The sequence below is a fragment of the Populus trichocarpa genome, chromosome 2, assembly GCF_000002775.5.
Source record: "Populus trichocarpa isolate Nisqually-1 chromosome 2, P.trichocarpa_v4.1, whole genome shotgun sequence".
Taxonomy (NCBI): domain Eukaryota; kingdom Viridiplantae; phylum Streptophyta; class Magnoliopsida; order Malpighiales; family Salicaceae; genus Populus; species Populus trichocarpa.
In genome coordinates, this window is record NC_037286.2 from 21,534,280 (window position 1) to 21,587,458 (window position 53,179).

The following is a 53,179-nucleotide window of genomic DNA, read 5'->3' on the forward strand; positions in this document are numbered from 1 at the left end:
ATTTTATTTGTGTATAATATTTTTTTAAACCAGCTCCTCAACCTAAAATGATGCCCATTAAACTGTTCAAACTGTTCTTCTTAGCTTGGCTTCGCTGAGCCAATATTTTCTTTTTTGGTTTAAACTATTAGACAACACATTATCTACACTAGCAAACAATACATCACCAGTGGTTCGACTGTCAGCCACCTCGGCTGGCTAGAAAGTCAAGCCAACGGTATTTTTGCAGGTTCATTTTGAATTATTTTTTATCTAAAAATACATAAAAAATAAATCATAAAAGCCTAAATAAACTCTTAAACTCTTCTATGGGCTCAAATTAGCAACTAATCATTTTATAAACCAAGAATTAATTTGAATCTAAAAACACTTTTAAACCTAGATGAAGGTCAATGGGCACCTAATTAAAAATCTTTTCATTAAAAAAAATTCATTAATATCAAAATTAATTATTTTATTGACTGAAATCAATGTCAACCGATATTTTTTCTCTCCTCAATTAGAATGCAACATCTCTCTCTCAAAAACAATGAAAATAAAATTTTAGATAAAAATAATTAACTTTCAAGAACTAAAAAGATAAAAAATATTTCTAACGGAACAATATAAGAATAAAAATAAACTTCACGTCAATTTCTAAAGAGCCAATTAGTTACTATATTTTTTTCACTTTGATCATTTTCTTTAAATATCATCATTCCATATCGAGTTAGAAACAATTAGCTATTAATTTTGTAATTGAAGGACAAAATTAAAAAAAAAAATTAATAACAAAAAAAAATTCACAAAAAAAGACAAATATCAAACAATCAAGTTAAATACTCTAAGTCTTTTTATGAACATAACAACAAATTTGTTTAAATCCTTCCTAGATTTTCAAATATGAACAAACCATAGAAAACCTTTTTATTTTCAATTAAATACAAATATAATATTTGTAATAAAAAATATTATAAAGGAATGTGTAAGAATCTTATATATTGAACACGAACCCTTCAAAAAAGGACGACGATAACATGACACAAAGCATAATATAATAAAAGGATGGTAAATTGTTTATTTAAGAGTTTGTTTGACTCGGTCCCCTCCCTACCAAATAAATAACCTATAAAAAATATATGCGTCAACACCTGGCTAGAGAATATTCTGCACCTTCCCAAGTCCAACACCGTCCCAGCCTGTCTTGGCCGTCGCGCCGGTGCTTTTTTTGTCCATTTTTTAGGGTATATGAAGGTAACAAAAAAAAAAAAATCATAAAAAATGAAGATTATATAATTTAAAATTAATTCTTTTAAAATACCAATATAATTCTTTTAAAATTAATTAATCTTATTTTCCCAATATATAACTATTTGTACATAGCATAAAACTATAAATAATATAAAATAAGCTTCTTAAATTACCCCTAACCTATATTATATTCCATTGACACTTTAGCCATAATTAAAAGTTAAGAGCAATAAATTTACATCAAAATTTATTAAATACTTAAATCACATCTTGATTATTGTTATGTTATTTTTTACTCTTAATTTTTTATAATATTATATGAAGATTCCTTTAAACAAAATAATTTATAAAACTAATATTAGATGAAGACTCCTATAAGAAGAACACCTAAGTTAAAAGATAACATGGTTTTTTTTTATTTACTTATATAATATTAATATTAAAAGAAACTCACAAAAAAAAAAACAATTATAGAAACTATAATGCTAATATAGTCATGCCAAAATTCACAAAACGTAACTTTACATTTGTTTTATATATAGATTTTATTTGAATAAAAAAAATCAATTAGAAAAAAAAATTGTTTTATAATAGTTATTGAGTAAAAGAAGACAATTTAATTTTATAATATTAAAATATAACTATTAGAATTCGAGATCTAGTTTTTTTATAGATTTTTATTTCTTTGGAATGTTTTCAAGGGTTTTTGATATAAAAATCACTAAATATGAATAATAATAAAATATAATTAAATTATAAATTATCATGTTTTTAAGTTTTAGGGCAAAAAAACTTTCACATCACGTGCCTATATTTTTAAATTAATATAATCCTTTGGTTATTCCTTATATTTAAAAAAACTCAAGTAGACGAAAGCATTTTTGTTTTTGGAAAACTCGAACATATTAAAAGAATACCTAATTTAAAATTTAATATAATTATTTTTAGTCATGTCTATATTATTAATATTTGCCTCACAAATATTAAAAAAGAAATCTTTCAAGTAAAAAGATTTGTAGAAACTACAATGGTAATAATATAATCAGGTTAAAATTCACATCACGTGCCTATATGTTTTTGTTACATATAAATTTTATTTAAACAAAAAAAACTCATTTTAATAAAAGTAATTCACAAATATTGTAATATAATAGCAATTATAGTAGAAGAAGACATCTTAATTCTATATTATTAAAATATAAATATTAGTATTTGACATACAACTTTTTTATAGATTTATATTTCTCTGGAGTTTTTTTTAAAGAGTTTACAATTACATATTTTACTAATTATTATGAATAATAAAAATTAAATTAAAACTAATAAATTACGAGTTATAATATTCTTATTTGTACAATCGTTCCTAATATTAAAAATACTCCTTTAAATAAAATGATCACAAATATATAATATAATAGCAATTCTGATAGGATAAAAAATTCTAATTTTATAATATTGAAATATTAATATTAACATCCGAGGTCCAATGTTTTATCAAGTTTTATATCATTTGGATTTTTTTCAAGAGTTTTATTTTATACATACTACTAGATATAAGTGATTAAAATTAAAAATGATTTTATATTATGATTTATCATATTTTAATTTTATATTTAATTATTTATATTCTTATCATATAAGTAAATGAACTTTTCTTTTAAATAAAAAAATTGATAAATATATTTGTTTTTCAATTGAAATGAATACTAATGTGGGTTGCAAGAAACAAAAATGATGCTCTTTTTTATTATATATATAATTTAAAAACTGTTAACTAATGCATTGAGAAATTAGTAAAACATTATTAAATCTAAAGGTGAAAGAAGACTCGAGGTTTCTCCCCATGCTTCAGAACAATAAAAGAGGTGTTTTCCCCCCCTTTTTTTCCCCCTTCTTTATTTTTTTAATTCTATATATCTTCTAATTTTTCTTCTTCCAATTGAGTGTTTATTTATTTATTTTTTCTTTTAATTTTATTTTTTAATATTTTTTTAATTTTTAAATTGATCATCATAATTTATTTTAATTTATTTTTTAAAATCATTGCAATCTTAAAATAACATTGCATTTATTTGATGCTCAATTTTGCAAGCATTTATTTTTATTATCATATCATTAAATAAAAACTAATTTTCGTAAAAATGTTTTTAAATTCAATGGAGTCCATGACTGAAGTTACGAGTTTGATGAAATAAGTCATGAAACCTACTATCAAATATATTGCTGTCTTGATTTAAAAAACATAAAATCATCTTTATTTTTTTTAGCCTAACCATGCTTTTACCAATCGTCCAAATTGTTGTTGGATCCGGTAAGTCGACTAGGTTATGTAGAGACAACTTTTACATGGGTTAATTTAAATTTGAGCTAATTAAAGAGTCAATTCAAGAGGTTTTAAGGATGACCTGGTAGGTTGAATTTAATAATAATGTTAAATAGTTTATTTTTTTAAAAAAAATTCCATCTTCTAATTTTTTTTTCTTTAGTCGAATTCTTTCAACCTTTTCTTTTAATTTTATTTTTTAATATTTAATGGATTTTGAATTATTCTTCATAATTTATTTAGGTTTTCTTTTAACGAGGTTATCACAGTTTTAAATAAATATCCTGACATTTATTTGTTGTTCAATTTTACAAATGTTTATTTTTATTATCATTTTATTAAGTAAAATAATTTTAGAAAACAAAGTTGTTGAATCCAACGAAGTTCATAATTTGAGTTGCTCATTTGACGTATTAAGTCATAAAATCGAGTTGATCTAATATATTATCATCTTAATAAAATCGAGTTGATGTAATATATTATATTTTAATATAAAATAATATTATCCGAAAAGATTTTTAAAGACAATCCAATTAATTTACTAGTTATTTAAATTACCTTTATCTCCATGAAGACAAATCAAATGCTGGTTAATTTTATCTTCATGTTTTTCAGCGAACTTTCTTTCCTCGTAAACATAAAAAACAAAATAAACAAGTGTATAATGACACGTCTCTTCAACAGAAAAAAAAATGGAGATTGGAATGAACCCGTTGTTTTATTTTATTTTATTTATTTTTTTTTAAAAAAAGGTTTAGATGGCCATATTCCAAGTTCAAACATGAAAGGAAGGAAAAAATTAGGCAAATATTTGACAATTGAATTCTCGAGGGGGGAGAGAGAGAGAGAGAGAGAGAGAGAGAGAGCATGAAGAAATGGTAAAGCCCGCAGGCTTGGACTGCGTTGCGTGTCCAATTAGATAGAAGAGGTGAGAGAGCAAAGCAGCCATCGCGTTCTTCACTCTCCAGCTCTTTTCTATCTGGAAGCTCAACGCAAAACCGAGTTACTGAACACGACAACGTCGAGCATCAGCCACTAATTATCTCTTTTTAATAACCCATTAATTAATTGCTTAACTACCTTATCACCATTATCATCGACAACTAACCCCCCTCAAGTCAACCGTCAACAAATCAGAATCAGTTTCTCCGGTTCATCTTCCTCCTCCTGCTCTGAACAGGAAGTTCTCGAATCAATGAATCCCAAATTAGGATTTGGGTTTCTTCTTCTACTGTTACTCTGCTACTCAATCGACTCGAAATGCAGCAAAGGATGCGATTTGGCTCTAGCATCCTACTACGTTTGGCAAGGAGCTAACCTTTCATTCATCGCCGAAGTTATGCAATCAAGCATCTTAAAATCAACAGATTTCGACACCATCCTCCGCTACAATCCTCAAGTAACAAACAAAGACAGTCTCCCATCTTTCATCAGGATCAGCATCCCTTTCCCCTGTGAATGCATCAACGGTGAATTCCTCGGCCACTTCTTCACCTACAACGTCAGAAGTCAAGACACTTATGGAACGGTCGCCGATACATACTATGCCAATTTGACCACGACTCCGTCGTTGATAAACTTTAATAGCTACCCTGAGGTTAATATACCCGATAACGGAGTGCTTAATGTGAGTGTTAACTGTTCGTGTGGGGATAGCTCGGTTTCTAAGGATTACGGCTTGTTTATGACGTACCCGCTCCGACTCAATGATACTTTGGCGTCGATTGCCAATCAGACCAATCTCACGCAGTCGCTGCTGCAGCGTTATAATGTTGGTTTCGATTTTAATCAAGGGAGTGGTGTGGTTTATATTCCAACCAAAGGTATTTTGTTATTTTTAGAAAGAGTTTGATAGATAATGTTTTTGTTTTGATAATAAGTTGGAGTGATTTAATTAGTTCAGAAAATACACACTAAATATTGGGATATTTGTTTGAAGAATTTATGTTAGAGAATTCGTGATGTTATGGTAGGGATTGCCCCGTTTGTTAAATTCTAAAGATATTTGTTTTTAGCTGTTTGAAGCTATGAATTTGCCTTACCATATCGTTTTCTTTATTTACAGATCCAGATGGTAGCTACCTGCCCTTGAAGTCGAGGTAACTTTCTGTACTTAGACTGTATTCTAAATTTGTTTGTTCATTTTTGGATGTTACAATTACTAAATGTTTGTAATTTCCTTTCCTTTTCATTTTCCCTTTTGCAGCACAGGTGCATTGGGCTTCTTTGCGTGTCGATTTTTTGATATTTGGGCGTGGATGTAAGATGCTATCATGCAAACTTCGTACTATTTTGAACTAATGTTGTACTTTCCTATAACCAGGAATAGCAGGCGGCGTTGTTGCTGGCATATGCATAGCAGCAGTAGCCGTGGCACTGTTGTTGGCAGTTTTTATATATGTGGGATTTTACCGAAAGAAGAAGGTGAAGGGAGCAATATTGCTGCCAGCATCTCAAGAACTCTCTCCACGAATTGTTCAAGGTTTTTCTATCACTATCCCTGACCTCTATTTATGATTGAAGAGTTCTCAACGATCACTGGTTTGAACAGATTTCTCTCGCATTATATCTTCCATAGAGAACACTAGGATGGTTCTTTTTCAATGTTTCTTTTTCTGAGGACCATGACCATCATGGTCCAATTTATGGTTAATTCTTTTTCTTTGAGTGAACGCATTGAAATATAATCATCTCATCTTACCAGCTCTAGATTCTCTTCTACTTCTGGAGAAAGTGAAATCATGTAGATGACTAAACATGCTAAATGTTCCTCTGTCTTGGTTCAGTACCTGGAAGTAACTCCAATAAACCTGTGGATGCGACTGGGTTCCAAGGTCTTACAGGTTTAACTGTGGACAAGTCTGTGGTATTCTCTTATGAAGAACTTGCTAAGGCCACTGATGACTTTAGTCTGGCAAATAAGATTGGTCAAGGAGGCTTTGGGTCTGTATACTATGCAGAACTGAGAGGCGAGGTCTGTAATTACTGTAATCTTTAATTATTTATGATCCCCATTGTTAAAGTAATCGTAAAACATCATGCATTTTCCTGTGAGGTATTGAATGTTAGTTATTGGGTTTGAGTTAGTTTGGCACCTTTGCTGAGCTTTTAAAGATAAGAGCAGGTGCCTGATCTTTTTTCCTGTTTTTTATTGGAAGGTAGTTATAATCTAGCATCCTACTACATAGCAATGGATCTCACATAAAACAGCCATGCAGATCCATCTGTAGTAGAAGGCCATTTATAGTTATGTTATTGAGGACAAGATTATTCAGCATATTTTGAGTTTAGGATAATGTTACTTTGCCGCTTTTATATTAAACGCTTGATGTGAACTGATAACACTTTGATTTGTTAATTTGAACATGTCATATCATATGCTTTTACCTGCTCTAGAGAGATTTATGTTAGTAGAGCATAGCAGTTCTAGAGCTACCTTCAAATAAGCTCTGTGAAGCCCAGTCATTAGTTAATTAGAACTGGGAATCCAAGTTATAGAAATGAATGAAAAGTATTCTACTGAGTGAATGGAACAGGTGGGTGAGCAACTGCATTAACCGGTAGCGTCTGCTTAGGTTGAATTGAAATAGTGGTTGCTGCGGCTACATTTTTTAGCAACCTTTGTGTTTTTAAGGATTGAGGTCCATACCTTATCTTTTCTTGAATTATGTCGGCATAAAGAGTGAGCGGAATTTTGTCAAAAATGAATATCTGAACTGACTCAAGTGAAAACATTCAGACCAGTTGTTTCAGTTTTGGTTTAATTTGGAAGGAAAATATATAGTCTCAAATGCTGCTGTTCTGTTGCCTTTGGAGAAGAACTAAAACGACCTAACAAACTTAGTGATATCAATTGAAATTTATTTATTTTTAATCAGTTTATAATTCATATATAACATAAAAATGGGTTGGAAAATCTAAAGAGCCTTAAAGTGATGTACCTCTACTAAAGAACCTTAATCAATGTGTCATGCATTTTTTAATTGATGTCTATTTTTCAAAATTTGACTGGATGGAATTTGATTCAATTCAGTTTGCATTCAGCTTTCTAGCATTTGGAAATTTTTTAATGAAAAAAGATAAGACATTTTCCAACTGAACTGACCAAAACTGCAGTGCCTGCAAATGTTTTATATATTTTCCATGTGTGTTTCTATTCTAAAATTTATATTTTTGACTTGTTATGCAGAAAGCTGCCATTAAGAAGATGGACATGCAAGCATCAAAAGAATTCTTGGCTGAGCTCAAGGTTTTAACACATGTTCACCACCTAAACCTGGTAATGTGCTCATCTTTTTGCAATTACAAGAAATATAGATTGTGCTTATGAACAAAAATAGGTGATAGCATCTTTGCTTTACTTGAGAGAAGGTTTGAACTTTGACTTGAAGAACCAAAGTTATATACAATTGATCACCCTCACCTTACATCTATAAAGAGACACGAACGAGAAGTATAAATCACAATAAAGTTGATTAATCCTTCGAAGAGTTTACAAGTTCAATCAAGAATTTAGTGTGAGGATCACTCAACCACACAGAGAAAAAAACACACAATCTGCATCAACCTTAGATAAAAATTCATCAACTAATGGGTCAGACATGTACCAAATTTAAATAAAACTCAAACTAATTAAAATAAAGTTTAAAATAATAAAAATAAATAAAACAATAGTCTAAGATTTGTTTTCATGATTTGCCACATATGATAGTGAAAATTACCTAGAGAAATAATTGTTGACGAATTCTTTCTGAACAAAAGCCTGATGCCTTGTAAAATAAGAATTAATTTCTAAACAATTAATTTTTCTTGTTTGATACGAAATCCTTATAAAATAACTAACCCAAAGGCTGCCTCTTGACTTAGGCTATTAAACTCTTCTTGAATCTACTTTGTTTTAGGCCTTAGAATAGATCCAATTGACACTCTTAATGGATCATTTGATGTCGTCGCCAAGATCACATCATCCCCTCTCTCCTCAAAAGAATTCAACCTTGAATTATCACCCACATCAAACAAAGAAAGATCAGAAACTTTGAATACAACACTAACATTATACTCACCTTTTAGACTCACTTTGTAGGCATTGACTCATTCAAGGAATCTGAATGAATCATCTCCTCTAAGCATCAACTTTGATTTTCTATGTTCAAGAAATCTCTCTTTGTGCATATGCACCCAAACCTAATCTCTTGGTTCAAAGGCAATCCTTTTTCATCTTTTGTTTGCTTGGAATGCATACTTCTCATTCTTTTTTTGAACATGTTGTCGTACCTTCTTTAACAATGTTTTCATCACCCGTGCTTTTCTATTGCCATCAAGTCTAACGTTCTCATCAACAAGTAAAGAATTCAAATTTATTAGAGTTAAACCATAAGCTATTTTAAATTGTGAATAATTTTTCCAATTTAATAGATTAGCACATAACGATTTTTTTGTAACTTATCAAACAAAAATTGTAAATGCTCAATATGCTCACCTAAATTCTTACTATAAATATCATTAAAGTAATCAACAACAAAGCTTCTTGTGAATGCGCACAATATATGATTCATCAATCTCATTAAATTAATATGTGCAATTGTAACACTAAACAACATGACTAATCATTCAAACAATTCACATTTAGTCTTAAAGTTACTTTTCCTTTCATCACCTTCTTTCATCTTATTTTGATGATAACTATTTTTCAAATCAATCAATCTTATTTTTCAAACATACAACATCCATGCAACTCATTAAGAATATCATCAAGTCTAGGGATAGGATATTTGTACTTTACCATACTATTGTTGATCACACTATTTATCAATAGCAAACCACCATGGATATCATCAGAAAATACACGGTAAAATCTAAACGACAACTTCAACCCGTTATCAAAAAGCCTTACCAAACTTTGATCGCCTTGAAATTCTACCCCAAGATAAAAAAAAAATCTCTGAAAACTTCCGGCAAAATTTTAGCTCGATCCAATGGTCGGATAAAAAATTAGAAAAATAAACACTCTTGATCTCACTCTTTTTTGTATAGAAACTCAAGTGTTTACCTATATTTTATACACTCTTTTCTTTTCTCATCCTTATTTTCTTCTCTCCATTATCGGTTTCAATTGACTTTTTTTGTCTTTTAGCCGAATCTGAGTTTTTTCTTTTATTTTTTCTTTTAGGCTCACTTTATTTTCACTCTTTAAAATCACGACCTTACATGTTTTATTTGTCTCCTCGGCTTTGCCTTTTCTTTTCAGCTTTAATTGGTCTTGTTTAAGTCTTTAAAGCTCTCATTTTGTCAACTTTTGCTTCCAACGACACTATATAAAAATAGTAGCTGGTAATAATTTCAGATAAAAACGCCTTACCAACCACTTTTGTATATATTTTTACATGGTAACCACGACCTCACATTGTTGTATTATCATTTCAACTTTACTTTTCCTTTTTAATTTCAAATGGTCTTCATAAGCCTGTCTAGGTGACAATGATGCAAGTTTGCATGCCCTTTCATCCTTCTCAAGAGAATATCTATTTTTAAATCCATCATATTTGGTCTTCCTATCAAATTGTCAAGGTCTCCCCAACAATAACAATAAATGACTAGCATGCATAGGAACCACATCACACAAAACTCCATCCTTATACTTTCCAATCAAAAAAGAAATCAAAACTTGTTTAGTCATTATAACTTTACCACATTCATTCAACTATTGAAGCTTATAAAGTTTATTATGCTTAATAGTGTTTAGATTCAATTTCTTAGCAAGTCTAGTACTAGCAACATTAACACAACTTTCACTATCAATAATCATGCTAGACACTTTGTTACTAATGTGACATCTTGTATGGAAGATCTCTCTTTGTTGTTTCTTTACCAATTTCATAGCAACTTTATGATCATCAGCCTTTGAAAACTTCATTTCTTTATCTTTAAAATTATCATCCATACTATCATCATTCATTGTAGCTTTAATAGTAGGCATTTCAACTTCCTTTTCCTTATGACTAGGAACTCTTTGTCTACTAATCATCTCATCAAACTTAATCATTAACACCTCCATCATAGCTTTCATTCTATCCTATATTTCCTCCACAGTTCTCATCTTTTTTTGTTCAATACTTTTTTAAGACATCTTTTATATCTGAAATAAAGGTTAGTAGTAAATAAAAAAATAATTATTTTTTCTCACACAAACCTCATGTGTTTACCCTCACAATAAAATTTACTTCACTCGTGTTTTACATAATTTATTAGGCTTTTCATTCTAATGGACTTGCTATGTCTTTTACCACGCTGTTCTCGTACTTTGGTTCTTAAAAGTAACTTAATAACTTATTAAAAAATTAACCAAACTACATAATGATTTATTTTATATTTAACGACTTAAGAATCAATAATTATTCAAGCTTTCAAAACAAAATTTGAGGACAAATTTATGAGTAGCAATGTAAATTTGTGTGAATATAATGATGAAACATGAAACACAAGCAAGAATTATTATTAAGTCTCTAAAAATCCTTTCAAGATTTGCGATTTTGATTCTTTTTTATTTTAATAGGTGCCGAGTTTTTCAAGTCCAAAGATAAACACAATTTGTTGTTTGTATGCAATTTTTTTCCGGCATCTTCAAGACTTTTTTTTCTTTTCCTATCAAAAATCGATTCTCTTCTTCCTTCTTTTTTTTAATCAAGATTCCACCTAAACACCACAAAGATTAATCAACATTCAATTTTTTTTTTTTTTGTAATAGCTGAAACCCTAGAGAGAGAAACAAAAAAACACAAGAAACAAATCCTAGATATAGTAAGATCTAAAGAAAACCTTAGAATTACTTATAACAATCTGATACCAAATTGATACGGAATTATCCTTTAGATTGTTAATTTGAGGTTTAAAAAAAAGTTTGCAACTTGACCCAACAAGAACCTTCCCTTGAAAAACCAAATTTATATGCAGTTGATCAACCTCACCCTACGCCTATAACGAGGCACGAATGAGAAATATAAATCACAACGAAGTTGATCAATCCTTTGAAGAGTTTACAATTTGAATCAAGAACTTAGTGTGAGAATTATTCAACCACACAGAGAGAAAAAATCACACAATTTGCGGCAATCTTAGATAAAAATTCATCATCTGAATACAATTTTTTACATAAGAGTATTTCTATGTAAACCCTAAAACTAATGGGTCACATCCACCTAATTTAAATAAAACCCAAACTAATTAAAATAAAGTTTAGAATAAAAAAAAAGTCGAAGATTATTTTTCACCATTTGCCACATATGATAGTAAAAACTATCCAAGAGAAATAATTGTTGAAGAATCCTTGTTGACCAAAAGCATGATGCCTTGTAAAATAGGAATTAATTTCTGACCAATTAATTCTTCTTGTTTGATATGGAATCCCTGTAAAATAAGTAACCGAAAGCTGCCACATAAGTTCTCAATAGCATTAAGGATTCCTTGTAGTGAATGGAATCCATAACTCTTAAGGAAACAATATATTTTTTATTTTCACACTTTGCTGGCAGATTCTAGACCCAACTTTAAACATATTGTCTTCTCTCATCTCGATGAATCAGTGGACCTATCATATATCGTTGGAAAGGTACAGATGTCTAGTTCTTAACCCAATTGAAATCACATTCAAACTCCTCTTGTAGCTTCAGATATGACCCGAAGAGTAGACAAAGGTCCAGCCTGACAGATTTGAACATTTTTAACCCAAGCCTCTTCACTTAATCCATTAAACTTCTCTTGGATCCATTTTGTTTTAGGCCTTAAAATAAATCCAATAAACACTCCTAATGCATCCTTTGATGTGGTAGTCAGGAGCCAGGTTCGCATCATGTATGTGCACTTGAAAGTGTATCTGGACACTCGAGTTGATGTCTTTGTAAAATTTTGAAGTTTTTTTTATTATAAATTGTGATGCACTAAATAATGTTCGCATGTACTCTATGCACTAAATAGTACTATCTACATTTAATACAGGTCCGATTGATAGGATATTGTGTTGAGGGTTCTCTTTTCCTTGTCTACGAATTTATTGAAAATGGAAACTTAAGCCAACATTTGCGTGGCTCTGGTGAGACTACATGTCCATTTTGAACATTTTTTCTGGTGGTAGCAGACACATTGAATGGCAGTGATAAAAGTGTTGCTTGTTTGCAGAGAAGGATCCATTGCCATGGTCTACAAGAGTGCAAATTGCCCTTGATTCAGCTAGAGGCCTTGAATACATCCATGAGCATACTGTCCCTGTTTATATTCATCGTGATATTAAATCGGCAAACATACTGATCGACAAGAACTTCCGGGGAAAGGTTGGATTGATTTTTGTCATGATGGTGTTCCATTTCAAGCTTTTTTTCGCATATTTGTATTAAACTTTATGATACAGGTTGCAGATTTTGGATTAACAAAACTAACTGAGGTTGGAAGTACATCACTCCCTACACGTCTTGTGGGTACATTTGGATACATGCCGCCAGAGTAAGACATTTTCTTTTCTAACAATTCTATAAGAAGATAAGAACTTTGGAATAGGTTTCAGATAGGATCCTGTTTAGCTAAACAACTGGCTGGTCTCAATTTCTTATCATCTTTTTCTTGTCTATAACTGTTTGGACACAGAGCCCAAACTCTGTCAGAGCAAAAGAAGTGTTTATGAGCTGTGTGATTTTACCTTTTTCTTACCTGCATAATTGTGGATGTCATTGTTTGGAACATCTGATAGAATTTTGAATTAGGGTCAGTAAATGGCACGGTAGGTGGCTCTAAAAATAATCTAATGGAAGGCTATTGAGAATTTTGTGTTGCTTCTATTACCCATCTACATTGATGGCGTAAACCTCCCTGTGAAATCTAAAGTTTTCCAAATCCTTTGTTACCAGGCAGGGAGGGGTTTGGGATGGGAGGTTGATCTCCCAGTTTATAAATTCATGACCCAGAACGAGGGAAAAAATAGAAAATATCGGGCATGAAATCAGTGTGGCAAAAAATGGAGTGAGTTGCATGTCGGACTCTGACTATGATGCAAAAGAGTTGTTTTTATTGTGGGAAGACACGTTTGCGTAGCACTGCTGCAGCTAAGATTTTTGGGTTGCATGATCATAATTATAAATCTAAGGATTTTAGAAGTATATCTGATGAAGTCACTATAGTTTGAAAATGAAAATTTAATGTCATGTTTAGTTTCTGAGAATAGATGTGAGTGTATTTTATGCATCTAGCAGGACAAGGGCCAAAAACTTAAATGAGAGCATTTCTTTATTTTTTATGAAACATGGATTGACATTTCCCATGATTCTGTGCAGATATGCTCAATATGGTGATGTTTCTCCGAAAGTAGATGTTTATGCACTCGGGGTTGTCCTCTATGAACTTATTTCTGCTAAAGAAGCTATCGTCAAGTCAAATGGTTCTAGTGCTGAATCAAGGGGCCTTGTTGCTTTGGTTAATTTTCTGCCATTCCTCTTTATATCTATTAATTTCTGGATGCTAATAGATGTACTTAATTTACTGTAGTTCGAGCTCTGCTGAAGCTTGACTCAGTGCTGAACCAGGAAAATTGAATAACAATTTTCATATGGTTCTGGCATCTGACAAGGCTTAGTGGAGTGGAAATGAATTTTACCAGCACATTTGAGGCTCTCTCTTAGACTTAACTTTCAAGCCTATATATGTGCTGCTTCTGAATACATCCAGAAAACACCCACAAGCTGACCTTTTTTTATTACTCCATTCTACAGTTTGAGGATGTTCTTAATCAGCCTGATCCTAGGGAAGACCTTCGCAAAGTAGTTGATCCAAGGCTCGGAGAAGACTATCCACTCGATTCAGTTCGCAAGGTAAACAAACAAACTTCTTTTGGAAATACACATATAAAGATCCTGTTTTTGCAGTCTAAATCAGAGCTGTGTGCCTATTTTGGTTCCAGATGGCCCAGCTTGGCAAGGCATGCACCCAAGAGAATCCTCAGTTGCGGCCGAGTATGAGATCCATTGTGGTTGCTTTAATGACTCTTTCATCCTCGACAGAGGATTGGGATGTTGGCTCCTTCTATGAAAATCAAGCTCTTGTCAATCTAATGTCAGGAAGATAGAAGGCAAGGTCATCACATCTTATGAAATGATTATGCGAATACACCAAAATCTTTTCATGTAGATGTATACATATATCGTTAATCTGTAAATTTGATAGTTGTAAATTGATCTGGAGGGAATATAAATTGTAGCATTAATCATTTGATGAACACATAAAATTCCGAAAGATATATTTTTTTTGGTTGAAATCTGAAATATCAGTTCATTCATCAACTTCAATGGCTTAGCTTACTTTGCTATCCAATCAGCCACTGAATTGGCTTAGCTTCTGCTTAATTGATATCTGCTGCCATTAGAAAGTCTTCCAGCGTTAACAGTCGTTAGAATTAAAGGATCTACGGAGAAGGACAGAAGGCAAGGATGTCGAAGTTACGATTTTAGTATGAAATAGATAGGTGTCACGTGCTTCTCCGTGAAAGAGAATTGAAAAAATAAGAATTGAAATACGACTGACATAGAAAGTCACTATTTTAAATCTCGGTTCGACCGAAAGGTCTTAAGTGACTAGTGGAATTGATCTAATCTAAAATGGTCAAAAACTCGGGTTTACTTGTATCTCGGATAACCCAGGGCAAATTCAGTAAAAATAAGGTCAAGAACCGTTGATTTTTTTTTAAAATAATATCATTTTTACTTTTTTTTATATAAAAAAAGGATATGGTTGATTTAGGTTAATTCGGGTCAATCCATTCGACCCATGACCCGATACTTCTCCCAGATTGATTCTTGGATAGGGCCTAAAAATAATAAGAAAAACCAAGAAGATCAAGTCCTAATAAATCAAATGTGGAATGATAAAAAAAAACATCAAGGATAAAAAAATGCAATTAAGAGAATAAGAACCTCATTTGAAGAAGAAAAAAAAACAGAGAGGACAACCTAAAAATTTGAATTCAAGGGAAAAATTGAAAAAAAAATTAACAAATAAATCCAAAATAAAAATCAAGATCATGCATCCAAGGATGAAATTGAAAATAAATTAAAATTTAATAAAGGTCTAAAAATCAAATTTAGAAATTAAAACATTGAGGGTCAAACCTTATATATCATCAAATTTTAAATTGAAAGGCAAAATTAAATTCATAAAAGAATCCAAAACACAAATCAAAATCAAAAGAATGAAGATCAAATATGAGGAAAAAAATAAAAATAAGATCAGGGATCAAATGATAAAATTGAAAAGAAATTAAAATTTGATAAAGGAGCCAAGAATCTAAATTAGAAATAAAAACATTGATGGTCAAACCTGAAACAGCATACAATAAGAGAACAAATGTGATATAAAAATAAAATGTCAAAAGATGAAATTGAAAAAAAATAAATTAAATTTGATACAATTAAAAGAATGAGATCAAATGTGATAGAATTAACAAATAACACAATCTTCTAATTTTAATTTTGCAAGGGTAACACATTTTTCAAGGTTGAAGAGAGAAAATAAAGGGGAAAGAAAAAATATCGTCAAAGCTCCACTGTGCATGGAGCAGCTGCAAGTGTCTCACCACCATGAAAAGGGTGGAGAGACGCATCAAATGCGGCATTAAATATGATGTTTGTCCATTGGAAGGCGCCGCACATGCCATCCAAAGGGCACATACGCCTTCCACACGCCAACAATTGTTTTTTTAATTTATAAAAATATCAAAATATTCCTTACCTACATAATATTAACGAGAAAAACATAATTAAAAGATAAAAAACCCCTTAATTTTAGCTATATATTATTTGATTAAAATGACACTTAAGTAACTACACTGAGGCAACAAGAAAAAAAACTGCATGCGCCTCTGCCCTTATAGTTAGTAAAATTAAACTTTTGATGATATTTTTTGCACTGTACCCTCATTCAACTATGTAAAAGTAAATGTATCCCGTGAAAATTACTGAATTACCCTTGAATACATGCTATAAAACTTAAATTATTAAGGGTAAAATGATAAGTGAAATACGAGTGTCTGGATATATTTTAGGTTTTGTCAAGGTGATTCAATAAAATGTAGCAGCAAAATACAGAAGGTATGGCCGTCCATGGGAAAGTGACTTCACACATTTATGGCACCATTTTTTCTTTGGCTGCAAGCAACAAAAGCTGATAGACGACAAAGTCCAACATATATATATATATATATGCATTATTAATTGCCTGGAAGCTTCCTCTATTAAGAAAAATGATTTGTCAAACCTTGATTTACGCGAAGCACTGAAATGGAATGTCAAACTCTTGGCCACCAAGGTAGAGATTTGGTCAAGGACTTTTGAGTTCTGTGAGGGCAAATTTTTCAAGTTAGGAAAAATAATAATAATATATATATAAAGATGGCGATGCAGTGAATTCTTATTTTCTAAGAAATAAAAAATATATATCTTTTTAATTTTTACAATTTTCTTCATTTATTCCAAAACAATAATTACGCAGAGGGGAGAGGTGACTTCTTAATTCTTATTCCTCATCCGATTGAGGTGTCTTCTTATTCCTCATCGTAGAGGGCTTCCACCTGGTTATTGGAATAAAATGGAAGAAAATCATTGCTTCCATATCCAAAGAAAGAGGAGAAAGAAAGAAAGGACATGAATCCTACATATATTTGCTTGTTTATGAGGTTAGGTGATTAGGGTTTTTCTATTTTAGTTTTTATATCACATTTTGCGTATAAGAATTTTTTTTTTTTTTTTTTGGTTTGGTTTAGGTTTGATTTGGTCAGTTTTAAATTTTTTAGTATAATTTAAATGGGTAATTTAATTTCAAGGAATAAAAAAATTATAAAAAAGTTATGTTATTATACTCGATTTCTAGACAAGTTGGTTACATACTAGAATTGGTCCGACTTGAAACCACTGTCATAACCCAATTTTTTACCCTTTTATTTTAATTATTATTATTATTTTATTTACTGAAAAGGAGAAAAAAATGATGATGAAAAAATAATAATGATGAAAAACAAGTAAAATGAAATAAATGAAGAATGAATTAAAATTTGGGTTAAGGGCAACATGATTGGAAGTTTTGAGGTTTAATTAAACTTTAAAATTAATCTAATTAATCTAATCAAGGGTTTAATTGGTGAATTGATAAGTTTTGAGACTTAATTAAGCTTGAAATTAATTTAATTAATCCAATCAAGGTTTTAATTGGAGAATTGATAAGTTTTGAGACTTAATTGAGCTTGAAATTAATTTAATTAATCAAATCAAGGGTTTAATTGGAGAATTGATAAATTTTGAGACTTAATTGGACTTTGATTTAATTAAATTAATGAAATCAGGGACTTAATTGAAGAAATAGCAAAGTTTGGGGTTAATTGGAGGCCAAATTACAACATATTAAAGTCGAAGGATTAGCTTGTAAAAAGCGTCGAAATACAGGTGTCCAATTACAGTTTAACCAGGGGCTTAATTACAAAACTTTTAAAACTTCAAGGGCCAAAATAAACATAACCATTAAACACAAAAACGGTGCCGTTTCTAGACACTGTTCATCTTCTTCAACGATTCAGCCGCCCACCACCACCATTACACCTGCAATCAATGAATGAAACGAAATTGTTCTCTGGCTATAAAAACCAGAGAACAAAAGGCCACAGGAGGGAAAAAGGGCAGAACCGAGGGGACTGAAAGAAAGAGGAATACCAAAAAAGACTAGGAGAGAAACAGAACCAGGGGAAAATTTTGGTCCATCAACCAGCAGCACCTCGTGCTTTTACCACCATTGTCTTTGTCTTGAATGGAGAAGACTAGACAGAGAACTAGAAAAGGAAAGAGCAGAACCGAGGAGAGGAAGAAGAAAAACAGGAAGGAGGGAGAAAAACTAAAAAACAGAGGGGGAAGAGAAACGAAAAAAAGAGAGAACAACCAGAGGGAGCTTACGTTCAACCTTCATTCCGTCAGTTTCTCCTTTGATAAATATAACATATCACCAACAGAAAAACCGTATGTCATTCCATTGATGATTTTTTTGTTGTCCATCAGTATTTTCTTCTGTAAATTTGGCATATAACTATTAAACATATCGTCTGTTGTTCTGTCGGTAATTAAACAATGACAATGATATTAATTTGTAATAATTCTTTTCCAACTCTCTAGAATATATCGACAAACTAAGTCTATCGCTAACCTCACTAGTAACAATTTAAAAATAGTTTTTTTAAAAAAATTATTAAATAAAAATAGAAAATAATTAAAATAAATTAAATGAATATAAAAATCACATATTTATTACAAAATTAAAAATTTATAAGTTTAAATACAATTAATCTAAAATAGAGGCACTAAAAAAAAAAGGAGGAGGAGGCGACTCTTTACTGGTATCGTAAGGCGAATAAGAAGGGGCACATGCACCACTCATGTGTGATCTCATCTTTATTCCTAATTGACGAAGTTCGGTTGTCTTAGCACTAAGTTGTTCATAATCAGCAACATGATGGGTTTTCGAGCTTGAACTTTTGATCTAAAATCACCTCAATCTCCAGAGTTTGACTGCTTGGAACCAATTATGAGCATCCCATGGTTGAAACATTGCGACCTGTCCATATGTTCTCAGCCATAGTGTTAGAGAGGTCGTACATAGACCTGATTTTTATCGGGTCCACTAGACGATGTTGTCTCTAACCACAAATCCAGATTGAGATCTGGATGGGTCATAGAATCATCATTATATCTCTTTTTTAACCGGGTGTTATATGTATCATGAAAAAAAAAAGTCAGCAAATTCAAATAAATAATAACTTAAGAAAAAAATAGTTGAAAACCAACAAAAAGTGCTGAGCTCGGCTATCCACAAGCTGCTGCACCCTTTTTTAGCGATCTTCAATCTGAATGTTCGTTTCCGCAAAAAACTCATTCGAGCTCAGCTTGCGCCAAGAACCGTAGCCTTTAAGAGAAAATTGTTGTTAGTTAAAAACGAATTATCTATTAATAAATGAATAATAAAATTGAATAAAAAGATTAAATTTTTTTATCTGGATTTCAATGTTACCTAGTTGTAGCGTGAATAAAAAAATTAAAAATTAAATTAGAACATGGATGCTAACAAATCAAGTGTTGTTGTGGCTGAATTTATAGTTGGAGGTCGATTTGTGATGAAATTGGAGGGGGTTGTGTTATTTGTAGCAGAGAAAAATGAAAGAAGAAGAATAAATTGGGGAGAGAGAAAGGAGGGTTGTTTGTCAGGTCATAAATTAAATATTACAGACGGATTTACTGATGAATTTAATCGACAAATTTAAATTCATCGATAATTATGTATGTAAAATAACACGTCATCGTATATTTTGACTTTTTTTTTTCTCATTTCTTCCTTTTCAACTGTAATTCTCTTGGTATATACTGAGAGAAAATTTATGTCGGTGTTTACCGATGGATACTGCGAGGGCATATTTAGTCGAAAAAATTCACCGTAATTTACCAACAAAATATTTTGTCGATGTCTTTGTTTATATTTGTCAATTTTCTAGTAATGTCCACTAATTAAGTTTAATTATTATTATTTTTTTATGATAAATTAAAAATACAAAAATTAATTTATAATCAACCTAATACTAAATAATAAAACTTAATAAAAAATTAATATTAAAAAATGAAATTAAAAAAAATATAAAATAAAAACTCCATATCATCTGTATTTTGAAAGAAAATATTGCTTCCCGGTGGAATTGAATGCATAATCTCCAACAATCGACCAACACACTCATCAACTTATCTACTCCACAGAATTATTATCAAAATAACTAAAAAATATATTTATTTGGTTTATTATTCATATAAATAGTTAAACCAACCTTACTCTCGTGTACTGATAATATTTGGACTTTTTACATGTATCCTTATTTTTAACTATTTTTATGGTCTGAAACTACTGACCGCGGGTATATTATTAAAAGCATGTTGAAATTATATTTCTAAAAATTTTGAATTTTTTGTTTAAAATAAATTATATATATATATATATATATTTTAAATCGTTTTAATATACTGATATTAAAAATAATTTTTAAAAAATAAAAAAATTATTTTAATATATTTCTAAATAAAAAATACTTTAAATTATTATTCCTGTCACAATCTCAAATAAAATCAAATCATTAACGTACCTGGTTTTTTATATTATTAGAGAAAAATTCTCCTTGTTGACTTTTTTTTTAATGAATATTAATTTATCATAAGTTAAAAAAAAAAAAAATAGCTGCTGTGCCGCCTTTGTTTTGACCGAAGCACAATCTGATGGTCTGATGGCGCACAAGCATCCTAAAAACTCACCCTATGACGTGCCAGAGTCGTTTCCTTTTCACCATAAAAGTCAATATTTCCAACTTTTCTTTTCCTATATATTCCCTATCCAAAAACTGGAAAAACCCTAACCATTCCCACCAAATAACAATTAACGACTTGGCCTGTCAAAAGAACTATCTCTTTTTTAACTTTCTTGTTGACACATTCCAATCAGAGGTTTTTGGCATATATATATATATATATACAGAGTCCCAATCTCTTAAGAGTTCTCTCCACTCTTACATAGATCTCTTAAGCTGGCAATATGGAGTCCCAACAAGAAGAATCAGCAGCAGCAGCAGCAGCACTTGACATGATAAAAGTGCTTGAGATAACATCAGAAAGTCACAAGGGGACGAAGGAAAGTTCTGATGATCGGTCAGAGGTTGCTTCTGGAAAACAGACGACGGATTGGGTGACGGATCTTGACGAGGTGGAGGAGATTCTCCACTACAAGTTCAAGAGCAAGAAGTTGTTAGAGGAGGCTCTTACACATGCCTCATTCTCCGATCAGTGCTTTTCTTACGAGCGGTTAGAGTACGTTGGTGATTCGGTGCTAAACCTGCTGTTCACAAAAGAACAGTACTTCTTGTACCCGGATTTGCCACCGGGGCCTTTAACCCGACTCAGATCAGCCAACGTAGATACAGAGAAGCTAGCTCGTGTTGCCATCAAACACAAATTGCATCGGTATTTACGGCACAAGATGCCTCTCCTTGAGGAACAAGTAAGTTACAGTAGCGCACGATATAGTCTTCTCATTTTTTAATTTCTTATAACGTGTTTTTCAGTTTGTTTTCTGAGACCGACTTTGAATATGTCAAATAAGCTAGAAGTTTCACCCTAGTTGCGTGGCTCTCCATGATTTAATATAAAATCTTTCGTCGCACTTAAGGAATATTTAATATAATTTCAAAAGTCTTCGAGATTGGCAAGTATCTATTTTAATTTTTCGTAGCAGGTAATTATGTTTAAAAAATAAAAAGATAAGTTGGAAGTGCTCTCAAACTTTGTTACGATACCTAAAAAAATCATTTAAAATTATATATATATATATATATATATATATATATATATTAATCTTTTTTCTAAAATTTTGTTCCTAGATGCTGTAGATCCCAAGAAATCCCTTGATTTTTTTTATGGAATATATTGCTAAATCACCTTCATTTTAATCTTAACCCACTAAAGTAATACTTTTGGATTTATCAGTTGTCATTTCTGAAAAGAATTTGGGGCATGTTTGGCAGCCGACTTTAATTTTGGGTGGAGCATATGATAATGATTAAAATCAATAGATTTTTTACTTGTTTTGACGACGACTGATCACAAAACAGATTCGGGAATTCTCGCAAGCAATCTTGGACTATCCCTTGCACTCTAACGGTCTTGTTGAAACACCAAAAGCACTAGCTGACATTGTTGAAGCAGCAATAGGAGCTGTTTTCATTGACAGCAATTTCTCCATTGATGTTGTCTGGAAGGTACGTACCTTATTTCCCACTTACGGGGTTCTAGAAAAAAAATCATGATTAACAAGAAGAAAAGAATTCACACCCTTGCCCTTAAATATTGACCACAATCATTTATACCTGTCTGATCAGTTGATTTGCTAACTGTTTGTGTTTGGTTAGATTTTTAAGGATTTGTTGGAGCCCATAATTAGTCAAGAAACACTGAAAGTACATCCAGTGACAGAGTTGTATGAAGTGTGCCAGAAGCGGAATCTTAAAGTAAAATTTGTAGATCTGTGGAAAGAAAATATGGCTTTTGATGTTTTCATTGATGATCAGTTTGTGGGCAGAGGCACCTATGGTCTGAAGAAAGAAATTGCGCATAATAGAGCAGCGAAGAATGCATTGAACAATATTAGAAAAATATTGAGCGAGAAAGATTGCTCTGATGTTGATGAACAGAATTATCGTGTAGAAAATTGAATAAACATCACGTAGACTCATTGCACTGTTGAAAAACAGTAGTCTCACCTTAGTTTTGTCATGCATAAGCATGCCGAAATCATACTATGCTTTACTAGTAAAAACAAAACCTTATTTCTACAATGGATATGTTCTTCCTAGTTTATTAGGAACTTTTGTGGAAAAAATTCTCTTTTGTAGAGTTTCCGCTTGAAGATATCCTTGAACATGAGAAGAATTGCTATGCATACAAAATGATCAGGGAATGTTTAGGGAAGATAAGCTTTTGCATTTTTCATGAGGGAAATGGTGCTTAGAGCAACTCTTCAAGCTTCATGTGCTTAATTACTAGAATAGTGGCAAGGAATTCTCATGAACTCTTGCTGAAATGATAAATTAAGAAGCGCAGTCTCGAATGATGCCGGTGCATGTAAACATTAGTTTCTCGATCAGAAATTAATGGTAGCGAAGCCCGTAAACCTGGTTGGAAGGACAGTATTTTGTTATAAAGCTGAAGAACTTTTAGTGATTTTCACCATGCTCAAATTTCTTTCTTGCATGCATGCTTTTCTGAAAAAAACACACTAGTATAAGAGGTAAATTAGGCTAGCTTTTGCTGGGCTTCGATCATAACTTATAAATTGATTCAAAACTTCTTTTATAGAAATTGATTCAGAAATATTTATGATATCGATACATTTTTGGGCGTGATGTGAAACAGGATAGCTTTTGCTGGGCTTCATAACTTATAAAATGGACATGGAAAGAGAGTCTGGGCAGCACATGAATCTAAATTAGGCTAATTGCTTTACATAATCGGGCCCCAGAAGGAAAACAGAGTCCCACCGTCCTTCCCTTAAAAACGAAGGTAAAAAAACAGGGGGAAAGATAGACCCAGATCCTTCTGGAGTTTTGAAAACAAGAAGATGGATTTGGGATTAGAATTCCCCGAGCTACGTCATGGCGGGATAAAAAAAACCTTTACTTATAAAAAAATAAAATTAAGTGCCACAGTTGACCCTTAATTGCCCTTAGTTGACCACAGTCATTTATAACTTGTGGTAAAAGTAAGTGCATTTAGATTGTAACGGGCAAAGTCTTGATTTGCTAACTGTTTGTGTTTGGTTAGATTTTCAAGGATTTGTTGGAGCCCATAATTAGTCAAGAAACACTGAAAGTTCATCCCGTGACAGAGCTGTATGAAGTGTGCCAGAAGCGGAATCTTCAGGTAAAATTTGTGGATTTGTGGAAAGAGAGCATGGCTTTCGATGTTTTCATCGATGGCCAGTTTGTGGGCAGAGGCAGCCATGGCCTGAAGAAAGAAATTGCGCATAATAGAGCAGCGAGGAATGCACTGAACAATATTGGAAAAATATTGAGCGAGAAAGATTGCTCTCATTGAAGATAGATACAGATCCTTCTGGGGTTTTGAAAATATTGGTGTGAGCATTATATGATTTAATTGAGTTATTAAATTTATATACAGATTATAGGTTTGACAAGTTATGCTGTGAAATCTGAGTCGATTTAATATTGAGCGAGAAAGATTGCTCTCATTGAAGATAGATACATATCCTTATGGAGTTTTGAAAATATTGGTGTGAGCATTGTATGATTTAATTGAGTTATTAAATTTATATACAGTTTATAGGTGTGACAAGTTATGCTGTGAAACCTGAATTGATTTAATATGTTATTGTTGCAATATTAAAAAAAAATGATGTCATCTTAATTTTTTTTAAAATTAAATTATATATTTACCTGTTATTCAAATTATTTCTTGAACTTACCAAGTCAATTAGATTACATAATTACTACATAATTTAATTGAAACCTTAAGCTATTCAAGGATTCAAGTCAAGGTTTTAATATTGATTTATTAAATTAAATTTAATAATAATATTAAAAAATTCCCTACAACTTAAATAATTATTTTTATATTAAAAAATTTGATTTAACTTGTGATTGTGTGTGCCAATAAACTAGTTACACCAAGAATAGAGCGTAATTAACTCTTTATCTCACTTGAGAGTTATAAGAAATCAATATGCCTCTCGCTACAATTCATATATATATATATATATATATATATATATATATATAAAGGGGTGATATTAAATCAAAGCATGTGATTTAAGCTATCAATCGCTTGAAGTAAAAACAACTAAAATCTATATTGTAAGAAATTTTGATTTAAAGTTTTGGAATAAAACTTTTTCATATTTTTCCTCTCCTAAATAATTATTAATCTCTTAATTTTTATTTACATATATAAAAAATATATAATTAATTGGAAATTGCATGTTTTATTAATACATATAGTAAGATTGGAGGGAAATGATACACTCACACACTCACTGTCCTCACACACCAACCATGAATGCACAAGTTCCTTTTTATCTCAAGATTTTATCCTTTTATTACGTCTTTGATCTTGCAACCTTCAAAAAAATAAGTGCAATTTGATCTTTTAATTTAAAAAAAATATTATAATTACATCATTTTTAATTCAGACTTGCAAATCTCTCAAACGACATATATAATCGTTTTAACTAAAAAAGAGAGTTTATTAATATTTATTATATCCAGTCTGGATACCTGTAATTGCTACATAACAAAATCATAATACCGATTTATTATTTGAGGCATTAAATAAAATTGAAAAATTTTAAATGCAAATTGAGCAACAAGATAATTGATCGTTGCCCAAGCTGAGTAACAGGTCGAGTCAATTTTTTTTAAGAGAGAAAATATATTTAGGAGTTGTTAATATATTTTTTAGCAGAAAAAAATTAAAACTACATGAGAATTGATCTAATATGATTTGGTCAACTTGACAAATCTAAAAATAACATAAACGACTAATAAAAATATAATTTAATAAGAAAAAAAATCAAGATGATATTTTTTTTTAATATTGAAAAGACAATATATTAGATCGACTCAAATCAATTCAGATTAACTTGTCAAACCCGTTATCCAGGTCATGAAACATTAATAACCCTATACAAAGTAAATTAAAAAAAAATCATTAAATTTGATTCTCAATTAACTCAATGTTAATAGATGAAATTAAAAACAAAATTTAACTTTAAAAAGGAGTCAAGTCAACATGGGTTAACTTGTCAAATCTATTTAATGAGACAAAGATAACCCATAAAAAACAAATCGAAACAAATTACAAAACTTAATTATTAATCAATCTAATATTGAAGGATGAAATTAAAAAAAATCAATTAAAAATGAATACCAAAAATCACCCGAGTCAACCGAACAAACCGTTGACTCGGGTTATGAGATCAGAATAACCTCATAGAACATAAACTGAAATAAATTATATAATTAAATTCTCAATCAATCAATCGAATATTGAATGATGAAATTAAAAAAAAACAATTCAACTAAAAAAAGACAAAAAAAACCTGAGTCAACTAGTCTAACCCGCAACTTGGTCATAAGATCATGATACCTTATAGAAAGTTAATAAAAAAAATTATAAAACTCAATTTTTAATCAACCCAATATTAAAGGATTAAATTGAATAAAGAATCAAATAAAAGAAGGATAAAAAAATAACTTGAGTCAACCGGAGTTAACCTGCCAAACTCAGGTCAAGAGATCATGATAACTCTATAGAAAACAAATAAAAAAAAAGGTTATAAAGTCCAATTCCAAATAAACTTATTGTTGAAGGATAAAATTGAAAAAATAAATATTTAATAAAAAAAGGACAAAAAAAACATGATCCAACATGACTAACCTACAAAACTAACGACCTGAATCATGAGACTATGATAACTATATAGAAATAAAATAAAAATAAAATTATGAAGCTTAATTATTAATTAATCCAATGTTAAATGATGAGGTCGAGAAAAAAATTTAATTAAACAAATAACACAAGTCAACACGACTAACTCGCAAAACTCACGACTTAGATCATGAGATCAGGATAACTCTATAAAACAAATATGAAGTTGAATACCCACTAAACCCAATGTTAGATGATGTATTTTCTTTTAATAAAAAACCTAAGTTTGAAATTTTAAAATAAAAATCCTCAAAACTTTTTGAGGACTAAAAGAAAAAAAAAAAACTTGGCATTTAAGTGGGCATGTGATGGAAAAAAGAGCAATCTTTCGAGATTTTCTTTTCTTGGAAAGGAACAGTTGATGATGGATTAAACTGCCAGACGCTGCTTTACAAAACAATGGTTATACAATCATTTATATGTTATCAAAGGAAACACTATAGATATGATTACAAAGCTATTTCCTTACAACTTGACACAAGAGATCCACATAATATCAAACCTTTTTCTCCTTCTCTGGGCAAAGCAATTTAATTTTTTCAAGAGTTTTTTTCAGGCAAAATTGGAAATCAAAATCCCATAAGACCCATCATCCATCAATGGAAGAAAAAAAATCACGAGAGATAGTTTAACTGATTAGATTTTAAATTTGTTTCTCAATAATCACGAGTTCGAGTCCCATGGCTTAGTATCATTGAAAATTTACATGATTGTTAACTTCAGAACTTGTGAAATTAGTCGAATTAACCACTCCCGGTTCCTAAACCAAATTGCTAGGAGCTAAGAACCAGTATCTCTAGCATTTCAAGAAACACCATCATCAATGGGTTCTAGTCTTCAAGAAGCGTTATTTTCTGGTGAAGAACTCGCCTTACCGGAAGGAATTATTCTGTATGCAGTCAAAGGTTCCATAATAATATGGCTTAATTACACTGACATTCCATGAAAGATTTCTTGAACAATTTATTCGAACATTTTAGTAATTCTTGAGAATCTTAAACCCATGTTTATAGAAAAATTACATCTTTTAGACGAGGAAAACGGTTTTTTTTTTTAATGATAGATAATGTCTTTAATTAAATTAAGAGAATAGAAGTGAAAATGCAACAATATCATACAAATAAAAATACTAAATCAAGGAAAAGAATAGGTAAATAAAAGATTCTAGCAATAACGTAGATATTCCATACCAAATTAGAGTATGAATTTGATATTGTTTCCATAACGTTTACACCACCGACATATAAATTTATTATTATTTTCATAAATTGGTAACCGGAAAAAAAAAGTTATTCTTAGGATAGAACCAAGCAAGTAAAATCTTGTAAAAAAAAAACACTTTGACAGAGTTTAAATCGGAATTTTTAAAAATTTTAATTTTTTTTATTTTAAATTAAATTTTTTAATATTTTTTTATCATTTTGATATGTTAATGTTAAAAATAAAATTTAAAAAATAAAAAAATATTATTTTAATATATTTTTAAGTAAAATATAATTTAAAAAATAATTATTATCGAAACTTAGAATTTGTTGGGTAATGCATTTTAATAAAACATCAAATTACTAGGTTTTAAACATCGGAGGTCACAAAAATATAATTTATCATGAATGCCCGCAAATTTAGGTTTGAAACTTGAAAGGTCGTTTAAAACATGATTTGAATTGTCTTGTCTTGGCATGTGATGTGACCTCACGATTAAAGAAAAGAAAATATATTATATCATTTTGACTCTTTACCTACCAATTTTCTTTCTATTTCTCACCTTTTTCAAATTACGGACAGAGAAAAAAAAAGAATTAATTATGATTTTATCCCTGTGGTGTAATGAAGTTATTGTAGAATTGGGTTTTTTCATCTTATTGCGGTGTAAATAAATTTTTGTTTATTTAAAATTATTTTTTATATTTTTAGATAGTTTTGATGAAGTAAAAAATAAATTTTAAAAAATAAAAATAATAATTATTACCACACTTCTTTTTAATGATTAATTGAATTAGTGATTGGTGAGTTTATTTTTTACTTTATACTGTTGTTATAATATTTTTCTTGTAAGATATTTAAATTTGACTAGTAAAAATGATTTTTTTAAAAAAAGAAATAATTAAAATGAGTAAACTCAACGGTCCATTAACATAAAAACAACAAAGGCACTATATGCTATAACGTATTCAAAACCATAAATACCAGTAAATAATTTCGATATCAATTTAATTAATGGATAATTTATCATTAACTTTGAAAAACAAACATACCATGGCATGGCTAGGAAGGAGTAGCCGTTATAGATCCATCGCTATCACCTGCCTAATCTTTAATCACCTAACCTCCAAAAGCCGCGTCGGCAACGGCAGTGCCACCCCCACTTTCCCCATCCTGTTCCTCCTTCAAAAAAAGAAAGAAAAAGGCAGTAGAAAATTACCCTAGACGACACTCTTTGTATTTTGTAACGTCAAAAAGAGTTAAGACAAGACACCTCCTCCTCTGTTCCTCCCACTCTCTTATACTATCTCTCACACAGACACAGACATTGGGCGCGCGTCTGTTTCTTCCATATATATATATACAAGGAAAACGAAAAGAGAAGGAGAAGAAAGTGCAATGACAGTAATAATACTCTTACATTAGCTTTTTGGACGATCAAGACAGGTAGGCAACCAGATGATGATATACACAAAACTGGGAGAGAGAAGGAACCGATAATACTATTACTGGTTCAAGACTTTGTAAAGTACGTACGTTTCTTCTGTTTCCCTCTTGCATTGCTCACTCAAACGCGAACGTTTTCTCGTTTCCACAGCGCTGCAGTGTTTCAAAGGTAACCAACCACAAGTTTGGATCCTTAGAAACATACACTATTTTGCTTTGATTTCTTTACGGTTCTGCTGGTAAGCTTCTGTACTGCAGTGTGATTTTTTATATATTTAATTTTAGGTGTGTGTTTGGTTGCTGAGAAATTAAGTAGGGATGAAAGAAAGAGAGATGGGAGTTTTTACTGGAAATTTCGTGTTAGTGTTTGCTATTGTCTGGCATATGGGGGATGAAAATTTTGAAAATTCAAGACTTTGTAAGCCCCTTGACTTTGAGATTCCAGATAATTGTCGGTGGCTTGATTTTCATGTGACTGAAGACCTTGTTTCCTCCCTTTTACTCCGATTTTAATTTGTACATTGATTTGCTGCAATGAATTTGAACACTAAAAAGGTTGTCCTTTTATGCAGGGATCGGAAGATAAATTATTGGCTGTTTCACGTAAAGTGGATAGATAGATAGACAGAAAACATATGGCGACACTGAGTGATATAGGAGTAGCAGCAGCTATTAACATTCTCACTGCGTTTGCTTTCTTCTTCGCATTTGCAATTCTCCGGATTCAACCAGTCAATGATAGGGTCTACTTTCCCAAATGGTATATCAAGGGGTTAAGGAGCAGTCCTTTCGGCACTGGTGCCTTTGTTGGCAAGGTTGTCAATTTGGACTTCAGGTCATATGTGAGGTTTCTCAACTGGATGCCTGCGGCATTACATATGCCGGAACCTGAGCTCATTGACCATGCTGGATTGGACTCTGCTGTTTACTTGAGGATTTACCTGATAGGGTATGATCTGCTAGTTATTTTATTCAATTTTTGTTGTGCGTTTTGTGTGATTTGCTTGTGATGGATACGTGGTCTAATTTCGATTGAAATTGGTATTTTGATGTCTTGAAATGTCTCTCTCGAGTCACTTCACCTAACCTTGAAAATGTTCACATATACTCATTTTTCACTGTTCATCAGTCAAAGCCAGAGTGCTCCTAGGAGGTTTGGTAGGTTTACTCTGATTTTATGAATGATGCTGCCCCAATCACAAACTGTTAGTCCACCCTTTCACATATTATTGACTTGTATAACCTTTATTCTCAAAGACTCACTCTTCCCTTTTATTTCCTCTTAAATGCAGGCTTAAGATTTTTGTTCCTATTGCATTCCTGGCCTTCACTATCCTGGTGCCAGTGAACTGGACAAATAGCACTTTGGAGCGTTCTAATTTGACTTACAGTGATTTAGATAAGCTCTCTATTTCAAATATACCCACAGGATCAAACAGGTATGCAACACCTCTTGCCAATTCGTTTTGTTATCTTTTCTGCTTTTAAATCAAGTTTTGAAAATATTTTTAGTCTAATGTTGAACAGTTCCAATTGCGAACTGTCTGCAATATATATGAGAACTAGGCCAATTTTTCACTTAATAGCCTTTTCCTTTCAATAATGAAATGTACTGTATTTGTTTCTTCAATAGAATTTCTTGCTCGCAGAGTAGGTTTGAATTCTAAACGTAAAATTTTGGTTGCAGATTCTGGACCCATTTGGTGATGGCCTATGCCTCTACCTTTTGGACATGCTATGTGCTAAAAAAAGAGTATGAGATAGTGGCTAAAATGAGGTTGCATTTTCTTGCATCAGAAAAACGACGTCCTGATCAATTTACAGTAAGAGCAGTTCTGCTAATGCTATTTCTTTAAAGCACTACAGTACTAATCAAGAAGGTGGTATGAAACAAGGTTGGATGTTTACCATCAATTAAAGATATATAGGACTGAGAACATCTTCAGGGCCAATCAGATGCTGCTTGATGCATGCCGCAACCATGCTTTGATTTGACACATGGATGCATATTCTTCCAGAAAAAATAAATTAATGATCTCCTTTGAGCACTCTTAGTAACCTTTTCTTCCAGTTCCTCATTGGTGAAGTAATGTACTTTGGTACAGGTACTGGTTAGAAATGTGCCACCAGATGCTGATGAATCGGTTAGTGAACTCGTGGAGCACTTTTTCCTAGTCAACCATCCTAATGATTATCTCACTTACCAGGTTTGATCTTTTATTTGATAACAAACGGGAAAAACATTTTCATGAAATAGCTTCAATCTCTTCTGTCACCTATTTTGGCCCAAAAAGCTGTTCTGGGTAGGTAAATCATGTTATGATTCTTTTCTCTTGTTTTTAACATTTTCTTGCAGGTTGTCTACAATGCTAATCAACTTTCTCACCTAGTCAACGAGAAGAAAAAGATGAAGAACTGGCTTGACTATTATCAAATCAAATATTCAAGAAACAAATCCAGAATGCCCTCCCTCAAGGTAATCATTGCTGATGACATCCTATTGAAGTCACCAGTTTTTGGTTTTTTTACCTGGTTTTTATGCCTTTCCAGATGTAGTGCTTCTACACTCAATTCACAGGACAAAGTATAAGAAAATGTTATTCAGATTCTAATCACTAACAGGTTGTGCCAAATTTATTTTTCATTGAGCAGACTGGTTTTCTTGGCCTTTTCGGGACTAGGGTGGATGCAATTGATCACTATACATCTGAGATTGAGAAACTGTCTAGAAAAGTAAGTGGTACTTCACAATTAACTTCATGTTGATAATATGAACTTAGTTGAGGTAGTCAATATTAATGCAAGCAATTAACCATATGTTCTTTCAAAATTAATAATGGCTAGATCTCCTTGGAGAGAGATGAGATTGTGAACAATGCCAAGGCAATCATGCCAGCAGCATTTGTTTCCTTCAAAACTCGATGGGGAGCTGCTGTTTGTGCACAAACACAACAATCCAGAAATCCAGCTATGTGGTTGACTGAGTGGGCTCCTGAACCCCGTGATGTATACTGGGACAACCTCGCAATTCCATTTGTTTCACTGGCACTAAGAAGGCTCGTTATCGCTGTCACATTTTTCTTCCTTACTTTCTTCTTTATGGTTCCCATTGCATTTGTACAGTCCCTTGCAAACATTGAAGGAATTGAGAAAGCACTCCCGTTCCTGAAACCTATAATTGAAATGTGAGTATCTTCTTCTCAGGTTTGACCTTATTCTTATTAGATATACCTGTGTTCATCATTTGTTTGTTTCACAGATGCATGACATTTAATTATTTCATGCAGGAAAGTGATAAAGTCATTCATTCAAGGTTTCCTTCCTGGAATTGCTTTGAAGATATTTCTTATTTTTCTACCCTCCATATTGATGCTAATGTCTAAATTTGAGGGATTCATTAGCATATCAGGCCTAGAGAGGAGATCTGCGGCTAGATATTATATCTTCCAGTTCATTAATGTATTTCTCGGAAGCATAATCACCGGAACTGCATTTCAACAACTGGATAATTTTATCCACCAGTCTGCAACTGAGTATGTTGTTCTCATATTGTCATTGTTTCCAATATATTAGCCTATGCAGCACTCGAAATTGTTCTTTCGATGCAGCTCGACATCTGTTTGTGTGTGCTTTGTGCATTAGCTCCAGGAGTTAGAAAAGATCACTTATAAAGCTTGATTCACTGCCTTTTTCACTTTAAATTTTTAGTTCTGCTGTTTGTTTTGTGTTTGGTTGTTTTAGCCATGCATGCAAGGGGATTTTATGCAATCCCATGTTGTGTTAGTAGAAATTGGACCTTCTGAAGTGTATGTGATGAGCTTTTAGTAGACGCTCCGAGTCTAATTATCTTAAAACGTTTGCTTCATACATTTCTCGCAGTTCAATCAGTCCATAATTACCTATGAGTTTTATTTTTACTCAACACTTTAATCCAATGTTTGCAGAATACCAAAGACAATCGGAGTATCCATACCTATGAAAGCAACTTTCTTCATAACTTACATCATGGTTGATGGGTGGGCTGGAGTTGCTGGGGAGATTTTAAGATTGAAACCCTTGATAATCTATCACCTGAAAATGTTTTTCATGGTGAAGACCGAAAAGGACATGGAAGAGGCGATGGATCCAGGAACTCTTGGTTTCAACACAGGGGAACCACAAATACAACTTTATTTCTTACTTGGCCTCGTTTATGCTGTGGTGTCGCCCATCTTACTTCCTTTCATTATAGTATTCTTTGCCCTCGCATTTGTTGTGTATCGTCATCAGGTAAAAACCTGAATCACATCCAGAGTTGTCATTCAAACTACAGTTATGCATGTGTTATGTTTCTGCAGTATGCATTACAAGCACTACATTATTGGATTGCGGGGATCCTCACTGAAAATAGATTGCTGCATGAAATTGTAGATTATAAATGTTTACAATCAGGAGTATGAGAGTGCTGCAGCATTCTGGCCTGATGTCCATGGACGCATCATAGTAGCAGTAATTGTCTCACAGCTGCTGCTAATGGGATTGTTAAGCACAAAAGAAGCGGCTCAGTCAACACCGTTGCTCATTACACTCCCAGTATTGACAATATGGTTCCATTTGTTCTGCAAAGGCCGTTATGAACCTGCTTTTGTTAGATATCCATTGCAGGTAATATAGCATGCTTGGTTCATCTTCTCTCTTTTGTTTTTCCTTTTTCTCTTTTCCAGATTTCCTGAAACAGAATAATACAACCAGTTTCTGTTGTATAAATCTCAAAAATTCTCTTGGCATGTTTTGTTTTGCCTGTTCAAATTCCTTTTATCATAATATAATGCTTTAATGCTCTGTGTGAGCATTTACCATCTTTATTTCAGTGTTCTTATATCGTCATCGTTTGGTGTTAATTTCCCCGGCTTGAATAATCTCATCTTCACCTTTTCTGCCATTCCCATTGTTTTGCAGGAAGCAATGATGAAAGATACATTGGAACGCGCCAAAGAGCCCAACCTGAACTTGAAAAGCTTCCTTCAAAACGCTTACATCCACCCAGTTTTTAAAGGCGAAGACGATAGTGACAGCGATGAAGCGCCTGAAGAGTTTGAGAAAGAACCTGATCTGGTCCCAACAAAGCGCCAGTCTCGAAGGAATACACCATTGCCAAGTAAGCATGGCTCGGCTGCATCCTCCCAGCCTGAAGCTCAGGATTATCCACTACTTTGAAACTCGTGTGTAAATGCGAGTCCTTGGAAAATTAAGCTGGCTGAGCTCAGAAGAGATTGTACATGGGATAGTAGGCTAAGAAGAGAGAGTGAGCCGTGCAGAAGAACACAACTGGGAAATAGGAACAACTAGAGAGAGAGATGTTGAGAAAATTTTTGTTTCTGCGTCTGGTTTATATTAGGTTGGCTTTAGTTTGATGGAAACAGCTCAAAGGTTGAGCAGAATAATTTGTTCATGCATTTGTCATAATTTTGCTTATAGTTCCTAGTAGGAATATTTGTTGAGCAATAGTTGAAAACACTAAAGTACACTCAGTTTCCTATTCAACACTCTTAATTCTACATACACATACACATTAAATAATCTATATGAGATTACACCTCTAACTATCATAATTTAATAAATATTGTAATTAACTAGTCGTAAATCTTTTTTTATCGAGGATTTCTATTTACACTAAAATCTTAATTAATATTTAACAATTCATATTTTAAATTAAAGTTTTTAAACACTTAGCTTAACAATGAGGGCTAATCTCTATCTTGGATCTTCATGTAGAAATGATAGTTTTACATCCAAAATAGACATGAATTTTGAGCTATCAAAGCAATAAACAATCTTATTGTTTCATGCCTAACAATTGGAGCAAAAACTTCTTTGTACTCTTGTTGTATTTTTGTTTGTAACCTTTGAGCTACCAAGCATGTTTTATATTTATCAACTTCATCGTTTTTTTTAATTTTGTCTTATACACCGAGTTTACACCAATGATCTTTTGTTCTTTTGGAAGCTATATCAACTCCCAAGTATTGTTTTTCTTAATGACATCAATTTTATTATTCATAGCATTTTATCACTTTGTTTCTTTAACAATATCTTCCAAAGTTATAGGATCATATTCTGATAATAGAGTGAAATGAGTAAGTGGATTAATCTATTATTACTCAATCACGTAGGCCTTTTTCTAACTTGTTATGACATTTGATTATTAAGTGTGGTAGTGTGCTTTGATCATTTACTCGTTGTGGTGCTCTATCCATAGGCTTTTTCTTTTTTTCATTATTTTCACCATCTAAATTCACTAGAATATTTTGTTTAACGCCATTATTGCTAAAAAATAACATTACGACTAATAATAATTTTATTGGTGTTAGGATTATATAGTTTATAAGCTTTTGAATAATCACTAATAGCAAGAAAAATGCATTTTCTCTCTTGTCATCAAGCTTTTTCCTCTTTTGATCTGGAATATGGGCAATGCACCCAAAAATTCTAAGATGATCAATCATCGATCTTCGTCCACTCTAAGCTTCCTCTAGTGTCTTATCTTGAACGATAAGTCTGAAACTTCTATTCAAAACATGAATGCTCCAATTTACTACTTAAAACCAATAAGATTTTGGTAGACCACTCTTTGTTAAAAGACTTTGCATCATATCCATAATAGTGTGATTCTTCCTTTGATAAACACCGTTTTGTTACAGAGTATTGACTACGGTAAGTTGCCTCTTGATTTCACAGGTTTGACAAGAATTTGCAAATTCTTGTGAGCTATACTCTCCACCACGATATGTTCAAAAAACTTTTATTGGTTGGCTAGCTTCATTCTTAACAAGTGCTTTATACCTCTTAAAAAGCTTCAAAAGCTTTAGATTTTTCTTGCAAAAATAAACCTAAATTTCTTTACTATAATTATATATAAAAAAGGTGATTATATATCTTTTATCTCTAATAGAAAATGGAGTTATTGGCCCATAAATATTGGAATGAACAAGCTCCAATGTTTACTAATAACAAATTCTTCACAATCCTGAGAAGGAGTTGAAATTTTAGAAATGCATGTCGTCATATTTTTTTGATGTGGAATTCTTAATCTGCTCAAATTAAGATGTCTATAGTGAAAATGTCATAACCATACTTCCTCATTTAGTCTCATAAAAAATATGAATGAATAATATTTTAAATATACAAAGAAAAAAATTAATTCACTATCATGTTAACTTTAGTAATTAAGCCCAATTTGTCATCTTCAATTCTACATACTCTACTTTTTTTATATGTAAATCCATATCATTTTCTTGAAGTTAACAAAATAAATTTATTTTTAATTTTGAAACAAAGATGTTCAAGAACTAGTGATAAAAGACATGTATATATAGATTACAAAATTGAAAAGAGGTGTTCAGGACTGATGATAAAAGACACGTGGAAACAGATTGCAAAACTAACTCGTCAGTTGGTAAAGGTAAGGAGGCTAAAGGATCATGAGAAGAGTAATCATGGATCCATGACTAATTTTGAGAACCCATTTTAAAAATATTAGTAGAGGAAGCAACTTCTTGATCAGGAAGAATATGATTTTGAAACTGAAAATTTTGATAATTCTAGTTTCTTTGCCGATTGGAATCAACACCAAAATTCGATGAGGATGATGTTGAAGGAAAAGATTTAGATGCAAAATCTTTTATTTATGATGTCCATGAGAATGGAACCAAGTTAGTTATGGTTCCAGAGGTATTTTTGATGAAACACGTTACAAATGATTATACCTCATATGCTTTTAGGAGAATTTTGTAATTGATAGGGTTAAAGTTTATGTTTTTACACTTCATATAAAAGTTGTGAAGCAGATTTCCAAATCTTTTGCCAATGCTAAGATTTGTTATGTTGTTAGGGAGGATATGTGTGATTGATATGATGTTTCTAACAAAAAACTACTAGAATTGGTTTATAAAACACATAAAGGGTCTTTTAAGGCGACATCCACTCACATTTAATGTTAAAAACATGTTGAATTTTATGATCTAACATGACTATTTTTACATGGAATATTAACATGTTTTAAAAAAACCATTTAAAGGTGAATAAGAAATTGTTCTCAATGAACCTTTGAATAGCAAAATTTTCAAATCCAAAATAGTTTGTAGATTGAGCTATGAACTTATGGACTCATGAGTTTGGACTTAAGTTGGTTAACGATAAAATATTTTGCTTTTAAGTCCCTGTTTGATTAATAATTTCTTTTAAGTCTCTAAAATATCTTGTACATGAACCAATATATCAATTAAGTGATATCAATAAATTCATGAACTATTAACTTTCATGAATTGTTTTATGAATTATAAATACTCATAAATTATGATTAATTCATGAACAATGAACATTCATGAATTTTTTTGATGAATATTCATGAGTATATTTCATGAATTTAAAATCCATGAATTGTTTCATGAATTATGAGTAATTCATGAACTATGAATATTCATGATTTTTGTTTTTATGAATATTGATGAATATGTTTCATGAATTTAAACATTCATGAATTATTTCATAAATATGAATATTCAAGAATTATAAGAAATTCATGAACTATGAACATTGATCATAGTTAATAAACATTCATGAATTATTAGTATTAATGTTTTGGTTTTCAAGTCCTATAAATAAGTGTTTTGAATGAGTGGGAATGGATGAATGAAATTCTTGAATTCTTTTCTCTCTTTGTTGTTGTTTTTTCTAAGTCTAGTTTTTCTATTCATTCTTCATATTCTAGGGCTTATGTTTGGTTTTTATATAGAGGTATTGAATATTATTCATTTAAGTTCATTGGACCTTGTTAAGAGTGCACCTAAACAAGAAGGAGTTGTTGGGATCCTTGGAAGCTTATTAAATAAAGTTTTTTACACCAAGTGAGTAGCAATAAAGCCTTAAAGACAAATGATTAATTCTTAACAACAATAAAATTTCATATTGGATATATTCTAAGAACTTCAAGAAGTAAGTACTCTAACTAATTTTGTTTACGTGTAATTTCAATACCTGTTTAGTTTGCATGCTAGGATTTTTCTCCTTATATTTTTGCAATTTTATATATTTGCATAGTAAGGATACTAGCTTCTGTAATAATTGCATGATTATCATGCTTTTATATATTTGCATGATAATAAACTAAACAAATAGGCTCATTTGTCTAATTATCTTTTTATATGTGAAATTTTTGGACAACAAAGATTGAGCATGTAAAAGGTTGGAAACTCTTGATTGGACATCTACGAGATCAAGACAACAATAATTTGAACTTGAGAATGAGTTATTTCTAACTTCGAAAGACTAATACATGAGGATTTTTAGGAAAGTTATTTGTTTTTTTATTTATTTTTATTTTGTTCTATTTACTTTAGAAAATTAAATATTACGTATAATAATTTTATTTTTCCTAGTTTGTTTATGATTTTTATTACTTTTCCTTTATTTTTTGGTTTTGTAGTTGTTTAGGTTATTTTTAAATTTATTTAAGGAGTTGTAAATTTCTTTGAAAGGTAGACTATTTGGAAAGAAATATTCAGTAATAAAATTTTGACTATAGTTTTTGTGTGTTGACCTTATTCGATATAATTTTGTGTTGTCTATTCTTGCGATATTTCTTGGGTTGTTTTTTATCTGTGTCAATTTCCAACTTAATTTTTAATGCAAAATAAGAATGTTTCGATGTTATGAATGTATTTTTTGATATTATTTTTTTTAATTGAGAAATAGAAAGATGACATCTACACTTAATAGAATAAATTGAAAAATATATTAATTAACAAATAAAAAATTATTGTTAACGTTAATGAAAGACTAAAGCGAAAAGTTGATCTTCCTTTTAAGAAGTAAAAGATAGATGCATATACAAATATTTTACTCCAACTATTCTTTTTATTTTAAAATTTTTCTTTAAAAAATGTTTCTTAGAAGTTAATTTTGGTCGCTAAATACATTTGATTTTATTTTTATAAATGTATCGTGCAAATAAAACTTATTTAACTAAAATTTAAGAGAAAAAAGTTTAAAGATAAATTATAATTTTTTTTTGAAGTATTATGAAATTATAGAAACAATTCACAAAATTAATCATTAAAAAAAAACTAAACTAAACAGTTTATAAAAAAAAAAATGAGAGAGAGAGTATTAATTAAGATTTAAATTAAAAAAAAATCAATTCTATGCACCTGACCTAAAATAAAAAGGTTAGGCCCATATATTTGATTTAGTTTTTATTATTATTACTATTATTATGATAAAAAAATCAAGGTCTGAGTTTTTGGACCTCAAAAATTCATTTTTTTCAACTTGGTTGACAAAAAAAAAAACACCTTATAAACCTCAATAAAAATATTTTTGACCCTAAAACACTCTCTAATCCATTTAAAAATATAAAATTAAATCAAATAAAAAAATCGCAGGTCTCGATTTACTTTTTCCAGCATATTAAAGGAAAAAACTATCTTTATTGAACTCTCATCTTTAAAACAAACTCATTGACACCAAGTTTGATATGTTTTGTAGCCGGTCAAATACTTTATCTCTCTTTTCCTAGTTTTAATGACTTCTTTTTTTTCTCAACATCGAGGGACCAAAACAGACATAAAAATAAAAATTCGAACTCAAACATAAAAACCTAAAATAATAGGGATCAACTATATATAATTTGAAACTTTAGGGGCTAAATTAAAGTTTTCCTTGTCTTTTATTTTTTTATTTGGTCATTGTTCTTTCAAGTTTTTGGTTAATTATAATCTAAAATTATATTACATAGAATCAAACTATGATTTCTATTATATATTAAATATTCAATAACATGCAAATAGAAACAAATCCCTATACATAAAATCATTTTAACATAACTAAGAGGGATGAAATTGAAAGGAAATAAAGTTGAATGTTGGAAGTGCAAAAATATAAAACAAAAAATTTTGAAGACTTGAAAAGAAAAAAATGGCTATAAGGAGTGGAGACGGCGGAGAAAAATATGAGAAGATGAGATGTTTGTACTGTGTAATCTTTTTAATATATAGTCAAAGAAAGTTAAAGTTACAATCAAATTAATTTAATGAAAAAATAATCATAAAATTAGCTATAAATTTGACCAAACCAATTATTATAATTTTCTATTAGGTGGATTTAGCCTGACATGCCAACAAATTAATATTCTCTCTTTCTTTCCTTGTCCTAAACAGAAAATAAAATAATAAAATAATAAAAAAAAACCGTCCAGTCTCTCGTATCAACTACCAACCTTCTTCTTCCCCCCTCTTTCATGATTTCATCCCCATTTCTCATCCTTCCCTTCCTCCCCAAGTCTAGAGAGAGAAAGGAGGAGGATTCTGCAAATACGAAGAGATAGAAAGACAGGCTTTCGGGAAGGATCGTCTAAATAATTGAATAAAAAACACTAGGCAAAGAATGGAGGTTGGAGGAAGAGCTGGGCCTCAAACGACGACGGCGTCTTCTTCTTCATCATCGTCCGCAATGCTACTGTACAACCTTCCTCTCCTCTCTGCCTTGCTCTCCTTCGCTCTCGCTCAATTCCTCAAGCTCTTCACCACCTGGTCATTCTCTTTCCCCTCGCCTTCTTTTCTTTTTATCAAAAGGACCCATCTCAATTTCATTTGATTTTTTTCAAGCTATTTTGTTTTATTGAAGATTAAAGGATCAAAATTTTTTAATATAAAGATTTCCCTATTCAATATCTCTCTCCTTTTAAGTGGGTTTTATTTTTCTCTCCATGCCACCCATCGTAGGGATTGTACCATCCATTTCTGCAACGGCAGAGATAAAAGGATATGAACTTGTATAAATATGACTTTGTCTTATGGCTGTAATTAATTTTTTGAGTTTAAGATTCTATCATGTAGCTCAAATTTTCAATATTTTTGTCCTAGATGCTCAGGTTTAAAGAAAAGAGATGGGATTCTAAAAGAATGCTTGATTCTGGTGGAATGCCATCTTCACATTCTGCAACTGTCACAGCTCTAGCAGTGGCTATAGGTTTGCAAGAAGGGACGGGATCGCCTGCTTTTGCCATTGTTGTTGTCTTGGCCTGTGTTGTGAGTCTCTTTTTTTTCACCCCTTGGTGTTTGCTCGCTTGTATTATACCTATTCCCGCTGTGGTGGTGTGGGCTGATTGCTTGCTGTTTTGGATAAATTTTACCGACATTGTCGTTCAACCTTCTTCAGAACTTGATTAGTTTAAAATGCTTTTTTTTTTCCCTCTTTGTACTGATTTGAATTAGAATCACTCCGGTGGGTTAGTTTGAAGCTTTAGTAAAATTTTCAGTAAAAAAGTCGTAACGTTTTGGAGGTTTATAGGAAATTTTAGTGGTGTGAAACGAATTTATGCCTTTTCTTCATGCTTGAAATGCATATTTGGTGATGAAATGGATGCATTTCTACTTTAACTTGTTTTGTGCTTCATTCAGGGATCAAACTATATTGTATGTTTTGCTAAAAGGTTTATAGTTGGCACTACTGACGTAAAATGCTATAAACTTATTTTATTGTTGCTGCCATGATGACTTACTTCAATAGCTTCCAACCAAAAAGGAGGGTAAAAAAATCTTGGCTCTGTAAGGAATTACTTGGTTGAAATTTTATTTCTTGACCTGGAGTCTCCTTTGATATAAAATCTAGGGTTAGATTAGTATGTCTCCTTGTTTGAACCAAAGGAATATGAAAATGGTATGTGAGGAAGTAGTCTCAGGTATTCAAGAAGTGGTCAATATGCGACTGAAATGATGTAATGGAAGATCCTAAGAATAATTGATTGGAGGCGGTGGAAAGTTCATTGATAGACACTGCTAACTCTCCATGTGAAGATATTTGTTGATTTCCCTTCTCAATTCTCTTAATCAAGAGAGTTTTGCAATCCCAAGATGCTATAGGCCAAAATATGTAGCAAGATTCCATATATAATTTCCTATTCTAATATCTAGGTTTTAGTGGATTGTTACTGGGCAGCCTTAAAAGCTGGTTTAGCTGGGCTGCATCAAGAAACCTAAAGTTTATGATCTAAACTGCGTTATTCAGCTTTTGATCTGGATGATTTCACACTAACTATAGAATTCATAGGGCTGTAATGCCATTTGTGTTCTTTGTTTTCTGTTAATCTCTCTTTAATCATGAAGTTTGATTCACCCAAATATATTGCTAGGAGCTGCTACTTTTTTTGTGTGGGCATGATTGACTTTTATATTTTCTGCAGGTGATGTATGATGCTTCAGGGGTCAGACTTCATGCTGGTCGGCAAGCTGAAGTAAGTCATCCTGACACAAATGTGTAAACTTAGACTGCATTTTTTGTTTGCTTCTAATATTGCAACTTGCAAGTGAATTTTGACACATTCATAGGTGTCTTCTTGCTTGTATTGCTTTACATGGTTGTGTTTTTGTGCCTATTACAGTTGCTGAACCAAATTGTCTGTGAGTTTCCTCCAGAACACCCGTTATCCAGTGTTAGACCTCTGCGTGAATTACTTGGGCATACTCACCTTCAGGTTTGTTGCATGATTACTGCATTTTGTTTCAACAAGCAAGTTCTCTCTTTTGTGCTTGCATTTTCCCTTTCGAGGTTCATGTATTCTGCAATTCAAACTCTCTCAATCCACGGTCAAATGATTATCACCCGGATGAGATGCTTGTTGTAGTTGACTAGGTATTGCAAGGCTTGTCGCTGTACCTCTTTATTCACACTTTAGACAAAGTAAGTTGGAAATGTCTGGAAAAAAAAAAAGAATATGAAATGCCTTATAATAGCAAGATTAAGAACAATAAATATAGGAGAAAGAAAAGGAGAATTGAGAGATGGAGACTTAAGCAAGGTCATAAATATAGTAAGAGCGTTTTCCTTGTATCCCAAGGACAGAAAGTAGATAGAACTGTCTATAAACCAAATTTTGTTATTTGAAGGCTTTATTGATAAAGAGATAGCCAAGTTTTGGCGTATACATTATCATTAAGTGCTGAGGGAAGATAACTTTCTTGAAAGTTGAAGACAGTTCAAAAAATGTTAAAATGCAATTGCCTTGAATTTTTAAGTCAAATCAAGTTTTTATTAAGTTGATTGGGTGATATAAAAGTCAACTCTAACCCAGTTTACTTAAGTTTATCAAAACAGTAATAGTGCCTGTAAATACTTTTTTTTTTTTTTACAATAAAAAATAATTTTTGATTTGACCCATCACGGAGCACGGGTAAGTTAACTATGGATTATAATAGTAATTCTCTCACGGTTTTTTCCTTTAATTATTTTTCTAAACCCAAGTCATCTTAATTCTTTTCCTTGATTTCTTCAATTATTTTGGCTATCATTTGCACATTTTTTTTTACATTCAAAAACATTTTGGTACAACCCGCAACAAAGCATGGGCCTAGTTAATAAATAAAAACCTAAAAGGCATGGCTTTTTTCATTGTGCACATGCCATTGGTCACCCTCTCATTTTACTATAGACCTACTATTCAAAATTTTGCTTTGAATACAATTTTTTTTTATAAGAAAAAAACAACTGACCCGCAGGGGGTCAAATAGCTAGAGTAATACCAATTCGGGTAGAAGTTTGTCAATTTGTATTGACTTTGACGTTCAGGTGCAGATAACCAACTTACTGTTCTGGACAGGTTGTAGCCGGAGCTATCCTGGGATTCATTGTAGGCTACCTGATGAGAAATACTAATTAGCAGATTGTGTTTCCATCATTTATTATTCAGCGTCCCGCAGCAATTCCAACAAAGAAGAGTGGAAGAGCTGTTGTATATTGTAGTTCCAGTTGTTGGGAAAACAGATGCAGTTGTTGGGAGTGATGCCTGTATTATTGGAATTTTATGGATTTTGTAATATATGTAAAAGTACGTTCATGAATATAAACAATGCTTCCAGAATGAAACTGACATCTCTGCGTTGAGCTTTTCAGCACATTTATCTGCTAGATTCCATGGCGACCTGGTGATTTATTTGCGTCGCAATAAGGCAGGTTAGTGACAGTCTACTGATAATAGTTCTGCTTTTCTCTAGAGCATACTGGCGAACAGGGAAGTGCTTTCCTCTGCAAGCACATCTGCTTGCGTAACAACAGAGCCATTCTGGACATCACCTGAAGAAAAAGCTGAGCCAAAAGGTTCCTGCATGGTCCAACTTAAATGCTTCTTCGATTGTTTCTGACTTGGATTTTGAACCAAGCAACTGGCAGAAACTACTGGTGATATTATAGAGGTTGCAATTGTTTAGTTTTGTTCGCATGCAATATTACAAGACAAGGCAGACAAATTTTTAGTAAAGTTGAAACAAAATACTAATATGAATGCCAAACATATAATAATAGAATATTTAAGTTTGTGCTTGTATAAACAAAGATCTTAACATATATACTAATAAATACAAAAAAAACCATTATACTAAAATTAGTATAAGAAATATTTTATTGTCAAGGATTAAACATTTTGTCCTTGAGACTAGAAAGCTAGCTACCTCGCGCAAATAATCTTGTAGGATTTCAACAATTTAACTTTTAAATGATGTATTATTTTTTAAAATCTACCTCTTTACAAAGAACTAGAGCTAAGCTCTAGAACAAAAGAAATTAAAAGAAGCAAAAACTAACCATAACTAGAGGTAAAAGAAGTTGAAAAAACTATAGAGAAAAGTACAAAGAATCTCCTTAATTTTTTTTTTAACTAGAACTGGTAGAGAATTAATTTTAGTAATTACTAAAATTAATTTTTTATCGTCTAATCTTAATTACTCATCATAAACAGATAAAAACTCTGATAGTTTTTTACTTTTTACTTAAAAGATAATTTTGTTTTTAAAATAGAAAATCACTAATCAAATTGTTCATTCATTACGTGGTAAAATAAAATGGATTAGTAAAAATTAATTTTTTATAGACAAAAAATCTTTTATAGCAACCCCCAACTCAAAATAAACTAGCAAAAACAATATTTTATGAACAAAAAATTATTTTACAGCAAATTCATGCTGAAACATAGACCCAAGAACTAGTTAGGATTAAGTTTCAAGCCCAAGCTCATATCTTGCTAAGCTGAGCCGAAGACCTGCAACAGCCCTAGAATTTAAGCTCTAGAACAAAAAAAAATAAAAATATAAAAACTAAGAAAAACTAGAGACAAAAAAAAGCTAGGAAAATAGTAAGGATAGAAAATAAGTTGATACAAAGTATACAAAACATCTCCCCTTCAATCTCATTTTATACGAATTTTTTGAATCCAAACTATTATAGAATTAATTCTAGCAATTAACATAATTAATTCCCTTTATTTTGTCTTAATTACTCACCATAAATAGATAAAAACCTAACAATTTTTTCCTTGAAAACTATATATTCTTACTTAAAAAATAAAATTTTTTAGGAATTGAAAGCTTATTATTTAGATTATTTATTCATGGACTGTATTTAGACTATTTATTCATGGATGACTAAACAAAATGTACTAGAAAAAAATAATGTTTTAAAAGTTCAAAAATTATTTTACAGCCAAGCTGAATCTAAACCCAAGCCAAGGACTTGGGGCTTGTGGTTGAAGGGCCGAGGCCAGGTTGAGCCGAGCGAGCATATGTGGTTTAAGATCAAAAATCCACTTCGCCAGCTTAGGGTCTCTCTATTTTAAAAGCTTTGGTGTCCCACAGTTAATGTCAACTTCTCAACTTCCCACGGTATATATACTTGTAAGAAAATCTCGTATATTTTTAATGGGGGATAATGAATTTTGAGTTTCGAATACACAAGAATTTTTTTAGATTAATTTCTTATTTTTTCATAGTTTATTTTAATTATATTAATGTTTTAATTTCCATTTTTTATACAATAGAATCCTAATAAGCCCATTTCTTTATCTTGGTGGGATAAACATTTAGGATATGAATCATGTATAACATGCTCACCATCTTTTTATTTTTTTTATTTTATTTTGTGATCATGAGTCATGAGGAAGTAATGAAATCCCATTTTATGGTTTGTTTTAGGTGTGCCAAACGGCTCCCTTGTAATAATTTGTTGCCATTAATTTTCTAATAGTTTCGTTCAAGATAAATCTGGGAAAAACGTTAGAAGATGAACTTCCTTGACAATTCTGCTTCGTCTTCATGGAGTTTCAACTTTCTTGCTATTAAATAAATATTCCTCTCTCTTATTCAAAGTTCACACTTAAAGCGCTCTTTTAATATATCTCTTTACGATCTGTTTCTCTAAACTCACACAATGTATAAGGAGTTTCATAGCGTAAGCCATGACATGATGAAAAAAATGAAATCATCGAAGCCACGCCATCTCCTTTGGTTTGGCTTCAAGATGGTGATTGCCCTCTGTTTCTTGTCGTATGGTCTTTTTGCTTATCTCAAGCTTCACTCTCATGTCAAGCTTCCTTCCCTACATCCTCCTGCTTTTCATACATCTCCCTCTTCAGGGTATCATCATTTTGAAGGCACACCGAAAATTGCTTTTCTGTTTCTTGCTCGGCGTGACCTCCCCCTTGATTTTCTGTGGGATTCCTTCTTCAAGGTTTGTATTTCTCTCTTGTTTATCATGATGGTTCGAAAGGAAAAAAAATGGATGGCAGTGTAAAAATCAAGGACATATTTATTAAAATGAAATTGCATGTGTTCATAAAAAGAATGAAATGGAAGTGTATAATTTTGGAAATAATTTTGATGAGTATTTCAGAATGTTGATGCAGCGAAATTCTCAATTTATATTCATTCCACACCTGGTTTTGTCTTCAATGAAACAACAACAAGGTCTGCATTTTTTTATGGTCAGCAACTAAACTATAGTATTCAGGTACTCATTCAATTCAATCTATTGCACTCAGTTTTCTTGTTCTTTTTTACTCTTTTTCACTAATTATTTAATTTGGTTTCATTTCCAATCATGTTTCCTCCTTAGGATTTTCAAATAAAAGTAGATTCGAATTTATGCATCACACAAATTTTTGCTGCAGGTGATATGGGGAGAATCAAGTATGATAGAAGCAGAGAAGCTACTACTTTTAGCAGCTCTCCATGATCCTGCCAATCAAAGATTTGTTCTCCTTTCAGACAGGTGCATTTTGATGCACTCGAAATGGATTTCTTGTGCATATTTTACATAAATTTAACAAGAACATGCTTCTCATTTACCTTTGTCACTTCTTTTCACTTCATAGTTGTTTGCTTTGCAGCTGTGTTCCTCTGTACAACTTCAGCTATTTATATAGCTATTTAATGTCTTCTTCAAAAAGCTTTGTCGACAGGTGTGTTGAAAAAACATCCGATACGTAAAAATTGTTAATTTGTTCTTATATTTGGTACGTAGTTTTAATTTCTAACACAGAGTTAGTACTGGAGTTGAGTTTCTGATATATGTTTTTCTAGCTTCATTGACGTTGAAGAAGATCGTTATAGTCCCAAGATGTCACCTGTTATACGAAGGGACAAATGGCGAAAAGGATCTCAGGTTCTTAATTCTATACTTTTTAAATGCTTAATTACATTTAATCACCAAATATTGGAGTTGATTAATGCACTGATTGCAGTGGATCACTCTGGTTAGAAGACATGCAAAGATGGTGGCTGAAGATTATTTTGTTTTTCCTATATTCAAGGAATTTTGCAAGGTATGTATATATATATATATATATATATATATAATTAAGGGCCTGGAAGCTTTTTATTTATTCTTATGAAGAAAGCTATGATGAAGAACGCTACCATATCATTTTTTGCTCGTGGGATTTCTATCAGCAATCCATATTGTAATGTTTAACTTCTTCCAGCGATGGCCTCCCAAGGATGTGGATGATCGAAAGGAGATTCATCAAATACTTGTAAGTGACCGCTATTTATAGTTTCATATCAGAAAAGAAAACAAAAACATGAAGGTGTTTTTGCTTGTTTAAATAACCGATTGATTGTCTCAGTTCATGCATGCATAGGACCTAGCACAATATTCTTTGCAAAGCTTGCTGCGGATCTTTAAACAGCATCGCAACTGTATTCCAGACGAACATTATGTGCAGACATTACTAGCTGTAAGCAGCCAGCCATCATGTCTTGTTCATGTCTAATTATGATCTTTACAATATGCATTCAGTTTATCTTTTTTATGATTTGCATTAAGATGAATGGGCTTGAGGATGAACTTGAAAGAAGAACACTGACCTTTACCATGTGGAATCACTCTGTCACAAAGGCGCAAACGTCATGGCACCCTGTAACTTTCGATTACGATGATGCCAGTGCTAAGAAAATCAAAGAAATAAAAGTAAGTCTAGTTCTTAGCTACATAAACACACTGTTGGCTCACGGCACCCATTGCAGCTAGTATTTGACAGCTTCACGCACTCAAAAGCATTATCTTTCTTACTTATCTTTCTTCTTCTTCTTCTTCTTCTTCTTCTTCTTTTGTTTTTTGTTTCTTTAATCCAATCACAGGTTATCAACTCTATATCCCGTAAACAAGGGAATCAAAGTGAGATGTGCCATGTCAACAACAGACATACGCCTTGTTTTTTGTTCGCAAGAAAATTCACATATAGAGCGGCTTTACACCTCTTGACTCAAGACTTAGTTGGTTCATTAATTCTACTGCATCATAAAACATACCACCATGAACAACTCCATTACTAGTGCTAGTTTGTCTATAGAAATAGTATGTGCTACTGTAGAGATTTTGTTTGTTCTTGCACTCCTAAGCTTTCGGTACCAAAGTGGTTTCTATTTGTATTGATTTATGAACTCTTTTTTTAAGTAGCTTCATACATGTTTATCCACATAATAAATCTTTTCATTGAGCTTATCACACTGTTAAAAGTTAATAAATACAAATGAAAATATCGATAGAATTTTCTTTAGTATATTGTGATGATTTTTACTGATAAAATTTTTTTTACACTATAGCTTAACAATATTAAATGAACTTGAAATTTAGGAATTCGGCCATGAAGTTACCGAACAAAGAATTGGAACAAAATCCCTTATCCGGTGACCAAAAAAGAGGTTGAGGATCCAAATCATAATAAAATAGGACACTAATCTTTTCTTAACAGTGTAGTTTCTAACGAATTAGCCCTTGACAGAATGTATTTGTCCCAAAAACAAAAATACAAAAAACCAGTGCTTAGTGAAAGATGATTAAAGGAAAAAGGAAAAAAATATATGTTAAGACTTTACTTTATATAATAGAACAAAAGGGCTCCACTAATCTCGCTACATTACGTCGCCAATCACCCTTTCTTCTAGATTCTATAAGCCGGGCAATTTATAGAACCTAGTCGCATGCAGACAGTAGACACATCAAAAAGTTTATCCGCTATCAATTCCTACTGATTTTAAATGAAACATGGTTGAGGAAGAAGATCAGAACCAAAATTTATAGTTAAAGACTAATTTTCAAATGAGGTTTAAGCTCAAAAGAAATGGCACTGGTTTGGCTTACAGATGCAAAGAGTCCCACTTTGTACAGCGAGCTTAAATGAAATTTGCTCAGGCTACACGTACGGTCTAGGGCCTCTAGGTATCCGATGTCTAGGCATCGCCGGAACAACGAAATAAAACGAGGATCCCATCCATGTGTTCTTGCCTTCTTGATTAGACTGGTACCACCATCCTAACGTAACAGCGAAGATCGCACTTATGCTTGTAGATGCTAACAGAACAAAAATCACTTAGCAGTTGTTATGCTAAAACGAGACTTGGAAGACATACTAGGTAGTTGCTCGCGTAGCATGTCTCATTAAGCAATAGGTAGCATCAAGCATGGTATTCCTGTAACATAGAACATGGACTTTAAGAAAACTGTAATGATCGGCTTGGAATCTTTACCTAGTTCACTACGGGAATAGCTTGATGACTAAGCCAACTGCAGTTAATGGTGGAACTGCTAATGTATCCGAGCAGCACAGAATATATTTAATTGAAAAATCACAGCAGTAGCAAGCTAGACACTTGCAGACATGTTTATCCACATAATAAATCTTTTCAGATATTGTAATTTCTTATGACACTGATAGAAAATTAATAAATATAAATGAAAATATCAATGAAATTCTTTTATTAATATATTACGATTCATCTTTACCAATAAATTTTTTTATCTATATATCTATCGGTAAATATGAATTACAAAACAATTTTATCACTGTATACAAGTGAATTACAGTGCAAAAGTTATACCATCATATTATAGAGTAAAGTTATGGGTTATTGTGTGCTTTACGAGTTAGGCATCTATATATATTGTCCGTCAGACCCGCTTGATCCATAAAAATAACTTGTTTTCCAGATTCCCAGTCTTAACAGTCATGATTCTAGTCAAGAATTCCAGCCACGCCACCTCAAATGTGGAGCTCATCTATATATATATATATATATATATATATATATATATATAGAACCTTGTCACCCACTATTATTAGCCACAGGAAATTAACTGCTGCCCGTTAGTGTCTATGAGTTCCAGTATTCAATTCTGAATCATAAAAATGGACAAACAATATCATCTGTTCTTCCTGCATCTTTATTTCTTCAGTACCGGGCAAGGCTATAACTTGTGGTGACTCCGTGGACGAGAATCGTACTGGCTTACTATAAATTTGGGGTCACATTATATTTCACTCTCTTTGGTTACCTGTAATGATTATACGATAAATATGTATTATGTTAAAAACAAATATAATTTAATATGGCAAGTATAAATTATTTTTTAATTATATCGAGAAATTGATCAATAAAAAAATTAAATCAAGTCACTAATAATTTTTTTAATATACAAGGAATCATAACGCAGTCGGAAATTAAACTGTAATGATTTAATTAAGTATGACTTGATTATAATATATTTTAGAAATTAAGGACTATAATATAATTAATACATGGATTATATTTCTAGTTAGACCTAGAAAAATCAAGTAAAGACTTGGTTGAGTTAATTTCTAAAATTGTTATGAATTAATATATGGATATTATTAAGGGGATAAATTAACTTTTTGTCAATTTATAAGGTTTTTCATATTTTTTTTATAAATAAGAACTAGTTATGTCTCTTATATTTGAGTGATTGTCTGTTAAACAGAAAAACTATATAAGTCATAGAATGAAGAATTAGCATTCTAGGTATAGCAATCCCTCTCTCCTAAATAGGGATTTAAGAGATTTATCACCGGTGGTTTGTGTGGACTAACATTAGAGGCCGGACAAGTGAACAACTTGTTTTTTGACAACTCAGCTTTTAAATAGTTATTCAAAGACGAAAAAGATTAGATCTTCAGGTAATAAATCTTTAAACAACTCTAGATCTGTCCAACAAAATCCCAAGGACTCTCGAATAATTTTATTTTATTTTTTTCACTGGATGTATGATATTCAGGAATTCAAAAGATCACTGAACATATATTCTTGCGGACAATAATGGTTCTATAGATAAAAGGGACAACAATAGTTGTTCTGCATTTACGTTTCATATTTGGACTTCCAAATGCTGTTAGTTTTTTGGAAAATTGTTCACTCAATTCTTGAAAAATACCTAACGGGGGTGTTTGAGAGTACAGTTATTTTTTAAAGTACTTTTTATTTAAAAAAACATCAAAATAATATTTTTATTATTTTTTAAAAATTATTTTTGACATCATCACATCAAAATTATCTAAAAACATAAAAAAAAATTAATTTTAAGCAAAAAAAATAATTTTTTTTTAATTTTTTTAAAAACACTTTTAAAATACAAAAACAAATAGGATATAAAAATTAGAAAAAATTCGCATATTCGGTGAACAAAAAATAGGTTGAGGATCCAAATCATAATAAAATAGGAGACTAATCTTTTCTTAACAGTGTAGGTTTTAACGAATTAGCCTTGACAGAATGTATTTGTCCCAAAAACAAAAAACCAGTGCTTAGTGAAAGATGATTAAAGGAAAAAGGAATATATATATATATATATGTTAAGACTTTACTTTATATATATTAGAACAAAAAGGCTCCTCTAGTCTCGCTACATTACGTCGCCAATCACCCTTCCGCCATGCAGATTGTGAGACCCCTCGACAACGCTTTTAAGGCGGGTGGTTGCTCGGCTAGCTGAAAAGAACATAAATAAAACATGAGGAAGATAAAATCCAAAATTTATGATTAAAGATTAATTTTTGAATGAGTTTAAATTCTGTTTGGTATTGTAGTTGATGTTGTGGTTATGATTTTAAAACAACAGTTTAATAAAAAGTGTTTTTTTATGAGGTTTATTTTTAATTTTGAAGTATTTGGTTAAAACTGCGGTTAAAATTATGATTGAAAAAAAAATTTATTATGTTTGGTTAATATACTTTTTGTACGAGGTTTGATTGTAAAATTACTGAAAAGAACATTATAATTACACACACGCGCACCCACACACACACACACACATATATATATATATAACCTCTAGTTAATCTATTAATCACGGCGTTGAATAAAGAACTAAAGAACTCGGTTTTGAAAATGGAATTGTTACATAGTACCTTATATTATTTATGTTAGGTACGCAGTTGATATATAATTTTTTTAAAAAAAAATACATGATATAAGATTATTTAACAATTAATAAATACATAATTAACTATAATACATATAATTTCTAAATATAAAATATGTCTTGAACGATATATATATTGAATAAATAATAAAAGAGCTTTCATGTGTGAGATGTTGCCGTATTGGTTATAGCATGAATCTTGACTTTTTAACTTGCAATAGTGATAATGATAATGATAATGATAGGAGAGCTTATATTGGTGTTGACCAAAGAAAAATGAAGAAAGTAATAATGATAATAGATGAGTGATTAAAAGAGAAAAATTAGAAACAGTCAACTCGTGCATAGGAAACAAAGGGGAAGGGAA

General features: G+C 31.4%; 5 protein-coding genes across 9 annotated transcripts; all 5 read left to right on the forward strand.

Annotated features, from left to right (window-relative positions):
- The first annotated feature begins 4,356 nt into the window (after positions 1-4,356).
- Positions 4,357-14,871, forward strand: LOC7489886 (lysM domain receptor-like kinase 3). Its single transcript, XM_052450675.1, is given in 11 exon segments — positions 4,357-5,376; positions 5,619-5,657; positions 5,871-6,035; positions 6,340-6,527; positions 7,743-7,832; positions 12,545-12,638; positions 12,725-12,876; positions 12,954-13,045; positions 13,870-14,008; positions 14,305-14,403; positions 14,493-14,871. Coding segments are annotated over 11 exon segments (1,851 nt in total). The 5' UTR covers positions 4,357-4,748; the 3' UTR covers positions 14,658-14,871.
- Positions 14,872-21,030: 6,159 nt separating this feature from the next.
- LOC7489887 (ribonuclease 3-like protein 3) lies at positions 21,031-24,498 on the forward strand. 2 transcript variants are annotated; one of them, XM_052450291.1, is made up of 3 exons: positions 21,031-21,649; positions 22,260-22,406; positions 23,968-24,498. In XM_052450291.1, the coding sequence occupies exons 1-3, from the start codon at positions 21,188-21,190 to the stop codon at positions 24,238-24,240; spliced, it is 882 nt and encodes a 293-aa protein (XP_052306251.1). In that variant the 5' UTR covers positions 21,031-21,187; the 3' UTR covers positions 24,241-24,498. The 2 variants fall into 2 exon arrangements, with proteins under 2 accessions (XP_052306251.1, XP_002301611.3); XM_002301575.4 differs by lacking the exon at positions 23,968-24,498 and adding an exon at positions 22,557-22,895 and having other exon boundaries at positions 21,042-21,649.
- A 4,504-nt stretch (positions 24,499-29,002) lies between these two features.
- LOC7489888 (CSC1-like protein At3g21620) lies at positions 29,003-34,821 on the forward strand. 2 transcript variants are annotated; one of them, XM_024594632.2, is made up of 12 exons: positions 29,003-29,467; positions 29,871-30,247; positions 30,591-30,737; positions 30,986-31,121; positions 31,404-31,505; positions 31,655-31,774; positions 31,951-32,031; positions 32,143-32,483; positions 32,586-32,831; positions 33,243-33,567; positions 33,709-33,942; positions 34,237-34,821. In XM_024594632.2, exons 2-12 carry the CDS (start codon positions 29,934-29,936, stop codon positions 34,492-34,494), a joined length of 2,304 nt encoding a protein of 767 aa, XP_024450400.2. In that variant the 5' UTR covers positions 29,003-29,467; positions 29,871-29,933; the 3' UTR covers positions 34,495-34,821. The 2 variants fall into 2 exon arrangements, with proteins under 2 accessions (XP_024450400.2, XP_024450401.2); XM_024594633.2 differs by lacking the exon at positions 29,003-29,467 and adding an exon at positions 29,514-29,537.
- A 5,682-nt stretch (positions 34,822-40,503) lies between these two features.
- Positions 40,504-44,196, forward strand: LOC7489889 (uncharacterized). Of its 2 annotated transcripts, none has more exons than XM_002301577.4 (5): positions 40,504-40,865; positions 41,207-41,363; positions 42,518-42,568; positions 42,716-42,808; positions 43,931-44,196. In XM_002301577.4, the coding sequence occupies exons 1-5, from the start codon at positions 40,720-40,722 to the stop codon at positions 43,988-43,990; spliced, it is 507 nt and encodes a 168-aa protein (XP_002301613.2). In that variant the 5' UTR covers positions 40,504-40,719; the 3' UTR covers positions 43,991-44,196. The 2 variants fall into 2 exon arrangements, with proteins under 2 accessions (XP_002301613.2, XP_024450398.1); XM_024594630.2 differs by having other exon boundaries at positions 40,724-40,865; positions 41,199-41,363.
- A 1,972-nt stretch (positions 44,197-46,168) lies between these two features.
- Positions 46,169-49,156, forward strand: LOC18109381 (glycosyltransferase BC10). 2 transcript variants are annotated; one of them, XM_024594115.2, is made up of 10 exons: positions 46,221-46,827; positions 46,990-47,106; positions 47,267-47,367; positions 47,486-47,557; positions 47,679-47,760; positions 47,840-47,920; positions 48,080-48,130; positions 48,239-48,334; positions 48,424-48,567; positions 48,738-49,156. In XM_024594115.2, exons 1-10 carry the CDS (start codon positions 46,528-46,530, stop codon positions 48,930-48,932), a joined length of 1,239 nt encoding a protein of 412 aa, XP_024449883.2. In that variant the 5' UTR covers positions 46,221-46,527; the 3' UTR covers positions 48,933-49,156. The 2 variants fall into 2 exon arrangements, 1 of the variants encoding a protein (XP_024449883.2); XR_002980015.2 differs by lacking the exon at positions 48,738-49,156 and having other exon boundaries at positions 46,169-46,827; positions 48,224-48,334; positions 48,424-48,440.
- The last annotated feature ends 4,023 nt before the right edge of the window (positions 49,157-53,179 follow it).

What these genes read in the sequence shown, in the direction of transcription:
- LOC18109381 (XM_024594115.2), top strand. Translation starts at nt 46,528, where the DNA reads ATGTATAAGGAGTTTCATAGCGTAAGCCATGACATGATGAAAAAAATG. An exon ending in TTTGTTCTCCTTTCAGACAG is followed by an intron (nt 47,368 to 47,485) that starts GTGCATTTTGAT and finishes TTTGCTTTGCAG; the next exon opens with CTGTGTTCCTCTGTACAACT. An exon ending in TCAAAAAGCTTTGTCGACAG is followed by an intron (nt 47,558 to 47,678) that starts GTGTGTTGAAAA and finishes ATGTTTTTCTAG; the next exon opens with CTTCATTGACGTTGAAGAAG.
- LOC7489887 (XM_002301575.4), top strand. Translation starts at nt 21,188, where the DNA reads ATGGAGTCCCAACAAGAAGAATCAGCAGCAGCAGCAGCAGCACTTGAC. An exon ending in TGCCTCTCCTTGAGGAACAA is followed by an intron (nt 21,650 to 22,259) that starts GTAAGTTACAGT and finishes ATCACAAAACAG; the next exon opens with ATTCGGGAATTCTCGCAAGC. An exon ending in CCATTGATGTTGTCTGGAAG is followed by an intron (nt 22,407 to 22,556) that starts GTACGTACCTTA and finishes GTGTTTGGTTAG; the next exon opens with ATTTTTAAGGATTTGTTGGA.
- LOC7489888 (XM_024594632.2), top strand. Translation starts at nt 29,934, where the DNA reads ATGGCGACACTGAGTGATATAGGAGTAGCAGCAGCTATTAACATTCTC. An exon ending in TTGAGGATTTACCTGATAGG is followed by an intron (nt 30,248 to 30,590) that starts GTATGATCTGCT and finishes TCTTAAATGCAG; the next exon opens with GCTTAAGATTTTTGTTCCTA. An exon ending in TTGTTGTGTATCGTCATCAG is followed by an intron (nt 33,568 to 33,708) that starts GTAAAAACCTGA and finishes ATGAAATTGTAG; the next exon opens with ATTATAAATGTTTACAATCA.
- LOC7489889 (XM_002301577.4), top strand. Translation starts at nt 40,720, where the DNA reads ATGGAGGTTGGAGGAAGAGCTGGGCCTCAAACGACGACGGCGTCTTCT. An exon ending in TTGTTGTCTTGGCCTGTGTT is followed by an intron (nt 41,364 to 42,517) that starts GTGAGTCTCTTT and finishes TATTTTCTGCAG; the next exon opens with GTGATGTATGATGCTTCAGG. An exon ending in TTGGGCATACTCACCTTCAG is followed by an intron (nt 42,809 to 43,930) that starts GTTTGTTGCATG and finishes TGTTCTGGACAG; the next exon opens with GTTGTAGCCGGAGCTATCCT.